The 64,832-nt window shown below is 42.6% G+C and overlaps 2 protein-coding genes across 4 annotated transcripts; one reads left to right on the forward strand and one right to left on the reverse strand.

Annotated features, from left to right (window-relative positions):
* The first annotated feature begins 1,541 nt into the window (after positions 1-1,541).
* Positions 1,542-15,632, forward strand: LOC131565794 (uncharacterized). Its single transcript, XM_058816863.1, has 6 exons — positions 1,542-2,307; positions 6,329-6,380; positions 6,480-6,582; positions 7,749-7,912; positions 11,712-11,951; positions 12,964-15,632. The coding sequence occupies exons 1-6, from the start codon at positions 1,547-1,549 to the stop codon at positions 13,708-13,710; spliced, it is 2,067 nt and encodes a 688-aa protein (XP_058672846.1). The 5' UTR covers positions 1,542-1,546; the 3' UTR covers positions 13,711-15,632.
* Positions 15,633-19,246: 3,614 nt separating this feature from the next.
* Positions 19,247-40,407, reverse strand: CHFR (checkpoint with forkhead and ring finger domains). 3 transcript variants are annotated; one of them, XM_058817019.1, is made up of 18 exons: positions 40,364-40,407; positions 39,839-39,986; positions 37,914-38,013; positions 33,130-33,239; positions 31,515-31,574; positions 31,149-31,361; positions 30,345-30,560; positions 29,896-30,052; positions 29,516-29,670; positions 28,850-29,012; positions 27,968-28,110; positions 27,350-27,469; positions 26,964-27,047; positions 26,173-26,243; positions 25,476-25,563; positions 25,201-25,308; positions 24,078-24,150; positions 19,247-21,977 (listed from the first exon to the last, which is right to left on the reverse strand). In XM_058817019.1, exons 2-18 carry the CDS (start codon positions 39,972-39,974, stop codon positions 21,935-21,937), a joined length of 2,040 nt encoding a protein of 679 aa, XP_058673002.1. In that variant the 5' UTR covers positions 39,975-39,986; positions 40,364-40,407; the 3' UTR covers positions 19,247-21,934. The 3 variants fall into 3 exon arrangements, with proteins under 3 accessions (XP_058673002.1, XP_058673003.1, XP_058673004.1); XM_058817020.1 differs by lacking the exon at positions 40,364-40,407 and adding an exon at positions 40,216-40,363; XM_058817021.1 differs by lacking the exons at positions 37,914-38,013; positions 40,364-40,407 and having other exon boundaries at positions 39,839-39,984.
* Between the last annotated feature and the right edge of the window lie 24,425 nt (positions 40,408-64,832).

A 64,832-nucleotide genomic window follows, 5' to 3' on the forward strand; every position in this document is an offset into this window, starting at 1 on the left:
ACCCTGAAATCCCCCAGAATATCAGCAGCACCTGCTGCAAAACAAAGGTTGTGCCTCACAGAACAGGTCTGGCTTTTTGTTTCTATTTAGGAGCTTTTAAAACATTTGGTGTTCCTTTTTTTTTCTTCCCATTTCAATATGAGCTAAGGGGAGGGACCAAGAGAAAAAAAATCTGGAGTAGTTTGATCTTTGTGGCTTTATATGGACTTCATAAGCTTCGTTTGTTCTGCTGCCAAGTTCCTTTGTGTTTAAATAGATAACAGACCAAGACAACTAATCATTTCCAATAAAAAAACCACACCAAACCCAAAGCATTCCCTTTCTTTTCCAATTAATGCTCGTAAACCCATGCTCCTAGACCGGGCTTGTGACCTAAGCACTTCTGGGTTTTTTTTTTTCTTTCCCTTTTCAAAAACAATTGCCTAAGGCACAGACTGGGCTCTGTGCTCTGCAAATTTATGAAAGAATCTTGAAAAAAGGCTCTGAGAGTGGCTTTGGGAGAAGGTAGTTGTAAATATGATGTGCAAAAGCAGCCTCATGCACCTTTAGAAAAGCACAGAATGGTTTTCATGGCCACCATTTATGGACTTCCTTCCTGCTTGGAGGCTGGAGGCTATTTGTGGAGAAGGAAGAAATAGCAGATTTACATGGAACTGTCACTGTGTTATGTAAAATGCATGTTGGTTGCTGGTTTACTGGTGAGAGCTGATAGCTGCTGTCACTATTTTGAGAGGCTTTGCACTTGCAAAAGAGACAATTTGCCCAATCAAAAGCAGCTACATTTTACTGAAGTAAATAAGGCTGAATGTCCTTGAAAAGAAGATGAGTTGGTTGGATGAATCATGGGTGATCATCAATGCAAAGGTTCTTTTTTTACATAAATATGTTTTTGTAATGAAAATAACACAGAATTTTAAGTGCTGTGACACATTTTTCCTTTAGCTTCTTAAGGTTTTTCTCACACAACCAACTGTTTAGGGCAACACATTTGTGTGGTCAAAAAGTTGTATGTTTGCCAACAGCACAAATTATCAGTAGTAGGAAGTGAGAATTATGTGAATTACTTACGTGGGTTATATTTCTCTTGGAGGTTGACCATCCAATATACACTTCCATAATCTCTAAGAGTGGCTTCCCATATTAGATTGATGCTCCACAAAAGTAGGAGCTAAGATTAATGAATTTCCCTGTCTTGGGGGTATCTTAAACCAGTCTCTGAAGGGAAAGCAAAGAGCTGGACCTTCCATTGGTCTGGCAGGCTGCATCCTGGCTGTAATCCATGGCAAGGTGTAAGATTCTTTGTTTTATTTCCCAGGTGTACTACTCTTGTGGTGCAGTGGTGGAATCAATGGAAAGAGGCCTGATTTTGTCACCAGGTTTTCCAAACAACTACTACCCAGGGACGCACTGCGTCTGGCAGTTCTTCATTCCCATGAGGACCCATCTCATCCTGGAAATATTTGACTTTGACATTTTTGAGAGCTCTAGTGAAACTCCAGCCCCCTGGGATGGCTTCTCAGCCCCTGCTACAACAGAAAATAAGGACATGCCTTCTCTTGAGGAAAACCTGGGCTTTGCTGTCCACACCACAAAAGCCTCTCTCCAGAGCTCGATGTCGAAGGGGGCTCAGAACCTGAGCAGCACTGGAGACCAGTCAAAGGACCTTGCTGGTCACCTGGATGAACTTCCAGGAACCATCTCAAAAAAAAATGAAGCCAAGCAAGCATCTGAAGAAAACCAGTGGAAGCAGATGAAGGAACCCAAAGCAATGACCAAGGCTCAGCCAGAGGAGCTGCCATTGCCCGTGGCTGGTAGTGCCTCAATGCAGAGGCAAAACACCAGTGGCCTGGAAACAGAAGGGGATGTGGAAGGGAAGGTGTTGCTTGCCCACCTGGCTGCTGGTGAGAGGGATGAAGTCACAGCAGAGAGCTGGACACTTCCCTCAACAGCACTGCCCATGGAAATCTCCAGCCCTCAGCCAGCAGGGGATATCTGTCCCCATGATGTGTTGTATGTTTCCGATCTCATCACGTTCTCCTCTCGCTTCTGCGGCCCAAATTCCCCTGTAAACAAGACCATGGTGTTTGGTTCATCTCTGGAGATGGTGGAGGTCATCATGGAGCTGATCACCACCACGGACCGGGGCCGAGGCTTCGCGATGCTCTTCGAGTACAGGAACATCAGCGAGCCAGGCCCCGTGGGTGCTGTCAGGCAGGACAGGAGGGAAAACATGATGCTGCTGGCAGTTGTGACAGGGATTGTTGTCTTTGCTCTTGCTTTGCTCTCTGCCCTCTGCGTGGCCTGCAGGTAAGGTGATGCCAGAGCCTTGGAAGCATATGATATTATCCACAGGGAAATGAGCAGGAAAGAGTTACAATCACACAGAAGAGTGACCTTTCCTTTGCTCTGCTAACTCCTGCTGTCCTCCAGATGTGGTGAAGTGGGTACAGAGGGAGTGAATGCCCCTCACTGCACCTGCCCATGGCTCCTCAGTTTTATTTCCTACTTCTATAGCTCCTGTACCTCAGATTTATTTTCTTTTTCCTGCAGAAATACCAGAATAGTGAGGACTTTCCTGGGTATTTTTTGTTTCAATGGCAGTGGTGCCTTTGAACCTCAGCTTTTGGCTGATGGACAGGTTCAGCAGAGAAAGATCATCCTTCCCTGAGTCTCCTGAGCAGGCTGAGCTGACAGTCACTGCATCTTCTCACAGGGATCCCACAGTTTGGCTCTAACTAACCATCACCAGCACTCTACAGAAAAGTAAATAATAACCAAAGTATTACCACATAGAATTAAGATTTAAAAATATTTTCCCATCTGTAGCATATTTTATCCAAGAGACTGTGCAGGAATTCTAAATCCAATGCATTCAGTGTGCTAAGAAGTCATCTGCACATCCCTTTGATGCTGGGGAAGAGCCCAGAGCCATGCTGCAGTAGCTCTCATTGTTCCCAATGCAATCCAAAGCAATCCAGTCAAATGAGCTGATGGTCAGGCTGGGTTTGGATTTCCAGGTCCTGATACTAACTAGTTAAATGCTAACAGTTACACAAGCATGCCTCTCCAGTCAATTGCTTTTCTTTTATGTATTTCTTTTCTCTATATCTATCCAAGGAACACTTCTCCGCCCCCCAGCATATGTTTGCATTTTTCTAACTCCCTAGTGAAAACATTTTTGTAGAAACCGTGATTTATTCCTCTCCCTTCCAACAAATCCAAAACAGAGCCCATTCTCCCCAGGTTTTTGTCAAAACAAACACTGTTTTCCAAACGATTTGACTTCCATGAAAACATCAGGTAAACTGAAACAAGCAGTGCCCCTTGCAGGGCTCCGCTCTGGGCTGGGTATTGGCAGGAGTGTTCATTTCCCAGAGCAGCTGCTCTGGTTCCTCCCTCCTGCATCCCCTGCCTCACCCAGTGTGAATCCTGCAGCCCCAGAGCCTCAGCACTGCCCAGACACCCCCAGCCCTGGGGCTGGTTTGGCAGAGCGCTTTGGTTTGCCTTGCCCTGATGGAGGCTGCATTTTAGCTCTGGCAGAATAAACACAAAATACAGGCCAATCACACTCGGCACCAGAGAACACAGGCACAGTGGTGAAGCTGAAATATAATCTCTGTTTTGTATATACAGAAATTCCTGCTTAAGGGTCTTTGATTTTGTGGCTGTAAGAGTTAAATTTGCATGTACTACATTTAACTAACCTTTTTGTTTTTAAAGAGCTCGCAGAGCACTAATTTAGACCACAATTTTTTGCTAGCTCCAAAGGAAAAAGTCTGGTGGAAAATATCTTCCAGATACCAAATACTTTATTTTTATGCCCTTGCCAATCTTCAGAAGAGACAGAAACAGGCTCCCTTTGCTATGGCAGCAGTCTGGGCTGATACACATGTTGAGTAGGCTGTTCCTGCTCCAATACCCCTATTTAATTTCACTGTAACAATCCATGAAGCAGAGCATTATTCAACCCAAAAAAGTGCACCAGCAATCTGAGGCTCCACTGGCTGAGGTTTCCTCTGCAAAGCCTGTTTAGAAAGTCAGGCCATGCTGCTCACATTCACAGTTTGGCTTTCTGCTTGTTAGATGTTTACAAAATAATGTTCTGCTCTTGCTGACCAACAGAAAAAAAACAGTCCACAGGGCTCCAGCCCCACACAGCAATGTTTGTGTGTTCTGGGAACACATCCTACAGGGGTCCCTATGGCACAGCATTAGGCTTGCTCCTTTCAACTCTGGAATTTATGTCTCTTCATTGCTCTACAACTATTTTTTTTTAAGAAGATACCTATACCTCAGCCAGCTATTGACTGAATATAGAGACTACCCCTACTCCTTTAGCCTCTTGACAGGGTGTTTGCTGTCCCAGCCTCCTGTACTCCCTGTATGCTGTTCCTGGGATCCTTGATTACGCCACTCTGTTTTTTATCAGAGCATTAAAGTGGGACCAGGTGGCAGAGATGCCATGACCTGTGCTGAGTTACCTCCCCTGTGTTGCACTGGAACACAGGTGAGGTGTTCCTTTTCTCCCTCTTTTCTGAGCTAACTGCTCCAAGGGCATTGGTCTCTGGCCCCAGAGCCCTGGCTCTGGCTGGAGCTTGCCTACAGCTGGCAGCTGTGGGTTTTTAATGCAGCTCAGAATAAGACTGCTGAGGCCATTAAGTATTAAACTTCTTTTAGATTGAGCCCATCGAGCTCTATTTTATGCTTCTAGTCCTAAATAGAGGCTTGAAATGAGGTGTCAGATGTGTATTAGCCACAGTCTCTCCTCTCTGCAGAAAATGTCAGGGTGGCACGGGGTGGGCTGGGGGGAGATGCTGCTGCTTTACCAGAGCAGCACACAGACCTGGGACCAGCCCCCTGAGGCACAGGGACACTGTCCTGGCTGCCCACTGCAGAGCATGCCAAGAGGAAGAACCTGGAAGCTCTTGGCCTTGTAAACTTGCCTTCAACTTTCTTTTCTCTTCATACTTTATTTATTCCTCTGGTACCAGGTTCAGCTGTTGATTTTTTTTTTTCCCATTTCTATCTGCTGCTCTTGCTTAGCTAAAAGTAGCAGGCTCAGCCTTGCCAGGAGTAGAAATGGCCTGGGATGGGCTTGGCACCCACTGCCACTCCAGTGCACCAAGTCATCAGCAGTATCTGCTCAGGCTCATTGCATTGAGCAGGGCAAAGCTCTCTGGGGAAACTCCAAGTCTCTGCCACACTGCAGCTTTTGTTTTCTACTTGGGGAGGGAATGAAAGCTTCAGTTGTTAGTTGGCCAATAATTCTAATTACTTTTGGCCATGAAGCCTGGCTCGAGTAATGGGGGATTTTTTATTTTCTTTCCCAAGCCCCAGGAACAACAGATACGTCCATCTTATTTAATTTTAATCCTGTCCCATGCAGTCAAACTTTGGCTGTATGGTTGCAACCCATGAATTGCAGCTGCACTTTAGGTCTGCATTGCCTCCCAACCCTTGGGTGTGCAGTGACTCCATCAAGCCCTCAGTGTTGCCATCTCTCCCCAGCCAAGCTGCCCTGCCAGTCACTGCCTGCTGCCCACCCATCACCTGGGGTGAGAATTTGCTTTTAAAATAACTGGGTTGCATCCCATCAGTCAGTGCCTAATGCTCCCCTGAGTCTGCACTGTCCCCTGGAGAACCATTGTCCACAGGCTACCCTTGTTTCAGTCATTATCAGGTCCACCAGTGCCAGCCTTTCTTTGTGATTTCTTTAAGCCTTATTTGTCCAAAAGTTTATAACTCTAGCTGTTTCATAATCTCAGTTTTAGTAAAAATGTGAAACAAACGGTTAAGAACATGTGTCTCCCTTCAGCCAAGAGGCACGTTCATGCCATCATCATCTGCCACAGCACTGCCTCTTAGTGAAACAGTCACACAAATGAGCAGCATCTGATGCTCTCTGCTTGCTAAATATAGCCCAGTGTGCAGTGTTAGCTATGCAGATGAAATATTCTGTCTAGCAGGACAAGAGGGATGTCACTGCCCAGACTGAAGGATCTCAGTCCTGCTGTTCAGTCGCTGATGTGGAGGAGCAGCTGCCAGGGGGAGCCTGATGGGACTTGGCACAGGGCTCAGCTCTGCTTTTGCATGAGCAGAGGAAGAAGATGACAGCTTCTCTTCTTCAGCTGGCTTTCCACCACATGAGCATATTATTCTCTCCCCTTGTTTACAGGCCTTGCTGCCTTGAGTCTTGGCAAGTATTTTGGATGTTCATTACCTGCTGGGTTCCCCTCGCAGGATGAGCAGGGCCCAGAACTTTCCCGCTGTGGATCTTTAACTCACTCGAGGGCTTGTTGTTGTTGTTGTTGCTGTCTCTCCTTTCCAGGCCGAGAACGTGCCCCAAAAGGAGCTCATCCAACGCATGCAGTGACCAGGAGGTTAGTGCTAATGGCTCAGCAATTGCTGTTTCTCTCTTTCATGTTGGCTGTTTCACTGTTTGTCTGACGATGTTTACTGGGGCATGTTCTGAGTTGTAGAACAGGATCCAGAACTCCACTGTCGATATCAATGAGCTCCAGCTGGTGGTGCCAAGCCGGGAGAATGAGAACAACAACCACTCTGTGAGCCGGGAGCAGGCGGGTGAGTGCGGGGCCCGGGCCGGTCCATCAGAGCCTCCATCAGATCCTTCCTTCCCCTCAGCCCTGCCCTGCACAGCTGGGGAGCTGCTCCACAGCAGAAAGGCTCTGCTGTGGGCACTGTCCCTGCTGCTCCCCCTCGCTGGAGGGTAATTCCCCTGGCAAGGAGCTCGTGGAAGCACAGCTCCAGCGCTGCCAGCACAAGCTGTCACAGCACACGGCACTGCGGAGACACTGGGTTAGCAGAGCAAACCTGGTGGGTTCAGGCTGCTACAAACAGCCCACACAGACCCGTCAACAGAAGAGATTCACCTGCCCTGGGCCTGACTTTCTCCAGAAAGGATGGGTTTTACAATGCTCAGATTGTCTTGGCCAACTCCAGCTCCGAGGCTCCCTGTTCCTGTGGGTCTGCATGGATGGAGGTGCTTTGGGTCACATTTACCTCACAGTGTCCTTCCAGGAAAAAGCATCCCAGCCAAGCTGCAGAGAATGTCATGTGCTGCAGTTCTGAGTCACAACACATGAACTGCCCCAGTGCCCCTTTTGGTTGGTGGAGGCCAACAGGGAGGAACTTTCTGCTGTGTTTCCATCAGTTTCCCAGTGAACACTCAGCTCTCACAAGGGTATCACCACAAAAGCTAATTCTGTACTCCCAGCCACAACAGCTTCCCGTCTCCTTCTTGAGGAGGCTGTGGCCAGAGTTCTCCTTGCCTGGACCAGAGGACAGGCCTTGGGCACACATGCAGACACATCCCCCTCCATGGCAGCCCCTGGAGCATCAGGCTGCCTGTAGGAGCAGATCACTGGGGTTTAACCAAAACCTACAGCTCCCAGTATTAGCAGGTATGAGTAAATAAAAATAAATAATGAGTTGAGCGAGTTTGCAAGTTTCTGATCTGCAGCACACCCTCAAGTGTTTAACACAAGGAATTTCAGTTCATGTCTGTTTTTATTAGAAAGCAAACCCAAGGGTGTTTCTCCTCTCCTCTTTTGCTTTGTTTTTAAAAGCTTGCAGTTTCAGGAGAGCAAACTGTTGACTTGAATTTCATTCTGGCTGGTGCAACAGCCAGCCAAAGGCTGTTCTAGATTGTCTGGTGAGGGAGGGAGGAGTTGGAAACAGATGTTTTGGACTCTTGCAAGCAATCTTTATTGGTTTTCTTCCTTTCTCAGTCACTTCCTGCAGAGGCAGCACAGAACGGTCTCCTCAGGACACTGACCCAGATGTGCCCTCCTCCATCTCTGCAGTGACCACTGAGACTGGGAGTGATGAAGTGTTCATCATTTCTGCTGGACCTGGGACCAGTGGGCTGAGCTTTACCACCTACAGGATACAGGTACATCCCCAGCATCTCCTGCAGGCTGCAGGATGTCCCTCTTGGACAGCACTTGTCCATTTTTTCCAGAAAGGCAGGGACTGAACCAGGCAGTTCTCCTACCCCTCAAGCTGAGCTGCCATCAAATGAAGTGGACTGTGATCCCCTGAGCCAGAATCTTCCCAGCTTTGGGAAGAGCAAATGCAGAACCCTACTAGCAAATAATGGAGATGTTTGCCAGCAGACAGGAGGACCAACCTGCAGAAGTGTTAATTGGCAAAGCTGATGTTCCATTAAAATTTACCACCTGTAGTAACTAAAAGACCTGAGTCAGACTTACTCCTGCCCACCCCTCCAAGTGATCAGGGAAATTACTCAGCTCCTCAGCTTGGCAGAGAGTGTCTCACCAAGCTCATGTGAAAATTAACATTTTAGGCTCCAAAAAGATCAAATACTTCAAATGAAAGCACCGAGGCCCTCTCAGATTCACAGACAGAAACCTGAATTGATTCAGCAGGTTCTCTCTTATTTTAGCTCTTTCCCCTGGGCTCCTGGTCCTTTATTTATTCAGAAACAGATGATGGCTCAGAAGCCTCAGGTCTGGCTGTCACCTCTTCAACCTCGAGTGAGTATAAACAGAGCACATCCATTGCAGGTGCCTGCTAAAGCCTTTCCCAGGTCAACACTCTCTTCTCCAGTGCCCTGTCTCTTTTTCCCAGGATAAAGAGGATAAACAACCAGCGCAAGGAACTCACATGCCCAGGACAGGCTGTGTAATACTTCTGTCACAGTTTACAAAACAAAAGCATTCTGTATCCCTGCACTTGATTAGGAAATTGGCCAGGAGGCCCGGCTGGTCAGGATTTTCCTATGCTGGTGTAAGACACGTGCTGAGCTTTGCCTCCAGCTGCCACCCTGATGAAGAGAAAGAGGGAAAGAAGGGAAAACAGCTCTGAAGCCTTCCCTTGCCTGAATGTGACCTTCTGTGGAGCAGGGCACTGGGGGATATAGCCAGACTGGGCACCCTTGGACAAACCTGGTCCTTTCCAGAGCAGAGAGCTTCACCTGGTGGCAGCCACACACATATCCAGCTTCTAGGCAGGAGGAAAAACCATTTTCCTGCCCCTTTTCCCCACTTTAGTCAGAAGGAACAAATACACACAACCCCCCCATTTCTATTCTGACATTGCTTCTGCAATCAACATTCAGAGGGCATTTATACATAAAAAAATAGAAGAGTGTTAAAACAGTGAAAGTAACCCAAAGAATGAAACACATTATTAAGCCAGAAAGCATCTCCTCAGTGATGTCCATGCAGCACACAAACAAGACAATACTCCCAACGAAATTCCTCAAGGAACCATGGAAGCATGGCAGGACCTTTTAAAAGCCCTGGGCCTTTCCCCACAGCTGAAGACCATCCTCTCCAGGGCTGTGCAGATTGAGCACAGCAGACCAGTTACAAACCTGCACTCAAAGGGGCTCTCATCAGGCCACTTGGTGCTGAGGGCTCCTGGATGTCAGACGTGTTTACAGCTGAATTTTTAGTTGTGTATTTTTAGGGTGTGAAATGCTGCTGGCCAGCCAGCCTCCAGGCCTCACAGAGGATGTGCTGTGTGGCTTTGTGGCCAGCACCAGGCAGTGGGATGAGATATCTGCTGGAGCCCAGCCCGTTCCTTGGCAGGAGCTGAGCAGTCATCCCCTTGTGAAAACATGTGTGAAATCCCGAGCCTTCACAGTACAGTAAATAATGCCAGCAGACTCACCTCACGCAAAATGCTTGACTAGAATTTGTTAAATTATAAGGAGCTTTCATTAAAAAAATTATCTTGACCTTTCTCCCTGAGAAATTGTGTCTGGCTGCTTGGTCCTGTGCTGCCCACCAAGTGTGAGCCTGGGCCTGAGCCAGTGATTAACTGGCTTTGCTCTGCAGCTTCTGCTCTGCAGCTTTTCAAACCTGTTTGAAGACACCAGTCCTGTGTCACGAGGGAAGAGCTGGGAGCGCAGAAACCCCCTCTGTTTGTGACTGGTGTGAGGTAACAGAGGGTGGGATGGCTTCTGGGGAGATTCCAGAGGTCCTCCAGTAGTCATGGCTTCCTAAATCCCCTTTGGTTTAAGGCATCATTCACCCTTTGGCTGACTTATGACCATGATCTCTGACTTCTGAGCAGACACTGCAACTTTCAGATGCAAAGGTTTGAGTAAAGAGTATGATGATGGAAGTCTAACAAACATTTTCCAAAGTCTAGAAAATACACTGTTCATCTTCCCAGTTACTTCCAGTGTACCTATCTCAAAATCAGAGGCTAATTTTTACATCAGTTTGGAGGTATTTACAATAATATTAGAATAATGAATACTAAGACAGCCTGAAGGGGCCACTAAGGAGAAGACAGGCGGCTTAAAATTTATAAATATTGTCCCTTTAATAAAATCTTAGATTAGGAGCTTAGTATTGAAACCAACTTATGCAGAGCCTGATGCCTCTCCTGGCTTCCTACTGAGTTTCTTTTTCTGATCTAGTGCTAATTTCTTGCCTCTCTGCCCGTCCATTTCCAATATGACACATTCACTAAATAGTTTCTTTGATTTGCAGAAACTTGGGAGATTCAGATTCTCAGAAATATCAAATTACATGTTTCTGGTTTCTCAGGATTTTAAAATCCAGGACACTGTGGGATTTATTTCAGACACTCTTTAAGGACTATGTAAACTTTGGAAATATGGATTTTTCATTCTTCTCATGACAACCATATTCGCACAGCTGAAAATTAAAAATATGTATAGAGTTGTGTAACAGGAAGCTTAAATAACAGGTGAGGTATTAGTAGGAATGAAAGGAGATTCACAGGAATGTCAGGAATTCTCTAACTTTCCTGGCTCTAAGCTCATATCAATATTAAAGATAAAAATTGTGATTTCAAATGCAACATCAGAACTTAGAACATCAGAACATCAGAAGTATGGAAGAGATGTTTGCCTATAGTTCATTTCCATGTCTGATCAGCTCTGATCTTCACAGGGCTGGTGACAGCAGTTTAATGTAGTCTCACCTTCTGATGATGCCAATTTTACAGCTGTCTGGATGTCTTGTTCTACTCCTAAGGCATGTTGTCCACCTGAAGAAGAGCATTTTTTATGTGAAATGCAAATCCCCTTGGCACCAATCCACTTCTTGTGCTTCTTGTTCTATTCATCACAGACACTGAGAACAGATTATTTCCTTTATTTTTCATTCCTTTTATTTTTTAATTCTTCCCTAACATAGGATAATGAGCATCACTTGCTTCAGTCTTTTTCCCCAAACTGTGCATTTTTGAGACTTCTGCTTCTGGATTTCTTTCAGTAGGCTCCATCCCCCTTAAGTTTTATTTAAGGGGGATGGAGCCTACTGAAAGAAATACACAAGAAGTACACCTGGAGCCTTCCAAGAGCCAAGCAGAGTGGAAGAATTCTGTTTTGCACAGTGAAGTTTATGACTCTGATCTGTCAAATACTTCCAGTAAAGTTAAGCTGTGGATATTTCATATAATTAATGAGGGTTGTAGGACTATATCTTACCTAACTGAAATTTCCCCCTTCAGCTGTAAACCCTAAACTGGGGGAGCAAGGTAGAACTTTCCTCCAGGGAAGCCAGCGAGCTTCAGGCAGCAGACTGGAAGAGAAATGATGAGAAGTTGCATTCCTGAGTCCTCTGAGAAAGACTGAATCTAACTTGACTGTTAGTGCAAGTCTCTCACACCAACAGCCTGTTTCCAAAGTGTTTTAAAAATGTTTCGATGAAAGATGCCTACAGGTGATCTTTATTTGCCGTTTTCAGGACAAAAACCTGAAAAGGAGCGTGACAAGCCCGGGCTCTGTGTCGGAGTGGCTGAGCTCGCAGCCCGCGGCTGCAGGGGCTGCAGACAAGGGGAACGCGCAGCTGGAGAATCCCTGTCCCCGGCAGCGCACCTGGAGCGCCCGCACCTTCCACGACCTCCTGGCTCCCATCCCGCAGCTGCAGAAGAAATGGTGCAGCTGGAGCACCAACAGCCCCTTCACAAAGCTGGTGGACAGCAGCGTGAGTCTTGCACAGGGGAGGGTGTTGGGGTCTCAGTGTTTTGCGGAGAAAAGAAGAAACTTCACAACTTTGTAAAAGTTGTAAAGCCCGGTGTGCCTTTATTACGACGCGCCGGACGCAAGTCCCCCAACGAGGCATGCGTACTTCTGAAGACCTCGGGTCTTCTTTTATCCTCCTTCTAAATGCATATGCATACACTTTCACAATAAGTTCATACATATTCATTCTGTGTGACATTTAGCACCAGTTCTTCTTTATCAAAGGAATTTCTAAGTCGGGGGCAAATCGACCTTGTGGTCTTTTCTGTTTTTCTTTCTCTGTCTCCTTGCTGTCTCGGCATGCGAGTTCTTCCTTCAGCTTTGGCCTCACAGACTTTTCACTTCTCTTAGACACTTCACTTAATTCAGAATGGATCTTTACTCTGTCTCATCAGCTCCTGTATTTCCCCACTGTTCACTGGTTGGAACACGTTTTCCCCTTGGCCAGTGCCTCACCTCTCTGTCCTGCAGTGCAAACACATCCCAGTCCATCTTCCTGGGTACATGGGAAAGTCTCTGCCTAATTATACTGTAATACAGGCTTTCCTAAATATTAAGCAGCTGTATTTTCCAGCAGTTGGCACCTGGTTAAGAAATTATCCCCAGTCCAGAAGAACATTAAAAAATGCCTTCAGACAAGATTATCTCATTGAGTGTTCTGACATGTGATTTTTCCCCCTGGTTATGCCTAGTATTTATTATAATTGGTGTATTATTATTGCACTGCAAGGAATCTGTAGGTGTGGCAGGGATATCTGGGTCTCACTGACTGTAGTCATCAAATCAACAGCTTGTTACAAAGCTAATAAAGGATGTTTCTTCCTTTTTAAAGTAATAACATAGGTTTTTGCTAAAGAATGCATCTTACCTCTAAAATAACCAGGAATTTTAACTTTTAGTTCTCTCGGGATCAAAGTTGAGAGAGAGAGCTGCTTTCCATGGCATGTCTGCTAATTTTGTACTATTTTTGGCAGGGTTTTTCTACAGCTGCAAGACCCCAAGGTGTGCCAACCAGGAAGGTAATCTCAGCCACTGAGATAGAGGGAGCATCAGAGACTGTTTACTCTGATTCATCTGCCAGTAATGCCTCCTATCCCCTCACTCTGTCTGCACAGAGGCAGCGAAAGTTAACCTCCTGCAATTTGAAGAAATCCAGATTTGGGAACCCTTATTTTGGATTTTTAGCCAGTTCCCCTGACAGCAAACATATGAGGTCCTTGGATCCCTCGAGACATCTAGGGGCAGCATCTCCAGTTAACAGCCAAAGCCCCAAAAATCTTCTAGAGAGCTCCAACCCACTGAAAATCAACTTGGTCAACGGTTCAAAAACAAAGGAGCTTATGGTAGAAACAGATAAAAACAAACCAGTTTTTGTTATTTCTGAAGAAGGGGATGATCAGCAGCCTCTGGTCCTGGCAGAACACCTTAGTCAGTGTGGAGATCACCTGCCAGAGCAAAATGCTGTGTATGCTCAGGCCGTGCCAGAGAAGCAGCCGGTGGTTCTGAGTGCGGAGAGGAACAGCTCTGCCCCCTTCACATCGAGCCTTCCCCTGTGGGCTAAATCCCCCACGTCGTACAAAGGCCATGGGAAGGGCCCCAGCTCCTCCAGGGACCAGCAGAGCTCAGCTCTCAGTGTTGGTGGGGATGCCAACAGCGCTGAGCCCTCCCAGAACTGCGACGCCCCCGCTGCTGCCACGCTGTGCCAAGCCTCAGCCCAGTGATGAACTGGGAACGACTGAACCATCAGGTCCCAAACCCAGAGGGAACAGGACACGAGCAGAGCAGAAGCTGTGCCCAGCAGCTCAGTGTGGCAGTCACATGTGGCAGCTTTGTTGAGAGCAGCCTTTGCTTCCCACACGTTGGGACTGAGATTACAAGGATACAAACCACAGCACAGCGCCAATGCCCTCTCCCTTCAGTCACTAACCTCATCTCTCTTCTCCTGCATGAGACTTGGATGGAGTTTGTACAAGAAAGCATCCTCTGGAAAGGTACTTCAGGCTGCAGAACCCCTTTTCTGGGATGGGAATGAAAGTAACCTGGGGCAGTCACACCGTGGTTTATATCTGAAATGTAAATCAGTCCCCTGTCCCTGTGGCATCACCTGAGTCTTTCTGTGGGGAGCTCTGAGTTAGCTTCTGTTTATAGCTCTGCCTGTACAATCCAAGCCTTGCCAAGCCAAGGGTAAGAATTCAATCATGCATGTTTGCATACAGTTTTGTAAACTTCATTTTAAGTATTTCATAACTTCTGCAGTCTAGCACAAAGCTTACCAAGCATTAGCAACTCTACTATTAAAGAGCAAGATTATCTCATCTCCAAACTCTTTAGAGAAGTGTACAGACAAGCTGAGCAACCCAATACCAGATGCTTGTTCTATTAAAGTCTGATGTAGCTTTATCTTTGTTAGGTCTACATAGGCTTAGAACACCTCAGTCCACTGCATTAAATGACTCCTCATGGCAACAGGAGCATGTGTAAACACTGAAATACTAGGAATAGTCTTCAGAATCCAACACTTGGATATTTGCAGCTGCTCTGATCCTATATTCACCAGCTATTTATTGCTGGTAACGCACATTGACTAGAGAAATATTCCCCTTCCTTTAGCAGGCAAGACTTGAAAGACAAAATTAAGGTGGGGCAAACTTTGAGTGCTCGCTTTCTTTAGAACAGAACCCTACATGGCTGTGCCTCCCTGAGTACAAATCCAGGGCATTCAATGGAACACTGAACCAAAGGGAAGCCTGCTAGTCCTATTGCCTTTAATAACCCCATCAGTATTTTAATTTCCTCCTGGTGATATTTTCCTATCTTTGTAAGAGACTCCTGCATGTTTGTCCCAGAATTCAGAATTGTTTTTCTTTCTTAAATGAAACAATTCCCTCTGAAGCTGCATTTTGCAGCTGAGACAGCACATTCTTTTAAAGCAATAGTATGTCATAAAAACAGGTGCCAGAAAGAAATCTCCTGCACAAGTCTTCCCCTGTATTAGCTGCAGTGTGCATCCAGTTATCTTAATCCTTCTCTGTGAAGGCATTTAAGACTGATTGCTGAAATATTTAACTGAATTATTTATGATTTCACCTGCTGCTACAGCTTCCATTTGCCACCATTAATGTCTGAGATATGCAACACAAGACTGTAGGTTTTGCCTTATATTTTCTCTGTGTGTTTACATGTCTACCTAGACATAGAAGCTGTGCAGCTGGTAGCAGTGGAAGCAAAAGCACATTTGCCCTTTAAGCAATTGACTCAAACATGAACAGCAAACAAATCTCTGCATTTATTATTTCCAGACTCAGTTCAGTGCCAAAGTCTGGCTCCATGTTGGTTGGTTCTTTTTTGGTGGGTATTTTCTGTTGTTGTTGTTGTTTAAATTAATGCTACTTGATTCAAAGGGAAGAGATTAATATATTTATGGTTTTAAAAATATTTAGAAGTCTTCAGTACTCTAACAATAACTTCCACTGCATTAAATTCATATACATTGTAATTTAATGTTCTGTTACTTATTACATTTCTAAAGTTTGAAATACTAAAATCTACTTTTGAAAAATACTTGTGTTCAATTATTGACAATAGTTACATTTGAAGGGTTGGAAAAAGTGGCTTTTTCAATAAAAGCATGTTTAACCACTCATTTCTATGGTGTAACAACACTTAATTTGTTTTGCTGAAAGCCTGAATTGTGCCTCAGAGCCTGTGGGGTACCCCAGTGGTGGCAGAAGAGCAGAAAAGCAAACAATCCTTTTTAGATCCGTCCCGATTTCTCTGAGACTGAACATGAGGTGGTTGTTTACACCAACTCCTCCACTACCTGTTGTGTAACCAAAGAGCAGACTCTGCTCACCAGGTTTGTCCAACTGCTGCCAGAGGAGGTTTCTGTGGGAGTTTGTGTTTCCTTCCAGGTCCATCAGTGCCTTCTGCAGCAGCAGATGGGCAACAAATCACAGACACCCTGGCTGCACCATGGACTCTACACACACACACATATATGTGTGTGTATATACATATATATATTGCTCTGGATGAACACGAAATATTGAACAGTGCTGCTTATTCTCAGAACAGAGATGATTTAACCAACTATTTAAAGCTGATGCCTTCTGGCACTAGAAGATGCTGAAGCTCAGTGCCCAGGTACCCCAGGGGAGACTTCAGTTCCTGATTTGCCTTTTGAAGTTTTTTTGTTTGATTAGGGTTTTTTTGGATTTTTTTTTTAATGCAGATCACTAAAATTAACTGCTAAAAAGGTATTCGTGTTATATTTTGTACCTTCAAAGAATGTATAAAATATTTTCCTCCTCTTACAGCTAAAGCAATTGTTTTGAAGTTCTCATATTTTCATTTTTTCCCCCCTCAGAAACACAAATAACTTCTACCTAAACTCTTCCAAAAAGTCACAGTGTAGAGCTAAGAAATTCTGAGAGCTCTGGGTGGAATAAAGCACGTTAATACTCTCAGCTGTAAATATTGACTAGGATTAGTTTTTAAATAGTATTACTTATGGCATTTATTTTGTTCCTAACAGTTATTATTACTTTGGAGAGCTATGTTGCCACTTTTAATGACAGAAAACCTCATCCCTCATGCATGGGCTTGGATTCAGTTTTGCCCTTGTGCAGTGCAGGGTTTGCTGTTTGAGTCAGTGTTCTGTAACCAAGCAGTGAATGGGGTAAGCACTCCAAGCGCTCACTGAAGAGAGGGGAAAAATCATTCCAACCACAATTGCATGGGGGGAAAATGTAAAAAAAACCATTATGGAGCTATCAAAGAGAAGTATCCTTTTCAACAAACCTGAATAATACTCACCTTTATTTTTTTAAATGAATTATTCTGGAACATACTAGCCAAAGCCTCTAGCCAATGTGTTAGGTAGACTAAATAGGACAAAAATATGTGGGCATTCCCTATTTTTTCACTGTACAAACAGTGGTTCAAAGTAAAAGCTTGAAGCCATAGAAGCTGACAAGAATCTGGTGTGCTGAGGTTCTCACTGTCAGGTATTTGAACTGGTTGGGAATGGAGGCTCAAAGGGGAAACAACACATTTAACATCCAGGTAAAGCATCCTAACTTGGAAGATTCAGAATAGCATTTAGCAAGAAAAATCCCACTTATAACTTAGTAGAAAAACATGAACTGAGGTTTCCTTTCGGAACTCTAACTCTTTGTTAAGAGCAGTTGGTTGCAACTTTTTCTGCTCAGAACTCTTTTTTTTGGGGTTTTTTCCCTCAGGAGGGTGGCACATGAGCCCTAACAAAACACATTTGACTCAAACAGTCCAGTCAGTAGATTTTATTCTAAACAATTAAAGATTAACTTGAATTGCAAGGGAAAAGGTAAGTCATTCCTAAGCCAACACTTACCTAATGAAAGCAAGTGAAACTCAGCAGCACTGAAAAGAATACCCAACAGAGACTAAATACAGCTTCAACATATATTCATGGTCTGTCTAGAAATGTCTTTGATGTTAAACCTCATATGGCACACTTAGCATTTTTTATAATTCATTTCCTATGGAAACTAATGAGCTTAAGGGTGAAATTACCTCATTGAAAGTCAAAATGGAAGTGTGAAGAAAAGAAGGATGACCTGGAAAGCAGATTTAGAAGCAATCTTTGCATATTAAGCATTGCTGTGGGAAATAGTATAATTAGTTTTCTTCAGAACTTATTCCTTGGAATTGTATAAGTGGTATTTCAGCTCCCAAACATCATGCAGAAGGAACATTAGATAAAATAGGTGGAAAAAATGCAAAATCCTCACATGTTCTTCAAATCAAGATTTTTTTTTTCCTAACTTTCAGTGACTGTTGACTTATTTTTAAGTGGGCAGACCATAAAAAAAATAAGGCTCCTTTCCAGCAGACTTCTAAGGGGCCATAAGAAACCAGATTTTCAGAGCATAATTTGGAATAAGCATTCACTTCCCAAATTCCTAACTCCTTTCACTTGAATCAACTTATTTCCCTAAGCTCCTGCTGCAGGCTAAACCATCTGCCCTACACAGTTCTACTGAAGACTGGAAATTGGTACCAAATGCATGTGTTTTGTTTGGTGACTGAAAAAGCTAATAATTAACCTTGGACTGTCAAATACCAAGTTATTCCTGCTAAATACAATGAAAACAGTTTCAGAGTTTAAGCAGAAATTATCCTGCAGAATTTGAGTACCTGAGCCACTCCAAGGGCTCCAAGAGCTGCCAGTGGTCATACATTTGTCCCTTCAATCCCACCAACATTTTTCTTTTTTCTTTATGCAGAAAGTGCTTGGAAGAGCTTTGGCTGTGCCAGACCTGATCTCTCAATAGTGCATTAATCCCAAAGCAGCAGCTCTCTCAAACTAAATTAGTTACAAGTCATTTGTGGACATAATGGAGTAGAAATAATTTAAATCCACCACTGCAAGTGCAAGGCCAGCCAAAATTACCAGTTTTAAAGGCTATCAGCTCATCTTTCTGGTGCACAGAACAACACTGTGTTTTCACTTTTACAATACTTAACCTGAGTTTGAGTTTCACTTAAATTTAGCCTGACAGCTGGGTAAAGAACAGCAACATAGATTAGCTACAACATTAAAGAGTATCCAGCTTCAAGTGTGGGGATGGCAGCAGCACAAAAATCCTGGGATGCTAAACTGCAACTTGAAGCTTAACTCTGGCATCACTGTCTTCCACCTCAGATACAACAGGGCAGGCAAGTGCTCCTATTTACTCAGCAAGGCTAAGGTTCTGTGCAGAAAAAGTTGTACTAACAGTAGTCATTTGAAACCTTATAATTTATACAATTGTAATAAAGATGAACACAGTATTACAGTAAGTTCATCCAGGCTGCTGTTAAATCAGGTGGTAAAATACCTGTCACTTCAGTGTTTATGGTGTTGCAAGAAACTGAAATAGTAACTACTTTTTAAAAAAAGTAGCAAACTTTTTAATTTGCAAGCATCTTGAGCCCTCTTACTTCTATTTAATAATCTTTCACTCATAAGATTTATTATACATCCTGTAGGGACACTGATGATCCTTTGCAGTATCATCTGACACTTTCAAGGAAGTTTGAGAATGACATAAAAACTCAAGAAATTTTCAGTTACTCCAAGTTCAGGGATGGTATTTGCTTGTAAAATCTCAACATTCAAATAACTAAAAGCATCACTGAGTACTAGCAAGTGTTGCATACATCCATTTCTGTGGTGACAGTACATGCCACACAAGAAACACAGACAGACAACTTCAGTAGCTTTTTTTTCTTTTTTTAATTAATAACTTCTTAGTTCAGGAAAAAAAAAATAAACCACAAAAGAGAACTGGAAGAACTAGTCTCCACCTTCTTTATAAAAGAACTTTTCTCAAACAGAGAGACTATATACCTTGTTCACCACTATGTCAAATCCTATCATAATCACCTTGGTTTCCACATCTATTCTACCACATTTCATGCCCAGCTTCCAAACATCTCTTATAAAGGAGGTGGGGATGTGCTTTAGACAGGTTAAAAATATGCTGCACCTTTAAAGTATTTAAACAATTACACCAAGCATAGTTCATACATTTATCACATTAACTATCACCTGGTAACCATACATTTAAAAAGGTCTAAGGTAGAGTATGTAATACCCATGACAGATACTCTTACTTACTTAAGAGCATATAAAGATCAGGATTTATTCACCCTCCCCATCTGCAAGCCAATTTCTGATCTCTTCCTGGTACAATATAAATGACCAAAAAAAATCCCTTCATTCCATTGCACTACTGCAACCCTATATGCATAGAAAGGCAGATTAATTACCTGTGACAGGGAAAAGGAAGAGGGTTTTAGAAAACAACTTGAAGAACATCTACTGCACAGGTACTTTAGATGTTAAGCACATGAGTTCTGCTGTTTGGGTTTTCTCCCCAATTTTTTTTTCTTATGGTCACTCAATACACCCCTACACAAACAAAATTTGAGTAAGTGCAAGTTACTCCTGACCAACAAAACAACTTCAGCACAAGAGGCTTGAACACCAGCACAGTGACAAGGCTGTGCTGAAAGCCCATCTGGGGTGTAGGAGTGGTGAATGAAAATGTAAAGCACATTTCTGCATATAATGTGCAAAGGCTTGATCTCCACAACTGCACTCAATTTGCTACATGCACAGCCAGAGATGAAATGAGATCAAAACCAGCTGGGAATGGTTGTCCTGAGAAGATACAATAACCATTAAAAAATCTAAACATAAAATACAAATACAGAAGCAACAGAACATTGTTAATACTAAAAGACAGAAACACACTGTTGTTGTTAAAAGAAGTTTCAAGTAATATTCCAGATCCAATTTCAATCCTACTCACAGGAGAAAATGCCCAGAGATTAGGAAGAGAAGTCCACACCAAAGTGTATTTTTAATAGCATAAGGGCATGGTCAACAGACCCATCCTTGCGACAGCTATTTTCAAAAATAAAAAATCTAAACAGAAAGACATCATTCTAATTAGCATTCTTAGTAAGATGTGCATTACTGGAAATAGTTGCTCAATTCACTGCAACCAGTAGACACGATGTGCTGCATCATTTGTGCTCCATTATATCACAAGATACTGTGTGTACACTTTTTAACATCCAAGTATAAATCCTGCTCATAAAATAAGGCATACTTAAAACAACATGGTCTCTACAGAGGTAACTTTGAATGATTTCTTCTCATTCTGCTCCACTCTTGTAGGTGTGATGAGAACAAAATTGGTCCCAGTTGAGGTCTGTCAACATTAGCAACCAGATTATGATCATATCAATTTGTAGGGAAGGGGGAAAGTTGGGATTTCTTTGTTTTTAATGACACTTGGGACATCTCCTGAATGAGCTCTGCAGAAGGCATGAAAATAAAATCTACAATTCCTATGTCAGTGACACCATGTGCCCCTTCATGATCCCTATCTCTATCCCTATCCAGAAATGCCTCCATATTGCTACAATTTGTCCAAATCCACTCATTTTCTGTAAGATTGTTCCTTCCAGTAAAGCTGCTGTATTCTGTTTTAAGTTAGTTTTTTCTACATTTTCACCAGTGTATGCATGCTAGAGAACAGCTGCATTGCAGAGGTACATATTTAGCACATGGTATCAAACCAAAAAAGAAATACAAAAAAAAATGAACCAGTGTGTCCTACTGGCTGCTCTATGTCAAAAGCACTGTTTGGTCTTCTGATATAAAACACTACAGAAGTAATATTAGCAGATGTCTGTTCTGCTTCAAGTATTACCCCACCTTTAAATGTGATCTTCAAATTTTTGTGCAATTCTTTTTGTAATTTCACGTGAATAAAAATATCAACATGTCTAAACTAAGAAAGGAAACTGTCCTACCTCCACTGTAACACTGCACATATGGTAGAAGCTTTAAGTTGAAACAGCTGTTCATTGGATGGATTTTTTAAAAAGGAATATTAATGTGGTTTCTAGCCCAAAGGCAATGGGTAGCAACAAAATATCGAACCACCGCAAAATGCAGTTACAAATATACACTGACAATATCCTCCTTAAATATTAATGGCTCTTGAAATACCCATCAGATACTTTTACAAAACTTCTCTATTTTAAGTCTATCGATTTTTCTTAGTTTCTTCACAAGTAGTGCAAATACACTCCTTATTCTTAGGTCATCCCAAGATATGGCTGGTTTTTGTGAGTGTGGTTTGTTTGTGTTCTTCACTGAAGTGACACAGGGACACTGTAGTCATGAGCATGGAATGCAATGCTTGCTGGACTACCTTGGAAAAAAAAAATCTACCTTATTCATGTACAGCTGTAAAATTCTACAAATTAAAAATTTCACATCAGGTTACCTGATGGAAAAGTGAATGATTCCCTGCTATGGGGGAACTAAGCAGATCCCCTGAAACCTTAAACTGTACAAGCAGTGTAACAGGCTTTTGTCCCCTCTCTATAGACTCCAAGTTTTCAGTTCTTGAATCTTGTTTGCTCACAAATGTGATTGAATTTCCTAAAATAAAGAAAAACATAATATTAAAATGTAACAAAGTTCTCACAAGTCAGGCAACAAAAGCAATTCAGCATTTTGCTCAGGGTATTTTAAATGTTAAACAGTCTAAAGCAGACCATTTACACACTGAAATATTTTTCAGAACCTGTTTAGATCATACTTTACTGTCATTTTACATGTAACAGGATTTTCAACATCTCTCCTGCCTAACCCTCATTAGTTTTATTATGCACACAGAAAACCTGTTATTAAAAAGCATTCCTCTATACTTCTGCATACTTCAAACCCAGAAGGCAATTAAAACAGGAATCTGTGATTTAATTTTCCCCTGCAAGGTATTAGTAACTTTTAGTATGTAATGCTGTCTGCATTACAGAAGTCATTAAGAACTAGAATTAACTAGGCTAATTTTATATTTCAACATAAACACATTCTCTTAGTGGCTTAGAATCTTCTGGAAAGAAAAAGATTTTCTCAGCCTGTATTATCTAAGTTTCATAGGAATGGCAAATCTGTCTTCATGGATTAAACAGAAAACATCATTTACTACCAAGCACTTCTTCTCACTTCTCAAAAACATTTCACTGTTCCTTGTTTTTCTCTTGCTTGGGCCATGTGGCCCTTCACACACAACTGAAACAGAAGATGGGGGGTTGAGTGTGTCAGTACATGTGGAGGAAATGGTGCAAAGGAGATCCTGAATTTTCCCCTCAGCTGGATTAGATCAAAGATCAGAAAAACCTTGCTCACATAATCTAACTACTTAGTAGAACAATTTAGCTCAATTAAAAAAATTAAAATATTATCTGGATATAAAAGAGTGGTATGACAGCACTGTTTGCTTTTATGGATTTCAAGAACTAAATGTAGCAGCCAGTAAAGTTCTAGGAAGGACTAATGCTTGGGGGGAAAAGAGAAAGAAGGAAAAAAAGAAGGGGGAAAAAACCCCTGAGTCATTTTTATTCTAGATGAAATTTTCCACAACATGAACAAAGATGACTGGTGAGTACTTTGATATTGAATTAACGCTAACATTTCAAAACAAAATCTCCTCTGGGAACGCAGACTGTCCTATAATGTGAAGTTACAGATAGCAGTGGTACTTCAAATTACATCTGCAACTTAAATCCAAAATTATTTTTGAAAGCTATTTGGTAAAACCCTTGAATTTGTAAGAGACTGCAGATGAATATTTTACAAGTCTGTCTTATGATCCGCTTGCCTGAGCTGCACAGACTGGTTATTTTCAACCCACAGTACCTGAAATATTAAAGGAATTATGCTAAGCGGGTATGTACATTGCAACATTAGAAAGATACTGCAGAATCTTCTATTCATTAAGGCAATTTCTCAATAAGGGGTAACAGCTCCTCTATCTTAAATTACACTGAGAATTTAGAGAATTATTCATAAGGCAAGAAGGATTTTTCAACCCTGCCTGAAACCAGTTAGTTCTTAGGGAGAAAATTTTTGTTTTGTTTTATGAGTCTTTAATATTTGTCTTACTACATGTGCATCTTTTTATAAGAATAAAACTGCATTGGCCTTGATATTTTTACTCAAGAAGCTTGATTTACTTTGGAAGGACATTTCTCACCAGATACCGGCAGTCCAAGGCTGGTATTAAAACTCTTGACAAGTACAGGGTTAATCTCTTTTCAGGCTCAGTATTTAATTTTTGAGGCATGCCAGATTCCTTGGGTCAGAGATGTAAGACCTAGAAACTCCTCGGGAACCTGCTGTGGCTTATGTTACATGCTCCAAGCCGCTCCTGTTGCTAATTATTCCCACCAATTGATTCCTTCAATGGAAGCTGCACTTCACTGAAAGAATCCTTCCACCCCAGTGGGTGGTAAAACAGCCTCAAGAAGTGTCAGCCATGGGTTACATCAACTTACAAGTGCTGGCAGTGCCCTGATGCACGGAGGGCTCATTTCAAAGTCATGTTAAAAACAAAAATGACAAAAAATTCCCCAATGCTCACCCAACCCTGCTTTATGCTGCAAGTTCTGGCACTTGAAAGGCTGCATTTAGATTGTTGTTGGTTTGGTTTTTTTAAGGAACACAAAGCAAAACCACCTTCTGAAGTGTACAACTTACATGGCGTGGTGTGCTTTGACCTGAGTTCGACAGTTGCGTCCCCAGTAGCAATCAGGACGTGATGTGACAGTCACTGCAAGAGAGCAAAGGAAATGTTGCATTTATTACAAAAGTCATTTAAGTGACCCAGATTATTAAGCCACTGCTAATGGTGGTTACTCATCAGAAACAACACATGATTGGCAAGAAATTACTCTAGAACTATATTGTTTCACCTTTCTGGAAACAAAGCAAACACTCTGAAGGACAAAAAATTAGTTTTTAATGTTAATGCGAAATTATGATGAAAGTGTTTGGTTCTTAGTGCTGTCAACTGAAGTTTTACCATTTATTTTAATAGAGATGGACTTGATTAAACACTCAGCATTTGTCTAGATGTATTTCCACACAAAAGAAAAATTATTAATTTGGGTAGAGTTTGCTGCTTTCCCCCACCTTCACATACATTACAACTCAGCTGTCCAGCAGATGAACTGAAAACCAATGTTAAGGGCAAACCAGATACACAATTTTTGCTCATTATGTACAGCATCACAAGCAGATTTCTCAACAACTTAAGACTGGGAAGATGTTGCTAACAACAAGAACTAAGTTGACAGAAGTAATATTTAAAAGCAAACTGTTGGAACAGCATCTGTCCCAAACAAATTCAGGTCTGAATGAGGGACAGTTGCTTGCATGCAGTTTTATACTAGAATTTCAAATGCAAAGATTTAAAATCAGTTTATGAAAGCATTCTAGTTCCTAGTTGAGAGCTGGTAAAGTGTTAAATTGTTCAGAAAATGCATCATTTTATGTACTTAAATGGGAAAATAAATTTAATTACAGCAATTGGTTCCTGTTGACGATATTCTGATTTTACTGAGTTCCTCTTTTCACTCTGCAGATATATTTATTCTACAGATGAGAAATGATACTGAAAGAAAAGGTCCCATTAAGGAGTCTGAAAATAACTACACACAAGCTTAGCAGCTGACAAGTAAAGCCAGGAGCTAAGACATTATCCTGCAACAAGATTTGCAATGGGCTACATGAAAGTACCAAAAGAACCAATACAAAGATAAAACTCATGTTAACTCTTTAAATCACTTTTCTCCTCCTTACTGAGGAAAACAATCCCCACCTGGCAATTCAGCAACAGGAATATTCTGCCTGTACTGGTAGGCAAGTTCTCGAAAGCTGCGAAGGCCACAACAGTAGCAAAGCACTGTGTTCCCAGTAATTCTGTAATCTGGGGAGAAAACCAGTTGGTAAAAATGTAAGGATTAATAAATCAGGTTTAACTAAAGAGCCAGGATTGCACTGGTTCTGTACACAGAACTCCAAATTTCTTGATAACATTGCTGAGTTACATCCAGACAAGCAGTCATGCACATGCAAACTGAACACAACACATACCTGACAACATAAAAACTCCTCTTTGAAGAGCTAAGAGACTTTCATTTAACATATTTTTCCATGTCAGACCCCTGGATGCCAGGTAATCCTGAAAAGAGCAATTTTAAGTGTTTAATCTAGAAAAATCTTTAATCTCAAAGAGTAAGCAAGACATTTACTCTCAAATATTTCCAAATTTATCAGTAACTATGTTTTCAGAATGAGTTTATGTGATGACAAGAAAAAATTAAATACCTGTAACTTAATTAGCATGATACATTTAGAGCACCAATAAAACCTTCCACTAAGTATCTTTTTTCAGATCTCCACTTTTGCCAAAAGTTTGCAAATAGATTCATTCCAGTCACATTCTCATTTACCTCAAATCAAAATTTCACCCAGTTTACCTAATTTAGGCAATCCTGTTATAGTATGGGCAAAATATTTTCCATACAAGTTTAGTGTGAAATTTAACTTGTCTGGGACAAAACATTTAACAAGCATTGCTTTCCTGGCTTGTTTTTATTGAATTATTTTTCTCTTAAATAGTATCTTGGATGATCATTTGGAGATCATTTAATCAGCTTTTAGAATCAGGTTCTGCAAGTGACACAGTGCTGCCACTGTGTCAGGCAGCACATGAATTCTATTTCATCAGTGAGTACATCTTAAACTTTGTACATTTGTTATTATCACACACAATGATTTTTAAACATACCTTCAGGATATCTGATTCATAGTGGTTGTTATTCAGGACGCCATCTAAACACTTATCACCAAGATTTATTTCTAATCAGAACAAGAAGAAGAAGAAAAGTTACTATTTCTTGCCCAAACTCTGTGGCCTTCACACATTTTCTGAAGGTTCTTCTGTTTCCTGAAATAACATGCACAGGCTCATGTGAGCACCAAGTACATGACTGCATTCAACATGTGCTAATGCATGTGATTTTTAACTTCTAGTGGCACAGACAAGATACTGAGATTTTAAAATTTCAGCTTCAGTCCACAAACACTACCAAGCTGCACAAATCACCAGTGCTAATAAAGCATATTCTATTAGCTCCAAACTGCAGCCAAGCCATTCCAACTGTTCTAATTTACTTTTTCAAATGTCAAAAAACCTTGAGTCTCAGAAGTCTGCATGCTTAAGAGGGCAAGATTCTTTTCTAATCCGATACCTTCAGATGTTCAGTGCTTTTGTACTGGTTTGTATGATTCTCTTACTAGACTGAAATACACCATGGTTTTTTATAGTGGAAAGAATCATGCTCAGCAAGTGTAGCTTCTAACCCCAATATTGTAGGAAGACACACAGTTAAATCCTGTCAAAGTTAAGACACATGCCCCTTCAGTTTTGTGTGTTTGCAATGTGAGGACACAGGCCTTGCTTCTTTTTGCATGACTGTGCTACAAACTGATCTATTCTTAAGTTACTTAAAGGTCAATATAGGCAGACATTATTGCAAAGTGAACAGGCTGATAAGCAAAAAAATTACTCCACAGTACCACAGAATGGTGCCAGGCAGCCAAAACACGCCATGCGAGTGCAGCCCCAGTACAAGTGACAGAAGGGCTGCAGACAAACTGTGCCTGTAAAATAACAAAGAAAACCCTTGTAAGGACCTGAACACAACAAAACTCAACAGTTACCATTCTCATAAATCAGCAACAACAGAGCCCTAATAAACTTGGTTTAAAAAAGGTACAACTTTCTCATTTAAAACACATTCTTTAAAGGACTAATAAATTCTTTAAAGGAAGAATCTTGCATGCTGTCACTACAAGCATCCAAATAAAGAAGATTCATATAAAAAACAGTCTTCAAGTAAATTTAAGTTTAATAATAAATAAGGAGAGACTTCTATAGAAAATAAAATAAAAAGTGTACACACATTGCTGAGGAGCAACATGAGGATTCTGTTCACGCTCTGCTCTACGGTCAGGCATTGGCTGAAAGCAGCAGGTGCATATTACATGACTTCCTTGAGCAGGACACACGTATTCCTGAACAGCTGGATGAGTTAAAAAGGAAAAAAAAAAAAAAGATTGAACAATTTACAAATTGCAGTTTGGATGAGGAATCTTAATGAATATTAACAATATAAAAATCTTGAAGTGACAAGCAACCTTTTTACAAAAACTCTATGAAGCAGCAGAAAAAAAGCATTCAGACTTCTGGACTGCACAGCTGTGTAAAATATTTCAGTATGCAGAAAAGGTTAAGAACTTTTCAACCATCTCATCAACCATCAGCAACCCATTTTGGACAATCACAGCCAAATGCTGTATTTGTAAAGACATTGGTGTGGAGTTGCTCTCACAGTCCTGTGAGAGGGACTTGGCTTAGGTCTAACTTAGTTCATAGCTGTAGCATAGCTCATTGCTTAGCTCAGGGGAGGTGGAGATGATATTCAAGGGTCCCTTCCAACCCCAGCCATTCTGTGATTCTGCCCTGAGTGTCTGAGTTGCAGTATTTTAGTGCCGCACTGCTGGGGCAATGTGACACTGACCTGCAGGGAAGTTGGCAGAGGTTGATGGAGCATCTCCCAGAGCCTGCATTCCTCCTGCCTCTGGCTCCTGGCCTGTGCCAGGCACAGCTGGAACAGAGTGTCTTCGGTACCCTGGGCACTGTCTGCATACTATATATGGTTGACTGAAAGAACAATATGAAATTATACCAAACAAATGCAAATACAACTTAGGTCACAAGATTGGTCAGACTCTCGAAGTTTAACTTTAGGATTTCCTCATTCAGTAACAGATGAAAGCTTATGTAACTCAGTACCTAGCTCTGCTGTAGCTGTGACAGATAAAAACTTTGGGTTTTGTAGTATTCCTCAAGAAATTTTAAACAAAAGGTAAAGGAAAAAAAGAGCAATGTGACTGAAAGAGAGAGGAACAAAGTTGGAATGGTTATCTACAAGAATTCTGTTCCTCTGTAGACATTCAGCAAAAAATGTTTGCTGTTGAAAAGAAAGAGGAGGCATTTTGGTACTTGGGAATTCCTAGAGTCAAGCACCAGCTGCTTTGGTACCATAGACCAAGTGAAAGCAGCCACATAAGAAAGCGCAATAATTGCAAACACATTCACAGGATCGTGGGCTACTTTATCTCCTGATAAGATCTTAACCAGAAATCTGTCTTTTTTTATTGCACAATTCAACATAGAACTGTTGGTCACAAACTGAATTTTGCTGGATTTCTAGGAAGTTCTTATTTCTGCTCAAGGTTCAAAGGATGGCCAGCAAAACTACCAAGGAGGAACTTAATCTGCAAACAGGTCCTGGCAATGATCATGGAAACACTATCAGCAATAAGAGCATTGGTAAAACTAGCTCAGTTTGTGGGTCTGTGCATTCAAACATAGGTACACAACTTAAAAACAGACCTACCTGATATCTGAGGATTCACTATCTACATCAGACAATTCCAGTAAATCTTCAGAGCTTCCCTCCTCATCTGAGAACGATCTCCGCACCTTGGGCTGCAACATGTCTTGAGTAATTTTGTTTCTGGCATCCATGCTCCGAACATCCTCTTCATTGCGACATTTATCTGGCAGGAGAACCACATTCAAACTTCAAGAGAAAATAACACCTCACATCCCTTATCTGCACTCTACTTTCTTAATACAGTCACCATTATTGTATTTTCATTTTCATAAGACTTGGTTTTGGATGAGAGAGTTCTAGATCATCTTACTTAAATTCCCCTCTCTGTTAAGGAAGTCCAGTATCAGGCAACTTAAGTTTTGTTTTCAAGAGGCCATAATCAAAGTTAATTAAATCTAAATTCAAGTATGTTTTTCAAAAGTATCCTTCTCATGATGAAGTAACAAATTAAAATGAAGCATTCTTAGCACACTCACATTATTAAATCACCTTCCACAGGTTATTATGTCATGTTAGATGCACTTGTTTTCCGACAAGCTATGTCAGAAAAAACAGCAGGGTAAAAAAACACACAGGTATTTTATAGACAGCAGTGTGTCCTGATACCAGTGATGCACCTCATGTGTGAAATCCATTGGATTCTGCCACAGACACTGTTCAACTTGCCTGGATGCTGAATCAGATAAGCTTCAACCAAGTTGTTCAATATGTGATTTTTACAAATACGTTCTACTGGACAACGACAAGTTGGACACAAAGAAGATCTTTCCATCCATCCTGAGTAGCAGGCAGCACAAAAAGTATGCATACAAGGCTGCAAGCTGGAAAACAAAAACTGAGTCAAAATACAAATCTTTCATTTTTTTCAGATACATCCATAACCCTGAAAAAACTATTTAGCATTGATTTGACTATCTACATAGCATAGGAAAAGGAAAATCAAGAGGGCTTGTGAAAATGCTGATTATCCTGACCTCCTCAAACAGCTGTCACTGAATGTCTTGCATTATTACCACATGATTAAAGCTTTTGTCACTCTTACATACCTTACACAGTCATGCAGCAGTTCTTGGCAGATAATGCACGTTAACGTCTCTTCCATCTTATCTGGTTTCACATTTGATGTTTTTGCATCTTCAGAGCCAATTTTAATTATACATTCACTTGGAGCTGCTGGTGAAAGATTTGGACAAGTATCTTCATCTACAAAGACAGAAGGAGATAAGTTAAAAAAAGCTTTAAAAACTATTTTTATTCAAGTATTAAAAAAATCCCTGAAAGATCTGCACTGATTGACTGTTCGCTGGCAACAGTCCCAAAAGAGGTTCTTGCTTTACACACTACAGCTTCTGATACTGAAGACATTATTTTCATGGGACCAGAAATCAAGTAAGTGAGACACAAGAAACAAGCTGAAGGACTGATGACAGCTGTTGTAATTCAGTTTGGAGGGGTGGGGTGAAGGTTAAGTTGCAGAATACTGTAGTATACTAGCCTCCTTTTAGTTTCTTCTTAGCAGGTTCCAAACCTTCCTCCTCCCCTGTTCTTTGAGAATCTGATTCTGCATTTTCTTTGTCAGTGATTTCTGGAGCAATTGCAGAAGCTTCAGCATTCACATCCAGCTTTTCATGCTTGTCGTGCAGTGCTCTTACGCACATGGATTCTGAGATGGGGAAAGCAGGCACAGGAGTGACAACTGAGGACTGTGATCCTAAAAAATAAAAACAGAAACATGAACATGGCTGCATACAGCTATGGGATGTGTGAAAACAAAAGGTACTCAAACTGACATGGCACATGCATCAATCCAAACATCTGAATAGGAAAAAGTGGAGCAGAAAAGCAAAGACTACATAACTTACTAAACACACTCTGAACCAATCTGCTAATTGGAAAACCTGGGGGAAAAACAACCTATTAGTTGTGTAACCCTACTTAAAATCCCCATTCCTATTTCAGTTGGGAAGTATTTATTCTTAAGACTATTATCCACACCAGGTCTTCCTGACAAGGATGCCAGGCTGGGGTTATGCAATACTGATCATACGTAACAGGTTGGGATCACAGCAAAGGGAAAGCTTTGTTTCCATAGGAGCCAGTGAGGTCCCACACAGGAATTCTCACAATTCCTTCACTCATCTATCAGGATTTACCCTGCTTGTCCATAGAGAGAAAGTTAAAATGCACATATCTACCTGATATTTTCACTAGAACTTTACAAGGCAAATTCTAGATGGAGATAGGGGTAAGAGATGAATCTGTTAATTTTAAAACTTTAACTACTTGACCCACGTCTCACCAGATGTTGATGGATTATCCTGCTGAACAGATGCAGACTTGACTGGAGAGGTAGGAGAAGCACTAAAGAGGTTTGATGTAGAAGTAGATGGCTGTGGTTCCTCGTAGCAAGACTGAGTAGCTGACAGTGATGAGGTAATTTGGGTCTCATCATTACTTCTTCCTGTACTTGAGGTATCTTTGGTCACATGGCATTGGTTTTCTACATTAACTTCTACAGTTGGAAGGGGGGAAAGAAAAGAAAAATATCTTTGTGACAATCAACACATCATGGCTTCAAAATTCCAAGGAATCAAACTCTCTCAAGAGGGTTACATTAGTCATTGGAGCTTAGCTCCTCTCCATGGATCCTGAATTACTTCCTTACCTACTGGTTCTTGAGTTGCATCATGTTTTGTGTTTAAGGATTCATAAAGATAAGCAACATCTGAAAGAGATTTAAAAATATTAATTGTGCTCTTGAAACAAAAATTCACTTAATCCCACATAAACAACTCTATTCACAAGTGGTTGCATCCCTAAAGTGTCTGACAATAGAAGAGGCAAAAGAGGGGTCACCTCAATGGTACCATGTTAATACTCCTACTTAGGAGGCAATTAGGAGCAGCACAGCAAGATCTTTTCTTCCCAGGAAACCAGGCAGAGCAGCTTTTGTGTGACGTTTAACTTGTGCCAGCCATGGAACCAGAGGCTTAATCATTTCTTAAACCTAAAATCTGCTGTCAGAACAGACTGTATTTTTACTGATACTTGAATCAAAGTTCTTCGAAGAAGCTTATTATTTCTGAGCTCACTTCTCAACCTCTTCAATCAATATTACTTCGCTTCTTTGTGAGATACATGAACTCTCAAAAATACAGATTGGGACATGCCATAAGTTTCAGCTAGAAACTAATTTATAATCTACTAATAAAACCAACTGGATAATATCCTTTTCTTTTCAATCTTACTTTAATTTAATATTGTTCCAAAAACTCCTCTACCTTGTTACATTTTTGTCACCACCAACAAGCAAATAAGACTGTCTTAGTTTGCAGCAATCCATTTTCTGATCAGAAGTTAAAATTTTGTCTCCTTCAGTAGGACTTAGAATGGCCAAACAGGCATGCCCTAAATTTTTCCTCTCTGTTTGAAGATGGAAAAGCTGAAAAAAGCAAAACTGGAGGCTTGGTAATTTAACTACTTATTAACCCAAACAGAAATCAGTGATTCAGTTCATTGCCTGGAAAATTCACCAAAGTGATTCATCTAAGTAGCATCAAGTGCAATAGTGCCAGCTCAGAGCGGATTTGTGAGATAAACTCCACAGACAGAAAAATACAGCTTATCACTGCTTCATGTAACATTTACACCAGACAGCATAAATCTATCTGTCTATAAATTATCAGCAATTTCATGAAGGAAGTATTTGAACAGTGAGTATGTATCTAGATTTTTTTAATTAACAGTTTATATTTTTATTACTGTATGAAAACTGTAAATATAGCATTGTTCCAGGTTTACAAATTCTACTTTCACTGTAGGGCTTTCCCCATCTCCCCCCCCATTTTGCCTCTTCCTCTTCAAAACAAAATAAGCCAACCTACATACACAAAAACCTACACACACAAAACAAAAAGCTTTTGCAGCCTTTCCTGCTGGTGCTAAAAACTGCTTTACTGGGATATATAAAGTATCACTAACTACCCCAGCAGTTTGACTTCTAAAAGAAGCACTGGACATGTGATTAGAACCTCATTACTTACCGTTCCATGCATTAGTTCTACCAAAATTACTTCTAGGCACATTTAAATTTCAGACAGTTGCTCAGATTTGTCTCTGTAAAAACTGGCACATCCATGACCTCTTCTCCAAAGACTTGTTTTTAAACATATTTCTCTTTAAAGCAGAACTACTCAATTTTATTATACTGATATTTCTTTTCCCTCCTGACTCAAAAGAAAATGACTAAGCACACCATTAAAAAAGTATTATTCACTTACTGTTCTCTGGCTCATTTTTTCTGTAAACAACATAGATCACATCCCCAGTCTGTAATGGGTATGTCTGCTTCTTAACCACTTTCAGTTTATTAATTACTGTTCCATTAGTACTGTAAAGAGAAAAGATAACTTAGCATAAATGTTTTCATAATTACACGGGAGAAGGAAGGGAAAACACAAGATATATTTAAAGAAGAAAAGCTACTGGCTGCCACCTAAAAAAGTAAGTGGACTAAAAAATATTTTTTAAAAAAGGAAGTTTAACAACAAAAAATTTCTCCTAAAGACAGAAATGCAGAGCCACTGGAACTTCAAAGCTCATTTGCACTACTGGTAAAGAAATGGCAGCTGACAGACAAAAGACCCCTGATATTTGGCTTATGTCTCCAAATAAATAATGAGATGATTGTTTCTGTACAATAGTCTCCACCCTTTAAGTATAAAACCAAAAGGACAATGAGAGTTCTATTCAAAAAGTTCCAGGCTGTGTTTTCCATTTAATACTGGAAATCTCCTGAGATGTTCTGTGACAAAGGAACTTCCCCTGTATGGTCAGGGATGTCATATAGTGGTAATTTGTGTGCCCCCTCCTCCTTCAAAAAGGAAAAAACCCTAAAATTGTGAGGTTACTTGGACTGTTTGCAACTTGAAAGAGAGAAGTTAAGAAGGTGAAAAAAAGTGATACATAATGAAAGATTAATTAGAATGAATTATTTTTATATTGATGAAAAATTTAATACTTGTAGAAGAAATTAAACTAGGGAAAATAAAAATGCAGAGCATTGCTGATTAATTTCTTTATCCCCTTAACTATGGGTGATGTCGTACACACAAGCCATTAATGTTTTACAATAAAGTCAAGTTGTTCAAGTACTAAAAAATTCCAGCTCACTTGCAGTAAGCATCCTTCAGGGCTGCAGCCCTCTCGAATTTCAGACTTCTGCCACTCAAAATCTCACAAACTGGTACCAAATATGAATGAACAGAAAATATCTGCTTTTGCTCCTCTGCAGAGCAGCTGCAAGAAATAACAGCAAAGCTGTGCTGCCACCTCCTGGAGGCACGGCCCGCGCCCAGGGCACTGTGGACTGTCCCTCACTGCAGGGGAATTTTTTGGAAATAAGCACTTCCCCCTTGTCTTTTCTAACACAAAAATATTAATTCAAAGCCCAAAAGGAAAACCAAGCTCTCTGGAAGCGCTACAGCAAGTTGTGATCAAGGTATCAGTTCTTGGTCTTGCTGCTGCAGCTGCTTCCACAGTCTGGGTGGCTGAATCAACTAGTCCAACATAAATGAGATGCTGCTTTAAACTTTCAAGAAATGAAAAAAAAATTTTGGGCCACATTGATGAAACTTCAAGCTTCTCTTACAAGAAAGAAAACCACTCATAGCTCATCCTTTTCCCCTCAGGCATACAGGTGTTGGCTAGGCTGAAAGACATAAGCACTGAAGAACCAGCAGAGCAGAGAAATCACTAAATGATTGCCAAAGGTTAGCAATTAAGAGGAAAATAGAATTTTAGTCCCTCTGTTAAAAACAACACTGATTTTTTACTTCATACTGATGGTAGTGATAACATTTAAAAATATTATGTTGAAGCAAAAATTGTATCTCCTTCAATTGCCAAATAAATAGTTGACACCAACCTCTGAACCTTGTCAGAAGTCCTTTAACAAAACTAAGAAACATCCAATTTGACCTCCTCAGTTTTCCAGAAGGCATCTCCCATCTGCCCTAAATGTTCTAGACCTTCTTTTATAATAAATCAGCTAAATTCAAGTAACAAGACTTGTCTTTTACTGAATTTTAACTTCTACAGGCAATTCCTAGCCCAAACTTTTCACTAAACACAGCGGGGGAAATGTCACAATAATGTATTTTATGCAGTAACTCTGTCATGACTGCCAAGTTCCAAGATTATTCTGGGGGACAATAACACAAGGTATTTTTGTGGAAAGGAAAAAACCCAAAATATCACACATCTAATAACCCACTCAGGCTTGGTTCCACAAAGCAAGATGCAGAAATAGCTATGCAAGATCCTATTCATCAAATTGACCACAGACAGCCAAATCTTTTCAGCTCTGTAGTTACACAGACTTCAGTGAGAGCTGACTAATGAATTATTTGGCACACATGGACCCAAATGAAATAAGAATAAATGGATATCACTTGACACTGAAAATCATAAGCTTTTCTTCAATGCATCAGTAAATGAAAGCAGTTGTATTTATCTCTCAGCCAACAACCAAAGGGAAAAAAATATTCAGCTATCCCAGATAATTGTATCAGCCTTTCACTTCTAATTCCAGGCTTTAGCATGAGGCTTTTAACAGATATGGTGACATTCCAGATTAATGTTGTGGGTAGACACACATGATAAATTATGACATTTATATATTCTTCTATGTTTCAAATTAAGCTCCCTATAAAATAAGTAGAAAGTACAATGAGAAGCCCAAATATGAAGGCCATTCATTAGATATTGAATTGATGCCAACTGGCTGTACCATTTTTCAAATGCAGAAGAAAAATAGTACTATCAGATATAAAATGTGTTGTGAAACTATGCCACAAAATGTTCCAGTGTCACTTTTTTAATCAGTGTACGAAAAAAGTCAGGCCTTGACTCAATTCCAATGTGGTTGATGACTCTACAGTTTCATTAATGAACCATAAATTCTGTTTACTTCCCAATCCCATCTGCTGTGCAGAATTGATATGAACAGCTTCACTCAGAACAGGGCTACTTTTGAAGTAGATGAATGATCCATGTGTTGTAAGAAACTTTCATACCCTTCCAAGAAAAATGCCAGACTAATAATTTCTAATATTTATTTGCATTCATCCAGGAAAAGAATGTAGTTTATGTTAAAGCTTATGGGTTAACAGTTATCTGATATTAAAGTGCATAAAATCCTGAACACACTGTAAACTGAAATGAGTTTTGAATTCTATTAAGGTACAGAATCCCTTCTGTACTGTAATTCTCCACTCTCAATGTTCATAGACATAGTTTTGACTGGAGGGTGAGGAGAATTCAATAGCAGAAGGGACACCAGCACCAACTGCAGATCAACCTCTGATTCACTCACAGAAAGGGAGTATCTGCTTGCCTGTCATATGAGTATCAGCCTTGTCTAAATTGTTTCCTGATCAGAAACATCCCCTACTACTTAGAACCTTAAAAGGAAAAAGTCTACAAAATAACAAGAAAATACACTAGTTGCCTTTAAAATTTCATTTCAAAATGGAGAATCTTATAACTGCTTTTACTGGGAGAAATCCAACTGCTGCCTCCACTGTGTTAGGTCAGCTTGTACAATTTGTTTTCTTTCAAGCAGTATAAAGCAACTACTGCATGGTTTGGAAAATAAAGCAGAAACATATCCCAAAAGAGGGCAAGTCTGAGTAATTTATTTTACTATTTGCTAACTCTTGGCTTTTGTTACTTCCAAACTTTTATTTACGCAATAATTTTGAATGCTCTAAACATTTTCTTTCCCTTGCAAATTTTGGGTAATTCTTTTAAGTACATTCAAGAACTCATTATGCTATCAGAAGACAAAATGTTGGCTATCTACATGTATTTGATTATATTCTTTGGATTAGACACAACAGAGAAACAAAGTCCACTCAGTTTGACTGTCCCACACTCACTCCCTCCTTCAATGCATTCCTCTTCACCAGAAAAATCTGAGCTTGACCACAGCAATGTTTCCAAATTATTTTCCACTTCAGAGAAGAAAAAGCTGACCTTGCAGTATTTTTCTGTGACTCTGAGCATCTGTACTGCCAACTCAAACATTCAAGAGCCATCTTCTTTCAGCCTGATTTTTTGGGACTCATCTGCTATTTGGCACAAACATTGGAAGACCCAGAAGAACCAGAAGGGTTTTCTGCAAGCAGTCATATCAAACCTGTTTGGTTTCTTGATTCAGCAGTTGGCAGCCACACTTCAATTCACAAGAGGGAGAGCACTCCAGGGATTTACTCTTTGTTAGATACACAGAAGTGTAACAGGCACAAGCAGCTCCCTGGCAATGCTCCATGTGCAGCCTTTCTGTTACACTACCTTGTTACAAGCCTCACCTTTTCATGAATACACCATACACATAATTAACTTTAATTTGGCTTTGCTAGTTTTCAGCTGGCTGCACCTTCTGCCTCAGGGGGTGGGTAAGGGAAAAAAATAGGCAGGAATGTTTCTGCATCATGCACAATTTATTTAGCTTGTTCTGTCATAACATGGGTTTAAACCAATTCTGCCAGGGACAGTTTGTGAGGTGAGACTTATAGCTACACTCTGAGGCTGCCATGACAGGCAAACATGGTTTGGTTTGTTGTTTGGAACATCCTGAAATTTAGGATTATACTGGAGAATGACAACTATAAACCCTTCCCAGACATCCCAGCAAATCCTTTTTCCCCAAAAATTTAGCATCCTGTCCCACAGCTTCTGGGAGTATAAACCCAGCAGGAATCTATCCTGGATCTATCTCTAATGACAACCTTGAAGAGGAGAGGAAATATACCCTTATCAGGTTTGCAGATGACAACAAAGCAGGGCCAGAGCTGCCATGAGGGGCACTTTGGCTGGCCAGCAGGATGTGCCCATGATGTACAAAGATAAAGAAATTTTCACATTTGAGGTTGTGGAGGATATCATGTTCAATCCCTGTTTCAACCCTGAAAGCAATTAAATTTATCATGGTAGCTCAGGGTTAGTATAACCAGCTGAGCTTTTAGCAAAAGCCCCTCCAAGAACATTCTGAGAAACCAACCTTGTATCTTCCAATGACACTTGACCAGACTCTTCATCCACTATGATTTTACAGTGATCTCCAGACACCAACTTGTTGCCAGGGAAAGATAAGTCACAGCCTTAAAAAGAAAGATTTTCCAGCAAGCTTAAAAATACACATTACACAGTCAGATCAGCATTCTACATGGCTATAAATGCAACATAAACTGACTCATGTACATCTGCAATAGTTCAAAACTCCTGCTGTCACACAGGCAGCAACACAGCCTAGTGTGAGACACATAAACACAAGTGGTGAGATAACCCCATGGGCTGATATAACCATTTCAACCATATGAAGATGTTTCAGTTCCCTTTTCCCCTCAGTCCTAGCCCTCAAAGATGGAAATCAAATCACAATTACTCTGTCCTAGAGTGCTACAGAAATATCCACACATATCTGAGGTGCTCAGTTTAACTTCTAAAGGCACACGTCACTGCACTCAGCTCTTTTCCCACATCATTGTAATGCTGTTTAATTGCATTTAACTTGTTTTATTCTGGTGTATTGGGGGGAAGTAGTAAGAACAAATAACCGATTAAAAAAATACGTAAAAATTATTATCACTGTTCTATCTTACAATCTTTTGTTTGTTTTCAAACAGGAAAGTTTTCCTCATCTCTGTTGACAACATTATTATGTTAATAAAGCTGAAGAGAATTACAATCCAGGAGTAAGATTTAGGGGTATGCAGGAGAAGTGTCATGATGATGTGATAAAAACCTTCCTACCTACAACTCAAGGGCTCTGAGAAAATCTTGTCTTTTTACCTCACTTTAAAATTGAGTATTCAAAGCAACACTCAAGGCTCTCCACTGATCTCTCACAAAGGACTCAAAGCACTAAAAGCTTACACCAAAGCTATAATTAACAGCCACGATTCCCCTCCACCTATTCACACTGTGAGTGAACTGATCTCAACAACAGATCCAGCAGGAAAGCAGCAAGTACTGCCTCATACTGCTTATAAAGTCACAATTTGGTATTCTAGTAACCATCCATTTAACTAATCCATTAGCAAACAGCTATGGAAAGCTGTTTGCAACTGAAGAAGAAATAATTCACCTTTTTTTCTGCCAGACAACTCTCAAACAGACATCAACTTGAAAAATTTACCCACAGCTTAATGATAAGCAATCTCAATAGATATCACCAACTGTAAATTTGCAAAACATTTTTCCTATAAGACACTGTCTGCCTTTCCCATAGAGCTACAGCATCTGGTGTTTGCTCACAACTATTTACAGGAAGTGACTGATCAGCCGAACAGCTTGAACTGATGACCAGGAAAAAGAAAATTAGCACTGTAAAGGCAGCATAAAAGAAAGTTAAAGCACTTCAGTCCTTGTTTCAAACACAGTGACCATGAAATCCTTTAAAATAAAGGCAAGTAGTACAAGTCCTAGACTCTGGGAGTAAAGCTTTCAAATCGACTCTCAGAGAAACTTTCAGAACTTGTTGGCAGTCTTTATAAGGCCAGAAGAATTAAGGGCTTTTATGTGGGTGTTTTCTTCTCTGTGAAGCCGAAGCATTTTGCATTGCAGTTCCAACTTATTTTAACCACAGAAACGAAACTAGAACGTAAACAAGACCGAAGCACAGAAACTTCTGAATCAACAACCGGGCTTCCTTATTTGCACAAACTGCCACAGATTACCTAAAAAGGCACTCTGACTTTAAAACGTGTCACAAGTTACTGAAAATGAAAAGGTCAGCATAAAACTACTTATTCACACAGCTGAGGTAAATTGGGAATTTGGGGGTGCCTGGCAAACACCTCCAGCAGCCGGAAGCAACAAACCCAACTAGTTTCAGTCCAGCTCCCAGCACTGTAAAGGCCAGGAGGGGGATGGCTGCTGTCCCCGCACACCGCCCCAGGCCAGCGCAGCCCGTCCCTGTCCCACCTTTCCTCCGCCCGATGGTCCATTCTCTTTTCAGCAGCAGGACGTGCGGCTCTGCCTCATCTGCACCCAGCCGGATCAGCTTCCCCCAGGGCTGCGGCTGCTGCTGGCTCTGCTCGCCTCCTTCCGATCGCTCCATTTGGATTCACATCTGACAAAAACAAACAAAGCGAACCCAAACCCCATCAGCACACGGCCCCCGGGCGCGGCACAGCGCTCCCTGGCACCCCCGAGGCCGGGCCGGGCGCGCCGCTGCCCCGCCGCCCCTTCGCACCCCCGGGGCTCTCCCGGCCCCGCCGCTCCCTTTTGTGCGGCGCCGCCAAACCCTCCCTCCCACTCGGCCCCCCGCAGCCAGCCCAGCCCCTTCCCTGCGCCCCCACCCCGCAGGGCCGCTCCCCTCCCCGAGCCGGGAGAGCCAGCGGCGGCGGCCTCCGTCCGTCCGCTGCCTTCCCAGGAGCGGGGCGGGGGCGGCCGGCGAGGCGCGGGGGTGCGGCGGCCCCGCGGCGCGGCCCGTCCCGGGCCCCTCACCCCAGCGCCGCGGCCCGGGCGGCTCCTGTCAACAGACATTGCCCCATCAGCTGATGCGGCCGGGGCGGGCCCCCGCGCCCATTGGCCGGCGCGCCGCGCGGGGCGGGCTTTCCGCCGCCCGCCACCGAGCCGCGCCGGGCCGGCAGGAGCGCCGCCGCTTCCGGTGAGGCCGCGCAGTGCGCTGCCCATAGGGAAAAGCTGGACAGCGGAGGGGCTGAGAAGCGGTGACGCCCCTGCGGCCATCTTGGGTACGGGCAGGAACCTCGGGTGTGGGCGGGCCCGGCTTCCCGCCGCCATCTTTGTTACGGGCTGATCGGTCGTCTCACCGCGACCGTGTGTGCTAGAAGCCGGCTGAAGTGGTTTCAGCGGTCTCATCCACAAAAAACTTGTTATAGTTTAACTCTTGGATGTTGAGCAGGCATTGGTTTGCCATCAGTGGATAAATAAACAACACACGCTGCTGTTCCAGGGCCAGGCTTTCCAAAGCAAGCTCGGACTGAGGCAGGATCAGTGTCCAGTGAGGAAGGGGTCACGCACGCAGGGGGCACCACGAGTTTTGCTCAGAAAACTCTTACAAGTTAAACCCTGGAATTATCAGGGACAAGAGCAGGGGACAAAGCTTTCCGAACTTGACTTGTCTCTTTGTTACTGCATCGACCACCTCATTGCCGTGTCGTCCAATTGGTGGTCCTTTGTGTAAAACAGTATGATTGCCGTGCAATTGTTAATCTGCTCGTTTATGCAGGTTTTGTTCCTTTTGGTGGGACTTTTGCCCAGAGCTCCAGGCACACTGCAGCTGCAGAAGGCCTCCCAAGGGGAACACAAAATGCCACAACATGCCTTCCTCCACAGCTTCTTCCTTGGAAGCAGCCTTGACCCTAGGCTGGTTTTAGTGCCTAGATTTAGGTTTAGGGTTCCGCCTATGGTTAGGCTTTTGAAAACCACAAAGCCCAGAGCTCCAGGCACACTGCAGCTGCCAAAGGCATCCCAAGGAGAACACAAAACTACCACAACGTGTCTTCCTCCACAGGTTTTTCTCTTGAACAAGTCTTCGCCCTGTGCTGCTTTTACTGCTTGACTTTTCACATTTTGCTTTTTTTTTCCTCTCTTTGGAGCTGTGCAGCTCCTCTTGTCCACTGAAGTTTCACAGCCTGTGCAAGACATCTGTATGGGGCCACTGCTAGAAACAAAAGTATTCAAATATAGCAACGTTTGGATCTGTACTTTTGACTGATACCTAACACAGTACTCTTCCACTGTCCCAATCACGTGCTCCCCACTTGAGGAAAAAGATCTAAGCACACATTACTCAAAATTTATGCATGTACTTAAGAGCTTTTTGTTATTGACCTGAGTTTTATACCCCGCTTGCTTTCACCTTTGTCCTCACTGAGGAATAGAGCCTTTTATACATTTGAAGGGAGGCACATCAATGGAAGGTACAATCACTCAAAAGCATTGTCATGCTGCTTCATTTTTATTACTGCTCACAGTGACTGGTAATTGTTATCTCTGAGTGGCAGAGGGAAATACCAGCACATGGGAGATGCAACTAACAACCCAACAACCAAATCTTTTGTGTAAACTGTAGCATTAGCTAAGAGAAGAAGTTGTTTTCTTATATTGTGGCATTGAGAAGACATATTTTCCAAATAGTCCCGCCAAGAGATCCCTCTGCAATCATACCAAGGAATTACTGCACCTTGGTGATAGCACAAAGCACGCACACGATTGGTTCAGCTCCTGCAGCTCTCCCATAGTATCCATGTAAAAAGACAGCAAGTGAAACATACAGCTAGCTTAACGAGTCCTGTGTGGATAGGAGACTCAATTAAAATTAAATTATACAACAAATTAGGTTTTAAATGCTGCACTGCTTAGCCAGCCAGACAAATAATAATTAGAGATGTACTGATCTGCTGTGTGCAGTTGACTGCTGTAACTGCTCTCCATGTACACTCTCCACACTTCCCTCCCAGCTCAGGGTAGTTTTATACCACATTCCAAATAATCCATCTCTCAACAGCCCCATTTTGTACTTGTCCCCCTCCAGAGCTGGGCAGAATGGAGAGGATCTCTTTCTAGAGATCACCTTTCCCATCTGCTCCCTCAGTTAAGGTTTGTTTAGCAATATACATCCCTCTCTTTGTTCCTAGCTTTGTTCAAGCTCATTCTAGATGGAATGAGTTTTCAGGCTCTGAACTGTGTAGGTACACATATGCCAGGAGAAAAAGAAGCTACAAATATTACCTCTTTTTTTTTTCCCCTACAAGTAGTGATACACAAGCCAGCAGTTTGAAAATACCCCATCGTGGATGGAGGGGTACAAGCTGGAAACTGTCACCCCTGATACTGGCTCTAGCAAAAGAAATTTAGGACATCCTTACAAAGTACAAAATAAAAAGGAGTTTGGTTGAAAAGGACCTGAAGGCGGCTACTCAAATCCTACTGAAAATGTTCAAATGCATTTGTATTGCATTAATGTTTGAAGCTCTCTATCACCCTGTAGATAATATTCAGAAAGATTGGTGCTATTTAATTTTCTCCTAAATTTTTTTTTTTTTCACCTCTGGAGAAAGCAATATCAAATTCTTAATATCAGATCTGGAAAAAGCAACTTGCAAAACATATTTCATGATTAAACTAATAACTGTGTGTTCTGCATAGAAAATAAAGTGTTTAAAATCATCCCAAACCAGCAAGAGTAATGCTATCCCACAGCCATCTCCAGCTATGTTTTCTGACCACTGGCTGCTTGTCTGTAGGTAAGGAAAAAACAATTTTGTAGTGCAAAAGAAAACATACCAAGGACATGCTTTTACTCAAGCATTTTCCCAAATACTGATAGCCCAGTCCTGCAGATAATCTATGCTCCTGCTATGCTGTAAATGAGAATAAACTATTAACATGAAGCGTTTTCCAAGTCAGGCAGCCAGCCCCAGATTTCTTCCTTGTTATGTAGTAGAGAAAGGGAGGCAGCCAGAGACATCACATGAAAAGGGAAGAAGAAAAGTGTCACTTATGTCCTTTTTCTTATGCTTTTCATCCAGATATCCATTACTGACCACTGCTACTGTTTGGGACAGTTTCAGAGTGGGGACAACCAGCATGGAATTACCCATGAATTACAAAGTTAAGCAGCAATGAGTCTCAGTACCTCCAAAGGAAGGACTCCCTGGGAAATTAAGAAGACCTTCCAGGAAAGCAAACAAAACCAACACACCAAAATCATGCAATGCAGGAGGCAGGATGCAATGCAGTTCCCAGGGAGAAGATACTCTCAGCAGGGACCACAGGTGACTTTTGTTGCTGGGGGAGAAGGAGCAATGAGGAGAGGCTGATCTGTGGCAAACAGAGATCAAAAATAATGCAACTGTTGTTCACACTTCCCCAGTGAGCTTCACTGGCTGCAGCACTGATCACCACTCCCAGTTGTCTTTGAAACAACTTTATAAATGCAGCCAGGTATTTCCCAAAGAGAGCTAACAATAATTTTTAAAAACCCTTATTGACACTTAGAAATTGCTAACAACTATTTTGTTACATTCAAATGGAATTTTAAAGCTGTATAAATACATCTTTTGGCATTATTTATTCCCTTCTTCTCCCCAGGCTGGTGGGGGAAAGCAGTTCAAATTCTTGCCTTTGGCACTTCTCAGTTTCCAAACATCAAACTCGGTATGTAGCTTGCAAGCCCCAGCAGATGGTCTCTTCTGTCTAATAAAGAAAGCAATTCCACTTGATTTGAAAAATTGAACTATTCCTAATAGCCTTAGGATTTCCAATACATGGGTTTGGGTTTTTTTGCAGATCCAGGCTCAGCCCTACAGTAAATCCTGCCTGGCAGGAGCCCACCTTAGCCACAAGCATATGGACATACACTTACTCTCACTTTTCTTGGACCAGATTCACAGAGAACTTTTTAATGGTTCTTCTTGTCTTTTATGGGTGACAGTCCAAGTTCTCTTTTTGATCATGTTATTCATGAAGTTTGAGAAATCCTCCCGCACTTCATCAGTAAATTGTAGATTGACATGTTTAGTCTAAGGAAGAGAAAAATTGCATGTGTTATCTCAGGATGAAAACCTGCCTACAGAAAAATTACATTAGTATTTCTGCAAAGAATCCATAGAAAACTGGGAAAATTTACAGTCTGGTTGCAGAATTTATTGCATCAAAGGAGGTTTTTAAAATATTTCTTTCCTTTGAGTGTTTTGAAATATACTTCCTCCAGGGGGTGCTAGATTAACACCTCTGGAAAACAAAAATGCGTGAGTTATCCACACCAAATACAGAACTGTCCATCCTGCACATTTCAAAGTAACCCGTGAGTGATGCACCCCTCCAGTCTGAGCCAAGGCTCCAGTGTCCAGAGTGAAATTTTTCAGCTGTAAAACTCTCTTGAAGTCAGAAACTGCTGACTGGTCCTACAATTAATGTCACACACATGTTCTGCAGAGTTCAGACTGGCTACATCCCTCAGAAAAGAGCTTTAAGAGTGGCTGAGTGGAGAAATACATCCATCTCAGCCTTTGGAAAAAGGAGACCTTGGGGAAGGAAGAAGCAACAAATGCAGTGGCAGCTGTATGTAGCTTATGAATAAGGACAGAAACCTGGACACAAGAACTAAAATGACACAGAAAAGCTGGAGAAAACATGGTCAGGAGTGTCATCAGGTTTTCTATAGGTCTGCAGGGAATGTCAGCTATGAGTAGGATGTCTGTAAATGTCATTAGAGCAGTGGAGAAGTTTCACTGGCTCAGAAAATAGAAATCTGTCACTTAAAATAGAAACTTTGCCTTGAGCAGGCAACTACTTTAGTCTTAGGGAAATTGATCTAATCACTATTTCCAGACAAATGAGCAAGAAAACAAAGAAAATTGTTGAGAAGTCATATATAATAATATCAAAACTTTTTCAACATTTCACTGCTCATGTTTGGTTTTTTTATCTACACAGAAGCTAAAATAATCACACAGTCAAGCCATTCTGGTTGCCACAGAAATACTACTGAAAGAGTGCCTGGTTATCTTCTACTTGACAGTAAAATCTCTGCTGAATAAGTATTTAAGGAGACAATTTCTGTGAGACTCCAATACTAAAAGACAGAATCTCTGATATATATTTAATTTGACCTCTTGCAATTTTACTTTTCTTACTTTGAGATTACCAACAACAGTCCATGCTAGCAGTGAAAACCAACATAATTAATCCATAATATCATATAAATGTGGACATTGTCAGAATGAAAGAAGACTCTGAATATTATATTAATCCATTATTAGAGTGATATTGGACCCAGGGCTGTCAGTTAACACCCTGCTGAGATGCAGAAGAGATGCTTATTATTCCAAAAAATCACCTCACTCAATTCTCAGCTCCTCATGACAGTGGAGCTCCAGTGCACACACTGATTGGCAGCTTTGCATCAGCTAAAAATATGATCACTTGTGTAGACTTTGAATTGCTGTGGAAGCACAGCAAATTCATGAACCAAAGCCTTGAGTGCTGGGGGTGGTTTCTGTGACTGTGTAGGGAGCTGTGCCTGGTGTAGGCACTGAAGCAGAGACAACAGATAATAATTAAAAATCTTTTGCTGGACGTACCTGGAAGTCTAGTAATGGTTTTGGTAAATGATAACATGCCCTAAATAGCATGATCTTCAGAGTAGACACTGGGATTAATGGAACATTTTACTTTATTCCTCACTTTGTCTCAATGCCATATTCTAGAGACACGTTTATATTTTTGTTTGGCATTACCTTTGTAGATGCAGACTTGTGCAGTTGGTTGTAAACTAACCTGGTTTACACTGAACTGTCCCCTGAGAAAGGGAAGGCTCTGTCTTCTATGTCCTGTACAGAAACAAAAGGTCCCATAACATCTTCTCTGGCTTATTATTGGCAGAGAGTCAACCCTGGAGGATGTGGCAACATTTTTTATTTGTTATTTGATTTCTTAAAAATCCCTGCTGTGGATATTAAGAGGAAATCGGCCATAATTCAGGAGCAGTAGTTCTGTTGGACAGTGAGATGGAAGGCTTCATATTAAAGCCTTAGGAGGCCAAAAAGAAAATTGAAAATCTGGAAGTATTGGTTGATGGGCACTATACTTTCATTATAAAGAACACCAAGTTCTATAAACCTCCTGGCAGGAGGGATAAGAGCAGAATGAGAACAGTGACCTTGAGATCAGTGTCAGGCTAGAGAATAGTAGGTTTACCACAAAGGCCAAGTATAGGAGAAGAAGAGGAAATGCAGGTCAAGACATCATCTTCAACTTCAACCTCATTCTTGGCACTTCTGGTCAAAAAGATGCCCACATTTGTAGTTTCTCTGTGTAAACGAGATCAGATATATGCTTTCTCTCCATCCATGAAGCTGGAACCCATAATTATGCTCTCTTTGCTTTGCATCTCCACTGCTGCATTATTCTCTATGTTTTTGTCATTTGGTTTTTTGCCCCATTCCTTTTCCTAGCCAGTGGCCTGCTTTGACCAAATCACTTTCTATTTACAACCTTCCTTTGATTCACCATTCTTTAGTGCAGCAAGGAAAAGCTACTCTAATAATTTTCCAATTTTGACCCAAGTCTATCCAGCCTATCATTTTAATTAACTTTTAGGAGTCAAAGCTCACCTCTTACCTGCCACATTGTCAGTCTGTATCACCTCTTTGTTCCATTTTTCCGTATTTGCTCCTAAGTCTGGTCTCAGTATAAAAAAATCAAATTGTAGACCTTTGGGGTAGGCTTTGAGAAGCCAAAAAGCCTATATTATCTGCTGGCTAATTCTGGAGGCAACTGGCTATGATTTATGGGGTTGTTGGAACACCCATAGCTCAACATCCACAGCCACTGAGAGCATGGGTGTTGGAGCACCATCACCATGTGGTTTTTCATATGTAAACCCTGGCAACTTAAATTCCCTGCATTCAGCTTTGACAGACTGTAAAGTACTAGAAGTCACAATCCCAAAACATTGGTCTTGTTACTCGTTTTATGGCATTCTCATCTTTTACAGCAGTGTGTTTGTGGAGAAGCAATGGTTCAAGAGCTCACCTAAATCACTGGTTTGCAGTTTATGGTCTGTAGAGCCTGGCAAGCCCAAGAAAAACTTCTAAATAATCTGAAAAGTGATTGAGAAAAAGAAAATTCATATGTGCCAGACAGCAATCTACATATGTGAAATTCCTAAAGGAGTTTACACTACTGCTGGAAATTTTTTAGGGGTCCACAAATCAAAAAAGGTTGAAAAACCACTGACCTAAATCTTCTCCTGCAACAGCAAATGGCCTAGAACTGCAGCAATATGAGAACTTGGCACTAGGAAATGGCACGACAGCTAAGCAGCACAAGATTGCTGTAGCTTCTCACAGATGTCAGTGGAAGGGAATAGGACAGGCACATATCCATTTTGCTTTTGTATTTGTTCAGGGATTAGTGTTAAACAGACACAGAGAATAAAAAGGGCAGTCTGTCTCAATGCTAACTAAGTAATCTTAACTGCAGATTATGGCATGCAACAAATTTGGAGATGGATATGTTCCTTATACAGATTGGTCATTTCAAAGGGTGAACTTGCACTAATTTAAAAAATAAAATCAGACAAGCACAATCCCTATCAAGGCATCATGTCATTATTTCAGTAGATTCTCTGGAAATAAGCTTGTTTCTGTGCTAATTTTTCTTCTGGCAGAACCAATTCATTCTTGGCCTTTACAAGCTGGTCTTTTACATTTGATTCAAAATTGGATTTGGACCTCTGGAGATATCTGATGTCAGCCTTCCTAATGCAGTGTCAACATGAAGACACAAAGAGATAAAAAGTCACTTTCACTTAGAGTTTCCTTTTTCCAGGGTCTAATCTGGATTTTTCACTCTCTTTCACATTTGCAGTTTGGATCATTGCATCTTCTTGTTGTGAGTCACATTAAGCAAGAGGGCAAGAGAGAGCTTAGCCAACCTCCCTGGTTTACAGGCAGGGTCACTAACACAGCTGGAACACATACTTATGCTTCATGATATCACCTCATAAAACGATCACATAGCAGACAAATTTTAAGTGCATATTGGAAAAGCAGAAACTCTGGGGTCAGGGTGGTGCCAGAGTGGAGGAAGGGTAAATGTAGGCTGCAATGAGAAATAATGAGACTCACTTTGCTGGAGGAAATGGTCAAACATTAGCATTTCAATAGAAGAGGTCAAACCATTTCATCCAATACAGGATGTCATTCCCTGCAGACCAAGCTAATACAACCCATAACATCTGTACTCTGTATCATACTTTTAAAATATGACATCCAAACTGTGGGTTACTCCCCACAAAGGCTTCTATTATCCCTCCTGCCTCTCTCCCTGGCCCAGCATGCAGTCTGTGCTCATTTGGAACATATGAATTAAACAACTAAAAAGGGGACACAAAGGAAAAAGAGCAAGAACACAGAATATCTCAGAGGTGTTAAGGAAAACTGTGTAGGCACACAGCTCAGGTCTATTATAACACACACAGAGAATAACTGAATTACAATTCTTTGGACAACCTTAGGTCTATCCTATCCTAGTAGGTTCATTTACACTTTTCTTGGAAGTGCAAAAATGCTGTGACCAAAAAAACCCCAAAACCACAACCCTAATAAAACCAGAACAAAAAACCCCAAACAAACCCCACAAAACATAAAAAGCCAACTAAAAACCTCCCAAGAAAACAAACATAAAAACCAACCAAACCCTCTTCCTCCTACATTTCCCAATCTGCAGCACACTCATGGTTCCAAACACCAAGAGACTCAAACTTTTGCTGCCACCACCACTGCAGAGCAGAAAATAAAGTTGCTTTTTGTAGTGTCTTGCTTAGCATGTTATATTTCACAGAAGCAGTAGAGGAGATATTTTGCTCCAGGTCTCATGTATGGCAATTGAGACAAAATTTTAGGCCACAGGTAGAACATGAACTTTCTACCATATTGCCTATCTCTTATCAAGGTAAGGGAAATCCTCATTCAGATGAGCTGTACAGCTGTTCAGTTTTGCAGAAGTCTTGTGAATTTTCTTTGATGCTGTTTTCTCCTTTGCTTACACCAATGGATAATTTAACACCTTCTATTTCACTGTTTTCCCAGCAGTCACTGCCCAACAGCACATCCTCCCATCAGCTGAGCAGTGTAAACCAGCCAAGAGCACATTAAACATTTGATTGGATTCAGCTGGATCTTTCTGCTTTGTGGGAAGAGCAGACAAGCATTTGAATAGAGTTTCTGGGTGTTGGTCTGCACATCCACATCAATCCCTTGCCAGAAAGAGAAAAAGCAGCATCACATTTTTCATAGTGCTTTTCTTTAGTGACATTTCCTTCCTTCCATTAAGCAAATGTCCAGGGGAGATAAATGAATTGCTTTGTATATCTAGAGGATCTTTGAAACCCTTGATCTAGCAAGAATGAGAAAAATAACAGGGTATCACCACATTTCTCTTCACAGAGAAAAGCAAGGCACAATCCTTCCCAAGAATATTTCTGGGTTTCACATTCCCTGAACCTCAGAGAAAGAAAAAACAATTATCTGCTCCTGTTATTGTTCAGAGGTAGGATGCATCCTGGAAGGTTGTTCACCTGAAGAGAATTGGTAATTGGATTCTGGTGTGAGTGTTTTGATTCACTGACCAATTGGATCCAGGTGTGTGTGTGTGTCAGGACAGTCACTGACAGTCACGAGATGCTGGGCAGGGGAGTGCTTGGCAGATTCAGTTTAGGTGTAATGTAATATAGTATAGAATAATATAGTATAATAAAGTACTTAATTTGCCTTCTGATAAGATGGAGTCCTCCCTATCATCCCTCTCCTTCATCGGAGGCAAAAATATCCTCTATAACAGGGAGGAAGGAGATTTAAACACACAAATTCTCAGAGAGAAAAAAAGTAATAAAGAGCTAGAAAATGGAGGCATGCCACAAGAAAATAACTCAGACATAGGAATATTCCAAAATAACACAGTTGCTAGAGGAGAAAAAAACCAACACAAAGGGACCTCATGCAGCAAAGGAGAGTTGATGTTTGGCAATGCTCAGAAATTTTAATACTGATGTGTAAAATTAAAGCATGACAGCAGAACAGGCTTATCTGCAAGTGTCACGTTACTTCCCCTGGGATCACTACCTTCCCACTGGTGCTTCTGTCATCTTCTCCTCCCCCCTCCAAATCTCACTTGACCTGAATTCTCATGATTTGACTCCATAATCCTCTGGTTTCCACTGTACGCACACAAAAGATTATTGTACAAAAGCGAATTCCCAGGGCCTTGGGCTTTGCTTTCCATTTAGTTAAAGAATTATCCTACAGTAGTTTAGATGCTGGGAAACTTGTCCTGTAGATTATTGCCTACAGGGCAAATGCTGAGGAGACTGCTAACGAGAGAACAGATGTTCAGTGGCTTATGAGCCTTGCTGAATGTAAATATCTTCAGCACACTGCCTGTCAATAAACCTCTGCCTGAGAATCACAAACCTTATGGACAAAATTCACCCCCCTCCCTTGTAAATGTATGGGCTTAGGCAGAATTACACTGAGGAAGAAGCTGTTCCTTCATCTGCACCAGAGAGCCGGAGTTTAAAAGCTTGTATAGACATTGAGACTGAACGTCATGAAAAGGTAATATTTTTAAACAAAACATTGTCTCTTTCCAAGAGAAAATGCAGCTCTTGGATCTGTTATGACACAGCAGGCCTAAAATAAACAGATTTTAGTGAAAAATTGATATTAGGGGTGAAAGATTTTACACTGACTGGATTTCTAAAAGTTTGCTTGTCTCCTTAAAAGGATGTTCTGCTTACAGGGCTTCAGTAGGTGATGTTTTTCCAGAGAGCAGTAACCTAAGGGGAGGTGGGTATCTCTGGACTCTCCTGAGCATCACTGCTCATCCCTGCCCACACCTCTGTCTCCCCCTGTGACACCTGTAAGATCTTAGACAGACTCCTAGGCAAAATGTGGAAAGAGTTTGAGCTCCCTCTTCCCCCCAGTCTTCTGAACACCTGCAAACGTTCAGCTACCAAAGCAGTGCTGTTTTCTCCCTTTCACTGCCTGGTGAGTGACCCTTAGATACACTCCCATGAGAGATGAGTAGCTGATCACAATCAGCTGATGCTTCTGAGTGGCTTTTTCTTTATGAGGTTTCCTGGCAGAAGACCAAGATATGCAGAGAGGACTTTTGCCCTCAAGCTTCACCCCTTCCAGCCATCCTTCCTGGGACAAGAGCAGGCTGATCTTGCTCTGCACCTCATCAGCTGTACCTGCATTGCTGGAAAGCATGAGTTCTGGCTGGCCACAGATTGTCACTTCACTGTTGAAGTGTCATGAAGTTGCCTGGTACAATTTTCAGGAGTCCTTACAGCTGAGTGTGCCACATCTCTCTGCCTTTGCCATGTGGTGCTCAGAGATCTCAGTTATGGCATGAGAAGGGAAGGCAAGTGAGCAGGGTCTCTCCTCTGTCACTGAATCCATGAAACCATGAAGGGGCTCTTTTTTTCTGGGAGTCCTCTGTTACAAGGGCATAACCACAGTCTGAAAAATAAACAAACTCCACCATGTACAAGATTTAACTGAAAAGACTGGCTGGCAAGCTGAAATTTGGGAGACCTGGGCCAGCTACTGAACTGTTTTGTGATGTGGAACAAATCACTGTGCCGTGTTCACTCCTCTGTCCTGTCCCAGTCAGATTGCCAGCTCTGCACAGACAAGCCTTGAGTTTTATTAAACATGCATAGTCTACTGAGCACACCGCAACCCTTGTCTCACCTGAGGCTTCTAGGTGTTCTTGTAACACACATAATAACACTTTACAGTTCAATCTCTTATGGTAGGAAGTCCCATGAAAAATACTTAGTTTGTGCCTTTTTGTGTAAAGAAGTGATTGGTGTGGAAGGATACCACAGAAAATACTGTAATTACAGTCTTGTCCTTTGGAGGTAGAGATTTACTGGTGGGATGTGCTCACCTCTGGGTGGAGAGCGCAGGAGCAGCAGCAGTGCCAGGACAGACACAGGGTCTGCACCAGGAGCAAGGCAACAAAACCAAACCCTACCTGCTCAGCCTGTCCTTCCCCTTGCCTTCTGCCTGCAGGCAAACCACTGGCAGGGCTGAGCTATCCCAGCTGGATCCTGGCTATTGAGGTGAACACCCCAATTCTCACCAGAACTGTCACCATTTATTGTTACTGACCAAAGTCCTCTGCACCACCTCAATGCTCCTGTACCCACCCAGCCCTGCTTGGCACCAGGGCAGAGCAGGGCCAGCAGCCAGGCTGAGGGTGGGTAGGTAAGAGGTACATCAGCATGTAAAGCTCCATGAAAATATACAAATATTCAGTACTTCAAACCGTGCTGAACCTTACTGCAGTTGCTCCATTGTTAGGATGAGCTTGTTAGTCGCTGCAATATTTTGCTCTTAAGCAGAGCTATTTGCACGTTTCTTAAGCCGTTCAGCGTCGGTGGGACAGAGCAGGGTCTGTGGCAGGGCTGCACATGACCTGCTGAGTTTTGGCACAGCAGCCTCAGATTTACGGGCCCGCCTTGCGCTCCCGCAGCCAGGGGAGTGACGGGCTCCGTGCGGGGCCAGCGGCCCGGGGCCACCTGCGCGGTGCCTGCCGGCTGTCCTTGTGCTCCGGCGGCGCTAGATGGCAATGTGGGTCTTCAGCAGCCCTGGAACGGCAGCCCTGGGGGGGTGGGTACCCCTGGGCACCCCTGAGCATCGCCGCGCATCCCTGCGCGCTGCTCTGCACCCCGCCCTGTAACCCCGCAAGAGCTCAGGCAGAACGTGGAAAGAAATGCTGCCTGGGTGGCTGTCATTGTCCTGTGCCTCCAACAACTGCTTCGCTTCCCAGATGAGATTTTATCCTTATCCATCTCTGGAAATAAAAGCTGCAGCCAGCAGCAGGGCCCTTTAGTGCTGGTTGTGCTCGTGCTGCCCCAACCTGCTACTGCTGGGGCCCACAGTATCCATAGAAAACAGGATGGGGCACAAAACCATGTGCCAGCATTGCATTTGTGCCCAAGTTGTCACCAGGCCACATATCTGCAGCTCTGCAGGCAGCGCAGGGGCACCACCAGGCACTGCCACCACTAGCTGCCTTCTGCAGATCTTCCACCCAGAAAAGGTTAACATTTCCTTTCCTGAGTCCAGAACAACATTTCTGAGAGTTGGTTTCTGGACGTTTTATTAACCACCCTTAATCCAGTGAATTTTTCTTTAAAAGGAAAGCATTTTTCTTAATAAAAAGTCACAGACAAAGCCTTTTCTATTGTTGCCTTTGGATGGAGTTTTATATGTCAGTCATGGGCAGGTTTTTTAAGAGGAAATTTTCAGATGAATGATAAAGGACACCCCGAACTCTGCAACACAGAGATGATCTGCCACTGGGTTTCTAGTTTCTGTTTAGTTTTTAGATCTGCCATGCCAAGGAGCATTTCAGTTTCAGAATTAATGGGCTTATCCCCTGTCTTACACCTTTCTTCTTAGGGTTGCCTCCCCTCTGAGTTCTTTCTGTGCCCATGGCACAGCTAGAATTAGCATTTCACAGCAAGAGCTGTGCTCTGCATGAGTATGGGATGAACACTGGGCTGTCAGTCCATGCAGACAAACTCCCCAGCCTAATTTGTGCTGCCTGTTGCACCAGGGACTTACCATTAACTCTGTTGTCATTCCTTGTCTGCTTTAACATGATTGCTTTCAAGATTTCTCTCTCCAGGAAAACATCTGTGTTTTGGATTAGTTTTCCCTAGACAGATTTACTTACAGTTTTCCACATTAAATCTCCCTATTTTGTTGCTTTCTAGTCTATCTAGGTCCTTTTTTTGTTATTATTCCTCCAGGTGCATTAAAAAATCTCCCCATTTAGTGGAGTCAGCAGAGTGCTCTGGTATCCCAATTTGCTCTTTGTATTCAGCTATGAATGAATCACACATTCCTGGATGTCCTTCTTTAACACAGTGCATTCACTTCCTGCAGTCCTTTGTTTACAGTTCATGCTTTTGTCATCTGCATGACTGTGCCAATACCCAAAAGGATTTAAATTACTGTTTCCATCAGTCACATATGAAAAAGCTATAAAAACCAGAATAACTCCCCCAATTGTTCTGCTTATCAGCCATAATTACATTATCTTTTGAATGTTAAAAGATTTTCCTCTTAATATCTGCATTATTTTACTAAATATAAGCTTACAGTAACTTCCAGATTACTTTTGATTCCTGTTTGAAAATTGTTTGGGTATTTAATTTTCACCCTATTTTCTGCCAGTATCATATCAATTGTCCATTGCTTAGTTGTAGCTAGCAGAAAATATTATTTTGTCCTTTAATTCATGGATAAAACATTATAAATAGGCCCATAAAAGAAATGAAAATTTTTGAATGGCAGCAATCATGTCTAACAACAGAATGAAATGAGATGGTGAGTGAATTCAAGGAGTACCTTTTCCGCCCTTTGTTTTATCCATGTATTGAATTCAGGATGAAAGCATATGTAGACTGTGTCCCCAAAACATGCTTCCTCCTGTCAGCATTCCTGTATTTCATCCAGATATGCTGTTATTTTCAACCCTCATGCTCTGAGGTCAAATGCTACACAACCTGTCTTGAAAAAAAGGAGTAGAGCTGGCAGCTGTGCTGTGCCAACAAGTGGGGCTGCCACTAAAGCTCCCCATTGTGACAGCCTGTAAGAAGGCTCCCCTGAAGGACACAGGGATGGCAGAGCTGCCCAGAGTGCCAATGCATCCCAGTGCATCCCCGCAGCTGCAGGACAGCCCCTGCTCCTGCTCTGCACAGCTTTGCTTGGCCCTAAGTGAGCACAGGGAGGAGGCTCAGTGCTCTCTGCCCATGCTCCCTGTTGCTGAGCACTGCACAGCATGCTCACATCATTGTCTGCTGCATGTCCCAGCAGAGCTCACAGCCAGAGCTAATCCCATTTCTCTCTGCTCTTTTCTTAATGGAGAAAGACCCTACATCTTGTCTTCGCTCTTATTCCTGGTAGGTTTGCAATTTGAGCACTGCACTGTGATTTTCTCCAGGGTCTTCTTCTCTCAAGGCATTTCAAGGCTCTTTCTTTTGAATACACTTGAGAGACAGGATACAGGTTCTGTGTCCTTCTGATGAGTCACAGGAAGAGGATTTTTACCTCTACAAGTGGCCTCTTGGCCTATCAGGTAGTCACAAAAACCACAACAAGACTCCCCAAACTCAAGTACTTCTCCCCAAACTCAAGTACTCCATTGCTTTAATATCATTCAGACATGACTCACTCCACTCCCTTCTGCAGGACTTTTATATGTTCCTAAGATTCCTTTGTACATTATTATTTTAAAGCTGAGCATGGGGTCAAGCAGCTCATTTCCCAGCATTCTGGATGATGTGGCCAAGACACTGGTGCCTTCTGCTGCCTTCCACAGAGTGTGAATTCATCCTTCCTGTGTGGGAGGATGGCAGTGCTCACCTAAAGACCTTGCTTAGGCCGATACTGATCTTTGAGCCGTTGTGCTTTGCCTTATGCCCATTCTCTAGATCCTCCCACTCTTGCCCCCTTTATTTTCACTGTAGATGATGGTGAAGTGTGGGCACAGTGGAGGTTGAAGGTTGACTGTGATCATTTGCAGGAGCAATTAGCAAGAGCCAGTGCTCGTGCAAAGCCTCCATGGCATGACAGTGAAGGGCATGTCCTCCAAATCCCATCCCTGCTCCAGGCTGTGCAAAGTCCTGTAGGATCAGAACTCCCAGCTTAGCATTGCTGACAGGCAGACAAAGGCAGAGACAGACAGTCCTCATGCCTCATCCTTATTCAGCTGTCCCTCCTCCTCCTCCTCCTCCCACCTGCGAGGCTTTTGCTGTTAGATCTTAGAGCATTCAGCTGTCTTCCACCTCCGTCATTGCTTTGATAACTGATAGCAGGGAAGGTATTACTTAAAGAATCTGGGTGACTGTTAGCAAAATAAACAGGAGATGAAAGATAAGGCAGTCTCCTTGGTGCGTAATTACCTTAAAGGAAGGTCTGTTTGCTAATACTGTTGTTTTGATGTGCTAAATAGCTTGGGCTTAACGCCCCAGCAGATACTAAAACTAACTAACTAATTCGTAATGATGTCATCCCAAGATTACAGAGAGCGGGGGAGGCAAGGGAGGAGTATCCACAAGGCGGTGGTGTGTAAGGAGTGCTCCCAAATCACCCCATGCGGCAGACGGGAGTCTCCTTTTCACAGACAGCTCTGCTGTCAGCACAACAAAACCCCGCCGAGCAATGCCTCCAGGGTGGCTCTCTCAAAGTCACCTACTCCCTTCCCACCAGCCTGCTCCTGAGGAGATGCTCTCAGGTGTGCAGCAAGGAGACCATTCCCTCTGCAGTGCTCTGCCAGGGAGCCCTTGCTCCCCAGTTCTCCCCATAAGGGGGATTCTCTCCCTCCGCTCTGAACTGGGGTGGAAGGAGCTGCAGCTGGCTTGTGGGCAGCTGGGTTACCTGTGTGTGTGCATCATCTGAGCTGTGTGTGATTGCAGGGTTCCTCTCTCTTATTTAATTGTCTGCCTGGAAGCATCCTCTGACCTAATTGTGCCCACAGTTGTGTCACTTGGCTCGTCCTGCGTGTGAGTGGCACCGCACGAGCAGGGCCCGCTGTGCACACGCTGGCACACAGCTGAGCTAATAGGCACTGACAGTGGGTATCGGCCTTTTTAAGGCTAAGAAGTCTCCTGGGGTGTTAGTAATCCCCTAGAGGTGCCATTAGCTTATGATAACCACACCTTTGAAATTGTTTTATTGCTTTAATAATGCGGTGGTGATGGAAAATGGGGAACATGCCACATTTATTATTTATGCTGGTAAAAGATGAAAGTTAGCAATTAGAAGCTTTAAACCACAGGTTCAGCAGAACTACATGACTTACATTTATTCCTTTTTTGGACTGTGCACTCCAGCACTGGGATGCCCTCACTGTCCAGGTTTGTTATGTTGAGCTGCCTTACAGAAACCACAGCAAAGTGGCAGGGCCAGCACAATTAACATTGTAAGATGGATACACATCTCACTGCAGGGATGGGTGGAGATTTCCTGGTGGGGAGCTGTTGGAACAGTGCTTTATGATATCTGAACTAATCTTGTGCTATGATAATTCTGTCTTGCTTAAGTGCTTGCAGCCTCTCTGTGCTGCGCAGTCATGCTGTGGCAGCTGCTGTGTGCATCTGATCCAAACTCGCTGCTTCCCCACACACTTAATTGGTAAAATTGCCACATATTGTTTATAAAAAAGTGTGGAAGGAGTGAGCAGAATCTTAGTCCCAGGACTGTAGAGCAGTGGCTCTGCTGCCACACAGCTGGGGATCACACTCTGTCAGCTCAAGGCAGCACAGAGAGGGTGCATATTGTACCATATGTGTCATGACACCTACATCTGGGTAGAGCAGCTCTACTGAAGTAAAAGAAGCTGCTGCAGCTGATGGTGGGGTGTAACATCAGGCCCTTCAAGGCTGCCATGCTTCCCAGGTGTGGGGTTTTAATCAGCACCCAGAGAAAGGGACACCAACACCGCAGCAGAACTGAAGGGAAAGGTAGGAAAAGTTGGGCTTGTCATAAAAGAAACGTGCCAAGACAGCAACTGTCCATGCCTGGAGCTGTAATGGAAGTGATTTCACTAATCTGCCTTGCAGGCCACTTTCTCATTCTGTGTGATCCTTCAGCGAGGCTGCAAGCGTGTTTGATCGCTTCACCTTAGGATCAAACAAGCAGAGGGCTGACTGCCTGTTTTATCTGCAGCTGGCAGAAAATGGAGGTGAGAGAGAGCAAGCAAGTGAGTTTCTATTAAGAATAGAGAGATTAATGCACCCAAATTTAATTGGAATTGCACGAACAGGCAAGAGGTGTCAAGCTCTGAGTTCATGCATAGATTGTGTGGGTGTCCTATGTACTACATTTTGAACATGTGCAGCATGACTCTCTCTGCCTTGTACTTTGGTCCTTGCTACGAGCTTTCATGTTGGTTACTGATGTTGTACATCCTTATTTCCGTTGTACACCCTGGTGCCCTTTGCCTCATTGCTCTGCACCACTCCCAGTGAAGGGCTGTGAGCAGACAGAGGTGAGCCAGGACCTTGTCCATGGCTTGGTTTCTTCTTGGCTCAAAGAGCCTCAGAGTTATCAGCGTCACACCTATGCCCTTACCCCTTCCCTCAAGCAAACCCTGAAGCAAACTTAGGCCAGCTGTAGGCTATGTCCAGAGCCTGGTATTGTGAGTGTGCAACACTGGAGTGCAGCACCTGGCTGTGTAGGGCAAAGCAGGACTCCTGAAGTCATTAGCATCCTGCTATTAATTGGAATCCATGTTGCTCCTTTTGAAGGCTGATCCCATGGCCTAACACAGGAATATTGCATTAGCATCAGTCACTGGCACCCACATTAATCAGGCAAGAAGAAACCACTTATGCAGCCTGGGGTCCCAGCCTGCATCCCACACCTGACAAGCTCTCACTTTGCAGGACCTGATTCACTTTGTGTGTGTCTCTTTTTCTCTTTTTCTCCAAGCAAAGTCCTTAGGGTTGAACATCCCTTCCTAAAGAAACTGCAGATGATTCCAGCCAAGCTGGTGAAGTGCTGGAGTTGGTGCAGTCAACACTGCCAGTGTGGGCTGCTGCCACTCACAGAAGGGAGTTGGGTTTGGGGCCATTCATTACCCTCTCACATGAGCATCACCCTGTGACAAACCCCATGGTTCAGGTTATTCCTGTGAGGCTGGAGCTCAGCAATCCCCATGGGCAAAGCTCAGCCAGGAGACAGGTTTTGTTTCTTTCCCTCAAGGTTGTTGTCAGCCTTGGCCGGGCTCAGGAGCCTTCCCTGGCAGCACCAGTGGGACAAGGAGCCCACCCTCACTTGGAAGGTTGTGCTGTGCAAGGAAAAAATGTTTCTGGCTCTTCTCATGTGTATTTGGGGCAGAAAGAAGGTGTAGTTTAGATTAGAGCACTGCAGCTTTATCAGTGTTTATCAGTGTAGGAGTTCTGCTCCGTGTAGCATAACAGCCTCAAGTCCTTTTAAACCCTGACATCAATATGTGGTGATAAGATAACACTGGTTATCCTGTACTGGTTGCTCTAGATAAGATAAACCCTTTTATGCTTTAAAACTGGACTCAAAGTTTCTGCTATGTTTTCTTTTCCTTTTAATGTAGCAAACTCCAGAAACATTTTATTTCTAAGGGAGTTGTATTTGTTAAGAGCAGATAAAAATAGTACATATCATAAATGAGACTTTCCAAAGTTGCCTGAGGAGCATGAAACATTTTCTTTCAAAGACTAAATAGAAATGAGCTAATAGGAGGTAGATTTCAATGTCTTAGAAAATTGTTGGATTAATTAGAAGCTAAAATTATTCCAAGTAAATGGTCATGCCTACATTTATTTTGTCAGAAGTATGTCCACACAGTGATATTTCAGCAACAGTGGATGTTAATTTTAATTAACATGAAATAACTTTGGTAGTATTGCTTGAGACAGCAGTAGTTTGCATTTAAAGCTGGGACTGAATATCTCTGAGCAAGCTGGCATATCCATAAATCTACAGCACTGACTCTTCAAGTAGAGACAATATCTTCAGAGAATTTAGAGTTACATCCATTCATTAGTGAGTTAAAATTAATAACTAGGTCCTCTATGAAATTTAGCACTTTAGTCTTGTTTGTCCCAAATGATTTTAACAATGGAATAACAGACTATTCACATTTTCCATATAATTAAAATTAATTGAAATGACGTGCATTAGTTGTAATTAAGCTATGCAGCTAAGAGTGGTTGTATGTAATTGCTGTGATTATATAGGCTACAAATAACCTCAAGGAATGAAAGTGGAGTTGTTATGACAGAAGAACTCAGGCTCTCAGCCCCTTCCCATGGCTGATGACCTGCACAAGGGGAAGGATGTCCCTGGGACCCAGCAGTGCTCCATCAGGAGGGGATGCTCTGGGATCTGAGCTGGCTCAGCTGCCCCTGTTTGTAAGTTCATGTGAGTGCCCAAGTGTAGGGCGATATAATACAAGAAAATAAAGATGGTGTAAAAAGTAATCTTACCCCTAAGGAGTTGAAGCTGGGCTAATTGTCAAAGATTAGGAACAGGCCTGGCTTTAGCAGGCCACAGCTGTGACCAATGAGAAGAAGAGTGCTATAATAGAGTGGGGTGGCTGGTTGAGGAGGGAACTGGTGGCAGTTGGCCACTTTGTAAAAAACAATGAGTCAGTGCTCTGAGGAGCTGCCCATGAGAAACGCCAAGAAGGTATGGAAGTGTTGTGGTAAAGAGACAACAGTATGGAACCCCACAAAAGAGATGACAACACCCCAAACCTGAGCATTAAGGGCTGCCCCATTCCTCAGCTTTAGGGTTGCACTAGTGAGGGGGACAGACTGAAGTGGGAATGCAGCCCCTGTAAAGCACTGCAGCCTTTGGTACAGGGTCTGGCACAGTCTATAAGTCACTGAATTAGCTCCAAATTCAGCTCCACATTCACCAATCCATCCCAGTTACATCAGGCATGCCCTCACCCCAGGGGCACTGCAGGAGCTCTACAGCTCACAGAGGGTGACCTGTGGTGGCAAACTCCTGGTTTTAGCCCCGGTAATTTCCATGTCCCTATGGAAATGTTTTGTGGCTGCAAAGCACCTCCAGGCCACTTTGTCCAGCTGCTGGACAAAGATTAGGGTACAGGTTTGGACAGCCTAGGGGTAACCACACGGCCCATGTGTGCTTGCACTAGCATTGTTACCATGGAGAGGTAAAGTCCTTTAATAAAAGAAAAAAAACCAACCCAAAAAACCCACTCAGGATGGGCAGACCATGATATTGGTTGGGGGATGGGTGAAAAAAGTGTGCAGGAAAGTGAGAGAAACCGTTAATATTTTGCACCATTAGTCAGGAGCCTGGAGATCTGCTGCAGCAAATAAAAACCCCATATAATTTAGTCAAGGGAATTCAGCCAAAAAAATTAGAGGTTTCTTTTTTTTTAATGTAATAACTTTTTACTCCATTTAATTTCTAGTTTAGCCATCTGAATAGATAATAGAAAAGTACTGTGAGCTAGGGAATAATCTGAACTGAGGGAGAGAAAAAAAATGCTGAGAAACTTGCAGGCATGTTCACAAACAAGAGTCATCCAAGATACCAGAGAAACCAGGAGGCAAGAAAATTAGGAGAAAACCAGATCTTCCCACCCCATCCCAAGAAACACAAGGAACCTGCTGTGCATTTCCATCTGGCAGGAATGCAGACAGCGCAGGATCTGTGTACACAAGATCCCATCAACAACCCCTGGGCTTGCAGGTTCAGTAACTCCCAGTCTCCAGCTATTGCTGCTGGAGAGATCAAGCCACAAACTCAGCAATGGGTTTTATTTTTATTTATTTATTCTGTTTAAAAGCTAAAATACTAGCTTTTGTACAACTTCTGGCTATACTCCCATCATTTTTGCTAATAAATATCTTGGAATGGATAATGATATCCTCATGATACTTTCTTATCCTCCTCAAAACACTGAATACTTAAGAGTAATCAAGAAGCCACAGCAACTGCTCCTGGCAGGAAGCTGCCAAGCTGTTATCCAGAAGCCTGACCAGCATTATTTGGAACAGATGCTCTTTCAGCTTTGTAATTTTCAGCCAAAAACAATGGCAGTGAGTGAAAGTAAAGCTGTGGGTCAAAGGAAGGCTAAACTGCATGAGAGTCATGTGAAAATATTTTTGATTTCACACATCCTCTCATTTACAGCGCATGCTTCTGAAACGGCCTGTGAATGTCGACGAGTGCAGCTGCAGGTTTGACCTTGGTGTGCAGGGCCTGGATGCGCCGTGGAGGGAGGTGAGGGAGGAAGCACAGGGTCACTGTCCTGCTGGAGCACAGCCTCACCTGGGGCTGGTGCACCTGCAGCCCCTGGCAGCCCTTGGGGAGGGCACCGGGGCCCAAGCAGGGGTGCTGGTGCAGCCTCTGGATGGGGCAGTCTCCAGCCCTGCCTGTGGGGATGCAGGCACACAGGGGGAGCTGCTGCCCAGCACCAGGAGCTCACCTGGCTCCAGGGAGGCTGCTCCCATCCCCAGGAGCTCCCAGGGACAGGGGCTGCAAAGCAGGACGAGCTTTCAGTTGTTCTGGCCAGGCAGGCAAAGCCTGCTCTCCCCAGCTCCGCCGGGCTCCTGCCGCTCCCTTCCTTTGCTAGGCAAGCTCAGTTTAACAGAGCTCAAGAAACAAGCAGGTCTCAGGAAATAAATGCTTTCAGTCTCTCTTTTTTATTGCCTGTAAAATAGCAGGAGGCTTTCAAAGCAACAGCAAATCCTGTTAAAAAAAGTAGAGAAAATTAAAGAAATGTTTCTTGTCTTAGATCCAGCCCTTTTCACCTTAACTTTCCATCATGGTACATAAAATTTTGTATATTTTGGCAGAGCAGAGAAATAACTTTTCCCCTTTCTCTTCCTTGCACAGCCCAGGAGCTCTGAGTGAGCTTTAAACCAGTTTTGCACAAACAGAGAACGGCCAAATAATAGAGCAAGAAAACAGCATTAAACTTAGTAGACAATCAACTTTATTCTGTGCACAGCAGCTAGTTTCTCCTGCTCTCAGCAGAAATAAAAAATTTACAAGTGTTCTGGGAAAGCATTAAAAACCAAACACATCCAGACAAAGTCTAGTGCAAACTACTTGGAAATAGATCTGTGCATCACCTTCTGAAAGGCTCATTCCAGCTGCGCTGGTGTAGCCAAGCTGACGGCGGCCAACACAAATACACCCTGTGAGTTCAGGACAGGATTGGAGGGTTGAGATTTGGGTACCAGTCATCCTTGTCTCCCAGAGAGGCAGTCACAGTCCTCTGCTTGTGAGAATCCCCTCAAAAGAGAGGTTTTCCACATCACTCCTTGCACACTGGCACAGAGTAAGGATGCCTGTATATCTGGGAGAAAGTGGAACCTCCCAGCACCAGCTACTGCAGAGAAGTGATCAAAGATAAGAGGGCAGGATGCATTCCCAGGCCCACACCCCAGCCCTTTCCACAGGGACCACATTAGGTTTGCTGTACGCTCTTATTGCACTGAATGTCATCTTCCAAGCATAGCAAATAACATTTTCATAAAGCACTGCTTTTAATCAAGCACAACCCTCACATCCCCAAAGGAGCTATCTGGAATCTATCCCTTTTCTCTCTTGTTCTTTTTCGCCCCCTTTTAACTCCCTCCCTCAGAGGCTGGTGCCTGCAGCGAGGAGGGTTCCGTGTGGTTCCCTTCGGAGCTCATTAGCTCGGGTCCATCCATCAGGGCAGGGCTGTGAGCGGGGCCCCGCGGGGCTGTGGCACAGCCAGGCACGGGGCTGTCACACTGAGTGCTTTAATAACCCTGCTGAGACGGGAAATGCAGCCTGGTGCCTGATTACACAGCCCCACGCAGGCTGGGACACTGAGCAGGATGCCAGGCTTGATGGAGCGGTGGGATCCAGAAAGCCTCGTGCTTACAGTGTATTAAAAACACCGAATTCAGTGTCATCCAAGCAGAGTGGGTTATTTGCATACCCAGACGCTGTTGCAGCTGGGATCGGGTTTGAAAACACCTAAAATGCATTTCAGAACATCAACCCAAAACAGCACTCTCATTACAGCAGTAATGGAGAGCAGCCCCTTCCCAAACCCCAGCCCGTGACCTCCTGTGTGATCATGAACAACTTTTTTGGAGCCTGCTGTAGGTCTTTAGGCCAGTCATAACTGGCAAGCAGCTTGTGTGGCTGAGGGTGAGACCAGCTCCCCAGAGTCAGACAGTGATTTCCTGCAGGGCAGATGCTTCCTATTCCACACAAAGAAAAAGCCTTCCGCATGTGTTTGTGTCTTTATCAAGAACTAATGCTTGGAGTGAGGGGTTGAATCCCTTTTCATGGGCAGTTTGCAGCCCGTGAGTGCCCCTGAGCAGAAAGGCAGAGCTGCCTCTACAGAGGATGCACTGATGGCTGATGAGCACAGCCAGGCAGCACTGCGATAAGCACACTCCTGGCTAAACACAGAGGGCTGCTGGTCAGATTTACCTGCCCTCCTGGCTGGCACTGGGCAGAGCCCATCATCTCTGAATCTCCAAGCACAAAGATGGATCAGGAATGAAGTAGACTGAAGGCTTGTGCTCTTAGGTTCAAATGGTTCATTATGGCCTTTTTCAGACTGTGCTGATGAGAGGAATCATTCCTCATTGATGAGAAATCCTGCATTTTCTTCTCTGGGAGAACACAGCTTTGTTCCCTTCCCCCATTTAATAATGCACAATTTATCAGTCTAAATTGGTGAGCCTGGTAGCAAGTGATTCAAATCAACTTCAGTGGCTATGAGCAATCACATGTACTTGAAGAAACCCACTTATGCCACTTTCAGTAAAACCTGAGGAAAGCTGGCTATGAATGCACTACCATATCCTATTAATGCTCAAGAAAACCCATTTAAATAAACCTCT

The sequence above is a fragment of the Ammospiza caudacuta genome, chromosome 18 (assembly GCF_027887145.1).
Source record: "Ammospiza caudacuta isolate bAmmCau1 chromosome 18, bAmmCau1.pri, whole genome shotgun sequence".
NCBI classification, from domain to species: Eukaryota; Metazoa; Chordata; class Aves; order Passeriformes; family Passerellidae; genus Ammospiza; species Ammospiza caudacuta.

Bases quoted from the DNA above. Each gene is read 5' to 3' on its own strand.
- LOC131565794 (XM_058816863.1), top strand. From the start codon at position 1,547: ATGCCTTCTCTTGAGGAAAACCTGGGCTTTGCTGTCCACACCACAAAA. The intron at 6,381-6,479 runs GTTAGTGCTAAT...TCTGAGTTGTAG, and splicing joins ACGCATGCAGTGACCAGGAG to AACAGGATCCAGAACTCCAC. The intron at 7,913-11,711 runs GTACATCCCCAG...TGCCGTTTTCAG, and splicing joins TTACCACCTACAGGATACAG to GACAAAAACCTGAAAAGGAG.
- CHFR (XM_058817019.1), bottom strand. From the start codon at position 39,974: ATGGAGCGATCGGAAGGAGGCGAGCAGAGCCAGCAGCAGCCGCAGCCC. The intron at 38,014-39,838 runs GTGGGACAGGGA...TTTCTTTTTAAG, and splicing joins GACCATCGGGCGGAGGAAAG to GCTGTGACTTATCTTTCCCT. The intron at 33,240-37,913 runs GTTGGTTTCTCA...TTCTCTTTACAG, and splicing joins GTGTCATTGGAAGATACAAG to TACTAATGGAACAGTAATTA.